We start from the raw sequence: 69,850 nt of genomic DNA, 5'->3' as shown, positions 1-69,850 counted from the left end.
AGAAACGAATGTGTACGGATATCTATATTCGTGTTTTGATGGATACGAATATCAGATAATTCGGATACATGTTATCCATTTTCCACCCCTATAGGCGAGTCGCCGCCCACAACAGTTTCAGCCACGCCGCCCCCGAGAGATGAACCCGCCTCTCACCTAGGGGTTGCAATCCATAGTTTAGGGTTTATGTCGCCGATCTCGATCGGCTATTAGAATTTTCTCCAACAATATTCAGATCGGGTTTTCTCTATCTTTTCTGATCATAGATCGGTTTGCGTCGCTATGTCGACCCGTTGACGCTCCTCACTCCGGACTTTACTACCTCGGCTTCGACCTCTCCGGCATCTTCCCCCCCTCCGATGATGTCGCGGCCTAATGCGGCGCACTTGTAGACCTAGCCCCCTCCACAACCATCCAAGCGTCATGTATACACGTCGTTATCACGCTGGATCATCGTTGACTGCCTTGTTGTCCACAAGTGTGAGCCGTTGGCCACCACCAAGAGCAAACGCCTGTGATCGCGCCATCTCCAGGGTCGCTGCCCATCCAGATGGTGGCTCCACCCACGCTGCTCGACCTCTTCACCACGCCAGTTATCACTCCGACTTAGCAACTTTCGCCGGACCTCTAGGCTACCATGCAATTAAATAAAAAATTACAGTCAGCTCCTATTTCCATGTCTAATACGTGAATTGTCTATCTTTCTCCATAAACTTAAACTTTTAGATGAGTTGATTGATATATAGTAGCTCAATATATATGTTATCTCTTTAAAAACCTTGCTTCGAGAAAGCTCAATAGGATGATGCTCAATGAAAAAAATAAAAATAATAATGAGGATTATTGACAGGTACAAAATAGTCCACCTGATTCAAACATTTCATTCTCTTCTACTATTTATTAGGTCCCACGAGCCCTAAAAGTAGTTAATACTAGGCCTACATTAGTATATACAGTCAGGGTTAAAAAACCATCGGTAACCGCCCAAAAATCACGGTTACTGACCTTCTTGGTCCGGTCCGGTTTTAGAAACCGAACGGTAACCGAAATTTGAATTCAAAAAATTCAAAAAAAATCAAAAAAATCTTAAAAAAACTAGACACAATTCTAAGACATTCTGTGAAAAAAAATTTCAAAAATAATGTCGTTTGCATCATATTCTATAGGGAGAAAGTTTGAAAAAAAATGAAAAAAATTGAAGCGTGCGGCTCAGTTATTAACTCACGTTAAGGAAAAGTGTAACATGCAAACACATATTTTTCTTGTATAAAACATATTTTAAGAGAATCTTTAAAATTGATTTCACTTTATTTAGAGTTTTATTAAATTCTCTATGATTTTTACAAAGTTCACAAGCATAAAGTGAATATGTTAAGAAATAGCACTGTAATTAACTTTTTCATGTCTACTATTATTTTTTCTACGTAAATCATAGTATAAATAAGCTAATGAAAGTAGTTTCACTAATTTTTGAGGTGTGATGGGTCAGTTATGAATTAATCTAGTCACAACACATTTACACAATCATGCATGTTACAATAACTAATTCATGAGTTCATATATTTTTAAAAGATATAGGATCATATAAGAAGACTAACAAAATTAGTTTCATAATTTTTGGATTAGCAAAGAATAAACTATGCATTTAACTTGGTTTAACAAATAAAATTTCTCACAGAAAATTTTGAACTTTTTTTATGAGTATAAATACTTTTATCATGTAGATCATGTTACAAGGAAGCCAACAAAATTTGTTTCACTTGATTTGAAGCTCAGATGAATTAGTTATTGATTTTACAAGATTGAGCCCCTTTTTAGGTTTTTTGTTGAACTGCGCTGAAATTCGATAAAACCGCTCGATAAATCGAGAAAACCGAGCGGTTACCAACCCAAACCGCCCGGTAACCGACCAAATCAAAAATACGAGAAAATCGCTCGGTAACCGACTCAAACCGCTCGGTAACCGACCAAAACTGAGCGGTTACCGAGAGGGTAAAAACACGATTTTTTCGCAAAAATTCAAATTTTACCGGATGAATTTTCTCTGATTTTTTTTTGAATTTTTTACCGGTAGCTCGGTAATCGAGCTCCGGTCGGTAACGTGAACCTTGTATACAGTATGCCAAAACTGACAAATTCTGAGGCCTTATGTGCAGTGCCAGGATAAGGGACTGAAGACCATCTCGACCTAGTGTTGTAAGTTTGTAGAGAACCGTGCGAACTAGAGGTCGTGGCAGGCAGTGGCCACGTGCAGAAATTTTGGAAGCCAGGTCGGTGGTAGGCTCATAACAAACAGGATCAGCCTATATAGCCCTCAAAGAAAAAAAAAACGATCAATCTATATAGTAATAAATAAAAGAAAGAGTTTCTATTACTACTATTTGTAGAGACATCAATAAAGCTACTATTTGTAGAGACATCAATAAAGCTGTGTCTGTTTTTCATAACATGGCTCAAGAGCCACACAGTTCCAAAGCACATAGCACTATTTAGATAAGTTCATCTAATCTACAACAATATCAAATGCAAAGAGTGAGATTATGCTACTTGGTAGTGTTCTTCCGAAACCCTTTTTCCGAACCTCTTACCATTACTGTCTAAAAATTCAAAATATGGTACTTTCTCCGCAAATCCGAAGCCGGTTACCACCACCACATGTGTAGAAATACCTCCAAGCCCATCTGATTCTTGAAATATTGGAGCATCCTTGTCGTACTCATATATGTGCTCTCCATCATACAGACCAAGGTAATTATGACTTATAGGAAAATAGGCGAGCATTACTGACTTGCTAAGCATGTTATCAATGGCGGCCTTCATGTTATGACGATCGAGCCCACTTGTGATATTATCATCAATGATGTCTATACTGCAGAATTCATAGAACTGGCTTATTTTGGATCTCTTGCCATTGAATTTTCTTTGCAAAAACAATACAAGATGGTAAAACCAAGCTGTACCTTGTGAAAACAATACCGTACAAGATGGCGAAGGAAGTGTAAGCTATGAAACAGCATCACTAAAAAAGTGGGTCATGTCATTGTTGTCTCGAGAAAGTACCTTTGTACGTAATATTATAATTCTACCGAGTTTTATGTGTTTTATATATTACAGTAGAAACTAGTGGTCAAAGTGGAGACATTATCGATGTCTGAAACAGACATGTATTTGTGGGGAGGGAGCAGCAGAGCAGAGTGTCAGACGACAGATTCTGCTGTAAGGGCACTTATCTAAACCGAAGATTTGTATTGTTGTACCGTGGATATCACATACACGTACCCCTAAGATGTTTGCCGCCTGCTCTGATCTCTTTGAATGGGCATGTTTTTTTTCTTCTTGTACAGATTGTGCATTCTTTCATGCTGATGCTTGATAGTTTTCAGCTTTTATTGTTTGGCATTTCAATTCGACATTGTTCTATGTCGTGTGTTGTGTTGGGTGCAGGGAAACGACTCGTTACACAAAATAGCCACGCGTTCCTCGGGCTAGCCCAGAAGTTATTCATGACAAGTCCAAGAGATTGGCATTGGGTGTCTTGGAACACTACAACAAAAAGAAGAAGGTGCACTACATGTTTTATTCGCTTCTACTGTCTAAAAGAATATGTAATATAATATATCTTGGATTGGTGAGTTCATGACCTTTTTTTATCTTCTGCCCAGATCAAATTCGTGCTCTTGGACGCCATGCTTTTCGTCAGCGTGCCTGAGCCACGTTGTTTGTATACACACCTTAACAACTGTTCTTTGCTGAGCTTTATTACTGTGGCAAGAGGAGGGCTTCAAGTGGCGACCTTGTGACTTTCTGTGAGCCGTTGGGTCCTGATTCTATTGGTGAGTTTTTCTTTCCTTTTTATCAGTTGAAATTCAACTACGTTTCTGCATAAAAGAATATATATGTCTCCTCTAAATTTAAAGCACCAGCTCGCAAGTAGACACATATAAATCAACTTGGATGCAAACCTATATCTTGCATGCTAGATATAATATAATGTTGCAGATAAGTGGACTATTATTACTATTTAGCACATGCAGTTTTCAGGTGGATATGTTGATGATTTCAGGTTTTGGTGGTTGGCTACTCCGGTTCTTCCCCTAGATGATCTTAGGGAGAAAATGTTTTTTAATAGAACAGATTATTGGACCTCTTCAAATAATTCAACACAGTCTGATGCTGAACTTAAACTACTCTGCCTCTATTGTTATCGAGACAAATAATAACACTACTAAGATCAATCCATTTTAGTTTCACTCACATATATTCTTAGTATCCCTACCAGTTCAATGTTCTGAACAAGCTGTTGCTTGTTTGCTGCAGCTGGACGTAAATTTCAGAAGCATGACGATACCCCGGTGCTGAGGAAGAACATCGACTTCACCTACTGCTTCGCCTGCAGCCAGAGGATGCTTCATCCCAAGGGTGAAAAATACATTGCTGGGCAGTGTAACATTCCGTACATTTACGACGGTATTCGTTAGTAGTATCTGGGCAACTATGATGTACTTACTGAGTGAAGGAAAAATTGTAGTTATGTATGTAATACCGAATTTTTGGAGGAAAAAAAGAGAGGAATTTGAACGTATTTTTGACTTTTGATCCGAGGCTCGTATGGACGATCGGAGACTGTGGTTGCGTTCATCTCGTCGAGACGAACCCATTTTGCTATTCATATGTCCGTTCCGGGCACTTTGAGACCCGTAGCCCCAATAAATTTAGACCGTTCGTTGTTTAAAAAAAAATAAAAAAAAAGAGAGAAGAGATAAAGCTCCGGTCGTCACTCGATCCATCCAGAGGTTTCGAGCGCTTGCGTCTCTTTTTTCTTCTCTCTCTCTCTCAGTCTGTCGCGCGCTCGAGCTCATCGCTATGCTCTGCGCCGAGCTCCCGCCGTCGTCTTGCCGCTGCTCGCCGCGCCGCTGCGCCGCGCCACCACCTGCTATGCGCCGTCGTCGCGCTGGGCCGGCTCTGCGCCGTCGCGCCAGGCTGTGCGTCCTGCCACCTCTGCGCTGAGCTGCTGCTGCCGCCGGTGCTGCGTGCTGCCGTGCCTCTGTGCTAATCGCTGTGTGAAGGAGCAGCAGCAGCCACAAGCCAGCCGGCCGAAGCAGCCAGCTGACCGATCGAAGAAGCAAGCAGCCAGCGCAGGAAGAAGCCAGGAAAGAGAAAGGAAGAAAGAAAAGAAAAGAAAAAGAAGAAGAAAAAAAAGGGAAGAAAAAAAAGAGAAAAGAAAAAAAGGGAAAGTTGGAAATTTCGGAATTTCGTCGGATGCGTCGTTCATCTTTCGAAGGCGATTTCTCAGTAATTTCTGGACGTTTGTGGTTGAATTAAATCAAATCAATCAATTCCTGTCGTATTATTTCATGTGATCAATAGTCTGTTTCGTTTCGATAATCATTATTGATTCGAAGATACGATATCCGAGTCGAAGTATTTATTTCGATCATCAGAGCGAAGTCTAATTAGTGAGATTTTAGTTCGACTCTGAATTGAAAATAGTGTATCATTTCATGTGATACAATTGTCTGTTCAGTTTTTCGGAATGTAGACGTATACGTGACGTTTTCAGACGTAGAATTGACGCTTCATATTTTATGTGTTTTAAATGTGTTTTAGTTCTAATAGTATGCCTGTACAGGTGGTACTATTTTCGGACGTTCTTGATCGAATTTTCTTCATCGTCGGTAAAGGCAAGTGAATGTATTGTATGACTATGCTTTAACTTAATATTGGGTTGCCTACATTCTTTAATTACAGTGTATTCATCTAATCTGAATGACTGATTCTGAGCTGGGTACTATGTTGTTTACGTTTCCAGAAGTTTACTCGATGATTGATTTATGAAGTGCAGTGGGCACGATATGCCATTCTGCAGTTGTTCATTAGTGTTGTATGCAATGTTTTTTTTGAAGTCTCAAGCATATTCCGGAAGTTATGTTGGTTATGCTTGAAGCACGTCATACATATACATCTCATGCATTGGAAGTTTGTCGTCGTCTTCTGGCCGCGACCGTACCGGTACAGTACCGTATGTCACCCGAGGAGGGGTACGGTGCACACCCTTACGTTACCCGAGGAGGGGTAAGGGTGAGGAGAGCATATCATGTGCATGGTTATGTCTTTTTATGAAATTCAATGAATCATTCGCATCAAATCTTATTTCCTTTGGTTAGCTTGTATATAGATATATATGCGGCTCTGAAGGCTTATACCAACCGAATGTTAAAATTTTTAATGTTATCGTTGGACTTGCTTAGTCATAATTGTTTCTCCTAGTGTTGGCGGTCTGTTTCATTACTATTTTCTATTTAGAATTGTTAGCACATTCAACTGTGGCTAAATAGCTTTTTGTTAAAGTACCTTTCACTTGCTGAGATTTTTGAATCTCACCCGTGCTTTCTTTACAGGTATGTTTAGATGTTGACGTGCATTTTAGGGATGGATCTTGGTAGCTGCACACACTACCTCATCACCATGTTGATAGCTCAACCGGTGTTATAAATGGTGGTTTTGGTGGTCTGTCGTTTGCTTGGTTTATGTCGTGGTACGACGCTGGTAGCGTCGTGAAGGTTTCTATATATATATGCCGGTTATGTCATATACTGTCTGCCTGTGATCTCTATTGGTCAGTTATACCGTCCTATAGAGGAAATGTCGTCAAAATTTTCTGTTTTCATATAATTAGGCTTAGTGGTAAAGTAGGGTGTTACAGCTTGGTATCAGAGCCTAGGCTTTAGGTCCTAGGTAATTGAATGATGAGCTTGACACACTTGCACAAATAGAATGGGTATGGGATGCATTGCATTGTATACGTCTTGTTTATCTTTGTTCGCTTATGTTCGCTATCTCAAATAAGTATTATTGAAGTTACTTGTTTGATTGTCCACATATTCTTTAGTGTTTTATCATTGATATATATTGTTAAGTTGTTGGAGTCAGTTTCGTTGGAACGGTGGAATTGTCAGGGCGTTAAAATGGTTACCTTGGTCATTAGAACCTGAGAAGTTTCAGAGGATCAATAGCATAACTATTGTATGGCACTGCAGATGGGTTAAGTGGAGGGCCCCCATGATGCCTTTTCTGCATTGTCAGGTGAGGTTGACCAAGAGTTAGGTTTGCGATCCAACTATCCACATACAGAGCGAATATTTTAGGTACGAGATGGACTGGCCCCCATGTCGTTGACCCTAACTATTCGTTCTCGAAATGTCGGAGAAATGGATCGATATGTGCCTTACCATATAAGATAAGGTGATAATGTTTTCAACCAAACCATTAGAATGGTGTAGGATTTCTTTTCCCCATGGAGTCGGGGCAATCTTTTTGTCGATTGTGTGAAGATGTGTTGATAGTGAGATTCTAATAGGGTTCTGAGAGTTTTTCTAATCTTTTGCTAGACTTGTACCCTAGTTGTTGATGTTTTGAGGATTAGTTAACACCTCGTGTTTAAGTTGAAATGTTTACATACCTTATGTGTCAGTTTCTTTAATATCTAAGAATAATCTTTTATGGTTGGAATATCTATACATGTTTTGAAATGATTATTTGAGGTAGTTATTTTGTTAAGTTAGCCTTTGTGGAAGAGTCCACTGGCTATGGGAGTTGGAGTCATCAATTGCGTTGCAGCGACTGATTCGCGTCATAGTGACGCTAGGGCGTTGGTGTTGTTTAGAGGTTGTCGGAAAAATTGTGGCCTATAACATCATTATGAGGTGCTATGTTGGCGTGTCGTTATGGGAGTTGGTAGTTGAGTCTGATAAAATTCTACTCGCCGAGTAGATTCCGAAGATAAGGGTTATTTGAATCTTTCCTGGCTAAGTAACTAGAGGTATCACTAGAGCCTGTTGTAGCAATTCTTCGAGTGGTTCTTGGTATGTGGTTTGCTTTGAGACTTTCTTTCTTAGATTTCATGAATTGAGTGGATCTGAAGAAGTGGCTAGATCCTGGCTTAAGATTTTCCCGCAATGGAGCAGGTTTGTGTTTGTTGCTCCAGTTTATTCTCTAAGCTGAAGTTTTAGACAGGAAGTGTCTGGGTAGGTTTGCATACTGGAAGCTTGTTCCTATTGGGAGTAAATATCTGCTGTTACATAAAGCGATACTCTACGTACTTGGTCGCTAAGATGTCAATACGTGTTTTGAGAATAGCTTAAAATCGGTTTTATCTAAACTCTGGTTTGAGGGAAGAGCATTGTAAATAGTGGAGTTTATTCCAGAATTTAAGTGCTGAGATTAAAGTTATGTTTGGGAGCTAAGGGTTGCTCTCCTGTTTAAAGGAGTGTTGTGAAAGAGGATGAACCATTGGGGTGTATCTTTGTAGTTTTGTTGCTATTTAGGAGAGGGTATGCCTTCTAAGGACCCGGAGAGAAGCATTGTATACTAACGCTCAACCCGTTGACGGTAAACTGGTGTTGCAAATGGTGTTTTCTAAACTAAATTGGAGTTGGATTAACAAGGTTGAGTTTGTAGAAGTCATATTTTCAACCCTCTTCATGAGCATTCCGCAGTGATTATCTTGTCGGCTAGATTAACTGATGTCTTTTCAACTTTCGAGGAGGATGTGTCTTTGCATGCAATTCTACTTTGAAGAAGTTGTGGTGTGGTTACCGATAGTATGACTGGCCTGGGAATGTGAGCAAGATGTGAAGTTCTTTAGTATGCCAGTTTGGCATGTTTCTGAACGTACCGGTCAACACAATTTATCTATTGGTCCAACTGCCTTTGAATGGAAGTGTTCTGGTATTCAAGTTGGAAAGTGCAAGTCTAAACTTGTACCATGAAGGATGAGTCGTCCGATGTTTGGAAGGATTGAGTTAGGCAAGTGGTTGTAATCTCCTGTTCACCCCTTCTAGACTTGGTGATACATCGGGATGAGAGTGACCAACTGGAGGTTTATATCTTAACGTTGTGACTGTCTCTTGTGTAGATTTACCCGCACTCGTATTTTTGGAGTTAGTGATGTTGGTAGAAGAGGTGAAGTGTTGATGTTTCTTTAATCCTGAACCATAAAGGTTTTAAATTGATCCTTCCTGTGAAGGAGTTGAAGTTGAAGCGAAGAAGGTTTATATTCTTATTGGGGGTTTCGACCCGAGTTTGTGGAGATAGCCAAACAATATTTTTGGTGTGATTGCATTCACCAAAAAGGATGTTTCTGGGCAATTAATGCCTTGGTTTTAGAACTAGTCGAAGAGAGTGTCTCATAATTGACTGGTATAGTATTAGCAGAAATGTTGTGTGTTCTTGGATTCGTTTTCCCTTCTAAAAGTGAGAAGGCAATGAAATGATAAAGACCGTCCAATGTAACATAGATTCAGGGTTTTCTTGGATTCGCTGGCCAGTATCGACATTTTATACAAGGTTTTCTTTTATTGCAAAGCCTATGATTAGACTTACCGAGAAATATGTTCCATTTGTATGGACTGATGAATGTGAGGTCAGTTTCCAAACATTAAAGAATAAGTTGGTGAACGCTCCTATTTTGGCTTTGCCCGAGAGTGGTAAACGTTTCATAGTTTACACTGATGTTTCTCGAATTGGACTTGGCTGTGTCCTTATGCAAGAAGGTCGGGTAATTGCATATGCTTCTAGACAATTGAAAACTCATGAACAGAATTATCCCACTCATGATTTAGAATTGGCTGTAGTGGTTTTTGCCTTGAAGAGTTGGAGGCATTACCTGTATAGTGAGTCATGTGATATTTTCACTGATTATAAGAGTCTCAAGTATATTTTCACTCAAAGAGATCTGAATTTGAGACAACGAAGATGGTTAGAATTAATCGAAGACTATGATCTGACGATTCAGTATCATCCCAGAAAGGCAAATGTGGTAGCTGACGCCCTTAGTAGAACAGGTGTACCTAAAGCAATAATATCTTTATATTCAGACTTGGATCGGATGGGGATATCTTTTTGTTTTGCTGGCACTGTGCAGATAGAAACTCAAATGATCATCCAATCTGCTATACCTGAACGTGTACGTGAAGCTCAACAGCATGATCATCTTCTTTTAGAAGTTCGAAAGAGAATTTCAGCAGGAGGATCAAAAGAGTTTAGTGTTGATGAGCATGATGCAATACGCTTCAGAGGACGTCTTTGTGTACCACAGAAGACAGATGTGAAAATGGATATATTGAGAGAAGCTCATTGGACTCCTTATACAATTCATCCGTGTGGAACTAAAATGTATCGAGATCTAAAGCAAAATTTTCGGTGGAAAAGGATAAAAGTGGATATTGCTAAGTATGTTGCAGCTTGTGGTTTCTGCCAACAGGTAAAGGCTGAGCATAAAAGACCTGCGGGATTAATGCAATCCTTAGAAATTCCAGAATGAAAATAGGAACATATCACTATGGACTTTGTTGCTGGGTTGCCTCGTTCACCTCGAGGCAGAGATGCTATTTGGGTTGTCGTGGATAGGCTTACAAAAATCTACACATTTCATTCCAATGAAGACAACCAGTTCGGCACATGATTTGGCTCCCTTGTATATCAGGGAAATAGTGAGGTTGCATGGTGTGCCAAAATCGATCATTTCAGATCGGGATTCCAAATTTGTATCCCAGTTTTAGCAGAGTTTGCTTATAATAATAGCTATTAAGTTAGTATTCGGATGGCTCCTTTTGAGGCCCTGTATGGCCGAAGGTGTGTTTCCCCTTTGTGTTGGGACTCTGTCGGAGAGAGATCACTACTTGATCCAAATTTGGTCCAGCAAACCTCAGAGAAGGTATAACAAATACGTCAGAACCTGTTGGCTGCTCAAAGTCAACAGAAGAGCTATGCAGATATCTGGAGACGAGACCTAGAATTTACAGTTGGTGACTATGTTCTTCACATAGTGTCGCCAACTAAAGGTGTTGTATGTTTTGGTATCTCTGGGAAGCTTAACCCGAGATACATTGGTCCTTTTCTAATCACAGACCGAGTAGGCAGTTTGGAATACCGTCTTGAGTTACCAGACTCAATGAGTGGAGTACATAAGGTCTTCCATGTTTCTATGCTAAGAAAATATTTCAGAGACCCTGAGCATAAAATTGATGTTGAATCGATCACGATAGAGAAAGATCTGACCATAAAGTGCCACCCGATACGTATTTTGGGCTCCTCACAGCGAGTTATGAGGAGGAGGACTATCAAGTTTGTGAGAGTCCTTTTGACAACTCAAACAGAACGAGAAGCAACTTGGGAACTTGAAGAACAAATGCGCAAAGAGTATCCTGAGCTCTTTGAGACTGGTGAGTCATAAGTTTTGAAATATTTTTACCTCTGTTCCATAGTTGCCATGGAAGCGGCAGAATTCGGGGACGAATTCCTTTAACGGGGGGAGAATGTAATACCGAATTTTTGGAGGAAAAAAAGAGAGGAATTTGAACGTATTTTTGACTTTTGATCCGAGGCTCGTATGGACGATCGGAGACTGTGGTTGCGTTCATCTCGTCGAGACGAACCCATTTTGCTATTCATATGTCCGTTCCGGGCACTTTGAGACCCGTAGCGAGCCCAATAAATTTAGACCGTTCGTTGTTTAAAAAAAAAAAAAGAGAGAAGAGATAAAGCTCCGGTCGTCACTCGATCCATCCAGAGGTTTCGAGCGCTTGCGTCTCTTTTTTCTTCTCTCTCTCTCTCAGTCTGTCGCGCGCTCGAGCTCATCGCTATGCTCTGCGCCGAGCTCCCGCCGTCGTCTTGCCGCTGCTCGCCGCGCCGCTGCGCCGCGCCACCACCTGCTATGCGCCGTCGTCGCGCTGGGCTGGCTCTGCGCCGTCGCGCCAGGCTGTGCGTCCTGCCACCTCTGCGCTGAGCTGCTGCTGCCGCCGGTGCTGCGTGCTGCCGTGCCTCTGTGCTAATCGCTGTGTGAAGGAGCAGCAGCAGCCACAAGCCAGCCGGCCGAAGCAGCCAGCTGACCGATCGAAGAAGCAAGCAGCCAGCGCAGGAAGAAGCCAGGAAAGAGAAAGGAAGAAAGAAAAGAAAAGAAAAAGAAGAAGAAAAAAAAGGGAAGAAAAAAAAGAGAAAAGAAAAAAAGGGAAAGTTGGAAATTTCGGAATTTCGTCGGATGCGTCGTTCATCTTTCGAAGGCGATTTCTCGGTAATTTCTGGACGTTTGTGGTTGAATTAAATCAAATCAATCAATTCCTGTCGTATTATTTCATGTGATCAATAGTGTGTTTCGTTTCGATAATCATTATTGATTCGAAGATACGATATCCGAGTCGAAGTATTTATTTCGATCATCAGAGCGAAGTCTAATTAGTGAGATTTTAGTTCGACTCTGAATTGAAAATAGTGTATCATTTCATGTGATACAATTGTCTGTTCAGTTTTTCGGAATGTAGACGTATACGTGACGTTTTCAGACGTAGAATTGACGCTTCATATTTTATGTGTTTTAAATGTGTTTTAGTTCTAATAGTATGCCTGTACAGGTGGTACTATTTTCGGACGTTCTTGATCGAATTTTCTTCATCGTCGGTAAAGGCAAGTGAATGTATTGTATGACTATGCTTTAACTTAATATTGGGTTGCCTACATTCTTTAATTACAGTGTATTCATCTAATCTGAATGACTGATTCTGAGCTGGGTACTATGTTGTTTACGTTTCCAGAAGTTTACTCGATGATTGATTTATGAAGTGCAGTGGGCACGATATGCCATTCTGCAGTTGTTCATTAGTGTTGTATGCAATGTTTTTTTTGAAGTCTCAAGCATATTCCGGAAGTTATGTTGGTTATGCTTGAAGCACGTCATACATATACATCTCATGCATTGGAAGTTTGTCGTCGTCTTCTGGCCGCGACCGTACCGGTACAGTACCGTATGTCACCCGAGGAGGGGTACGGTGCACACCCTTACGTTACCCGAGGAGGGGTAAGGGTGAGGAGAGCATATCATGTGCATGGTTATGTCTTTTTATGAAATTCAATGAATCATTCGCATCAAATCTTATTTCCTTTGGTTAGCTTGTATATAGATATATATGCGGCTCTGAAGGCTTATACCAACCGAATGTTAAAATTTTTAATGTTATCGTTGGACTTGCTTAGTCATAATTGTTTCTCCTAGTGTTGGCGGTCTGTTTCATTACTATTTTCTATTTAGAATTGTTAGCACATTCAACTGTGGCTAAATAGCTTTTTGTTAAAGTACCTTTCACTTGCTGAGATTTTTGAATCTCACCCGTGCTTTCTTTACAGGTATGTTTAGATGTTGACGTGCATTTTAGGGATGGATCTTGGTAGCTGCACACACTACCTCATCACCATGTTGATAGCTCAACCGGTGTTATAAATGGTGGTTTTGGTGGTCTGTCGTTTGCTTGGTTTATGTCGTGGTACGACGCTGGTAGCGTCGTGAAGGTTTCTATATATATATGCCGGTTATGTCATATACTGTCTGCCTGTGATCTCTATTGGTCAGTTATACCGTCCTATAGAGGAAATGCCGTCAAAATTTTCTGTTTCCATATAATTAGGCTTAGTGGTAAAGTAGGGTGTTACAATGTACTTGTAAGATTTGCTGCTATTCCGCATCATCAGGATACATGTTCGTCTTTATATGTTATCTGGACTTATGTAAGCTAATAATAATAGTTATCCATTTTTGTGCGATTATAAGGACTAATAATAGTTATATGACGGTGAAGCAGAGGAGAAAACAGATGCATATCGGCATTCAAAACTCCTCATCGTATAGAAAACTATTTTCGAGAAATTAATTAAAGCATATCTAGTTTTCATTTACATGTATCTCTTGTGAAATAAGTGCAAAGGTACCCAAGTCAGAAAAACATATGAACCAGCACCTGAATGTGCAGACTGTGGAAACATTTAGAAATTCTCATCTTAATCACTATTTCACCAGGCAAGACCCACTAAAAATATATACTCGAAACTGACACAAGTTGTGATCAGTGGCAGAAAATCAGGGAGAAGTATGCAACTTAACAACCTTGAGGCAATAATAAGTCAATGACAGGAAGTAAACTTGCTTTACTTGCAAGTTAGGAGTTCAATCAGGATTGTACAACAAGTCCTCCAACCTTCACGGCCAAATAGAAGTCTCTAGCTGGAAACAGACTACAATAGAGGCGTTGCAACGGTATGAAAACTATGAGTAATCGTAGAGGGAAATACTCTTGTCATCTGACACGCTAGCAAGCCGGCCTGCGCGGACTCCCATCCCTCCCGGTGGTCGGAAGGCCACAGCCCAGACCTGGTCTGAGTGGTTGCTCATCGTCTGCACTGACGTCCTTGTGTTGATGTCCCAAAGCCGGACCGTGCGGTCGCTAGAGCCTGTCACTACCGCCATGCCATCCGGGCTCACGTCGATGCTCAGCACCCAGCTCGCGTGCCCAGACATGGCCCCAATGAGGCTCTTCTCCTTGGCATCGTAGATGTGGATGTGGCAGTCGTCACTGGCAGTGAAGAGCACGTGGGGGTCCACAGGGGAGAACACCATGGACCTCACTGGCATGTGGTGGCCCTCCAGGTGGTGGAGGAACTTCATGCGGACTGCGTCATACACAGCAATGGTGCCATCCATGGATCCACAAGCTAACAGCTTTCCATCAGGGCTCCAGGCAACAGATAGGACAAACTTGCCGCTGCCTGTTTTATCTGGGTGAGCTCCCTCCGGACGTGGGACAGCGAGACTGGCAATTGGCTGCCACTTCTCCGTGTCCCAGAGCTTCACTGACCCACTGCCACCACCAGCGGCAGCCAGAGCATTACCCTGGGAAGGAAAGCATATAGTTTAGCCCATCCTATCAAGTGTAAATAACAACATTGAAGAAAGAACAACCAATTTGATAAACTGAAGCCACAGGAAATAAGGCTAATTCAGTTACTATTTGCCATCATCTGTACTACCTGAAGTTACAAGTACAACATAATGTGTCATACCAGCAGTCTAGGTTATAGACAAAACAGAATATGTTAATTAATATGCCTAACAATGCCAATTGACACAGTGCAGGATCTACCACCATGTTGAACCAGGTTACATTGAATTAGACATGAACAAATCTGTCAGATATGCAGTGATGCAAGCATACTCAGTATAAGGAAAAGCAGGACTTAATTTCAAGCTCGAACAGGGTTCAGGACAAGTCAAATTATTGTGTCACAAGACCCAGTACGATCTAGAACATCGCAAGGTGAATGACATCTAGAAGACTGTCTAAGTGAAACTGACAACAGCTTCACTACTTTGGCAAACCAAATTTTCTAGCAGTATTTACATGCTGTCCAAATGTGACAAGAATTAGATCTACTTCATAACAAATACAAATTAGAGGTATTCGTCGACAAGCTTTCTTAAATATAATAAAGGTTCTGAAGCAGTCCACAAGCAAAAATGAACTCCCAAATTAATTTAACCCCATAATTATTGCAATTTTCATCAACTGAATGTACTGACGGTATGTACGATAGTGAGAACTGCTTTATCAAACAAAAGCATAATGAAAGCCTGATACAGCATTATAATAAAAATCTAAGGACATAAGCTGTCACAAAGAGGTCAGCACAAGCTTTGCAACAATGTGTGTTAACTAATTATGCATGACCTGCATAATTAGTTAAGTTGTGTACGTACTCGCTGCATGACCTGCAACCTTAGCCCTTCTTATCAGAAGCAGAAGCAGGTGTCTTCAAGGCAGTTTCAGCTGCTCTTTTCTTGCCAACTTCAGGCTACAACAAAGAGCAAACAGGGGTCAAACAACATTGTGGAAGCATAAGAGAACAAGGGCAACTATCTGGTGCACACCTTCTTACGAATTGGAGTTTGTTCATCTTCCGAATCATCTCCCAGAACAAAGCGGGAGGAATTCTGGATGAGATCGCCATAGTTTGTCCATCTCCAATATCCCACGGAATTGTCAGGCTGCGTATCTGCCATGCAATCTAAGATAAGAGGTTGAGGGGTATATATTTAAGCACACTCATCAGTGAAGCACACATTTCGTTTCTCTCACCTCACAAAGATGGGATGCGATTAGTCAGTCATTCGAAACAGCTCTTCAATCGTCACCAACTCTTTGCACATTGTCAGATTTAGAGCGTTTACTGTTCATTTTGATAGACATGAAGAAACCCATGGGTAATCTCACAAAATTGGGGTGCATGGTTTAGTCGGTCATTGGAAACTGATGCCAAATTTCAACAAGTGTTCGCTTCGCATTGCCTTCTTTTTTTCTGTTTCCTTTTTTTAGGGGAAGCAGAGAGCTTTGTCGTTATCAATCGACGAAATACATCCGAGATGGAGGCTAGAAACAAGAAATTGAGCATGTGGAGAGCAAGAAACGGGGCTTTCTTTGGAAAAAAAAGCTGATTACTTCACCGTGTGAGATCATGTTTTATGCCTGACCATTTCTAAAACAATGGGCAGAGCTTCAGAATGGACCTGGTGAAAGAAGGCATCGTGCATGGAATTGATGGAGCGCTCTACATACACTTCCCATGCCAGATCATCCAGCAGCAGAAGACGATGACGGTGAGGGTGTGAAGTAACCACATGCAAGTATCGAAGTTTTCGGCTGCCCTGTTCTGCAAGGGAAGAGTGATTGCCAGATTGGTGAAGATCAACCTCACTTGTCTGAATGTTTCTTGATTCTCAATGTCTCTTTTTCCGCATCTGTAGCAGTGGTCCTGGTCTTGAGACCGAGACGGGGATGTACTTGCTTGCATTTTACTTTCCAGCTTCTTTCTTCTTGTAACACTTTGTTTCCGTTATCAACTTATCATGTAACAGGAAAAGGCTCCAAAACAGGAGCTGGGCGAGAGATCGAGGCCCACCAGCCAGTAAAGAACAGATGTTAGAGAGCTGGTAATAAAACATGTGGACACTCCTAGCTCTAGATAGCATGAACAAGGTTAGGATCGAGCAAGTTCTCCTGTTGAAGCAGCTAGCTAGCCTCCATTCATCTAAATCTAATTTTGATTCAGTGAAGCAGAGAACAAGAGTATTTAAGTGATCTGATCAGTGAAGCAGAGATTTAAGTCTCTCGCCTCACAAGACTGGGATGCATGATTCAGTTAAGGCCGCACTTGGATCTAACAAAGATAAGCTAGGTAATCAAGGTATGCTCACATCTCGTCGACCGGCCACTGTGCTGCTTGCCGTCCAGCGCGAGTCTCGGATGATCGCTCGGTTCAGATCTGCCTCAGTGCGGTTGGCCACACGATCGGCCAACCCTAGTCCCACACGGCATTGGGCTTTTTAGTTTTCTGGCAGTTGCTCGGTGTAGTAGGAAGAATGGGTGGTGTGGGAGTGACTCACTTGATGTACTTGCAGGTTGTTGCCGAAGATATAAAATGGCTGACTCTTGAGAAGGGAAGTAAATTTTATAAGATGTTTGAGAGAAGGACTCTTATAAGATCTTCATCCGTGCCACGTATACTTGATCAAACAGTGTGTGCTTGTGTCTGTCTGCGCGATAAAAGACACGTATCGGATGCAAACACGGATCTACACGTGAGATCTGATCTTAGAATTTGATTCCATTGAAAAGTTCACACCGCTGAGAAAGAGGGCAAGCAACAGAGCCCATTTATTTCGTCGATGTGCCTGCTCTGTCCAGGTTCATCTCCTCCCTCTCTCTCCTCTCTCTGTCTGGTCTTGATGCAGTGGAACTGTAATTTAGAGCAATCTCCTCCCCCTCCTCTCTCTCTCTCCCGTGGTTCAATTTCCCCGATACCAATCAACTGATGAGGTGATCAATTAAGGGTTCGTTTCATCTGGTGGAGCTAATACGAGATGGAGCAGGTGTTGATCTGAAGGGGAGCAATGGAGATGCAGAGGTGAAAAAGGGAGGGTATCAAGGTGATTTAGGATCTGTTTGTTTGGATTTTTGTTTCTGGTTTTTTAAAAGTTATGTTTTTTTTCTGAAAAAATATTTTTGGATTTTAGCTGTTGGATTTTACATCAATTTTTTTGATTTATCAGCACACTACTTCTCATAAAAAACTACTCTCAGCTAGCTTCTCAACTTCTAGTTCATTTTCTCAGAAGTAAACTTTTGACTTCTCCAGAAACCACTTTTCGGCAAACCCGTTTGTTTGACTTCTGGCTTCTGGGCTTCCAACAGAAGCAGAAGGCAGAAGCAGTCTGAAACAAACAGACCTTTAGTCGAGAAGATGAGAAGTTGACGGTGCGGTCCGAGTTCGTATGGCTTTGTTCAGCGTGAGTAGAGAAGAAAAGTTGCTTTTGATATTTATACCAATTTGCTTACGAAATATCTAAAGTTACTTCTTTTTTTCTTATTTTGCTTCTTCAAAACCATCCTATTTTTGTGCAAATTTCTCCTATTTTTGGCTTATGAAAATTTTCCAAAGTTTCTTTTAGGTTTGTATAATCTTGCTTGAGTATATGCAAATATTTGTCTCTAATTGCTTTTAGGTTCCACCTTGATTTGCTCAGGCAAAATTGAAAACAAACCGATTTTGTTGCGGGGAACAATAGAAATTGCTCTGATTTTTGTTTAAGAAATAAATGTATCTTATTTGCCTTCACATGTTTTCTATTTTGCTATAATTGATTTTTACATACATATTTAATATAATTGATTTTTTATATCTAGATGAATAAGGGGAGAACAGATGGTCTTCCCATCCGCATGGTGCATCTTTGCTCCCTGCATCGCTTCTCCGTGTTTCTTTCCTTCTCTGCCTGGTGAGTGACTAATTAACAAAATGGAATGGGTGGAAACAGTCAGACAATATTTTACTAGACAATAGTTTACTAAAAATAGGTATGCATATTTTTTATCTGCATTTGTTCTACGTCATCCGTTAAATTTAAAATTGAGAAGTGTGGGCGGACAACCTCGACGTCCAGCTCGGCGCCGGCATCGCTGTGACCGTTCAGTACCCGGCGCCGGCCAAGACTACAATGTGCTCAACGCAGAGCAGCGGTACGCCATTGTGAAGGCAATCGTGGACGTGCTGAAGCCGCTGCAGGTGGGCTCGCCATCTGCACCCGCGACGGCGAGGCCGGCTCGCCGCCTGGAGTTCAACCTCTCCGACTTCAACCCGGCCTTCGACCCCTTCGCCGCACGCTCCGATTCTAGCAGGTGTGCAGTTTCAGCGGCTCTTTTCCTGCCAGCTTCAGGCTACAACAACGAACAAGCCGGGTCAGACAAAGATTGTAGAAGCATAAGCGAACAAGGGCAACTACCTTCTTACGAGTTGGAGCTTGTTCATCTTCCGAAACATCTTCCGAATCATCACATGGATGAGATCACCGCAGTTTGTTCATCTCCAATATCTCACGGAATTGTCAGGCTGTGGAATTATCGGCCATGCAATCTACGATACAAGAGGTTGAGGGGTATATATTTAAGCACTCTCATCAGTGAAGCACACATTTCGTTTCTCTCGCCTCACAAGACTCTGGGATGCATGATTCAGTTTAAGTCATCCGGAACAACTGATCGATTGTCATCAACTCTGTCTGGTAACAAATTAGAAGTGTTTACTTCGCATTGGTAGACATGCAGAAAACATGGATAGTCCAAAGAAACCTCACGAAATTGGGATGGATGATTTAGTCAGTCGTTCGAAACTGCTGTCAAACTTAAGAGTGTATATTTCACAGTGATAGACATCTAGAACACAATAATAATACAAAGGAATGAACCTCACATGATCGGGATGGATGATTTTGTCAGTCGTTCAAAACTGATGCCAAATTTAGAGTGCTTTACTTCTCATTGTTTTTGTTTAAGAGTTGAATTTCAGGCACCGTCCGATAACAACCAATTGTCCAAAATATTTCATTACATCATAAACCCACATATTTAATGATCCTCTCCTTTTGAGCATGGCTTCACACCATATATTTGTGACAAAAAGTAATTTTACATACATCAACTTCTTTTTAAACCTGTTGCAAAGAATGTTTTATTCTATTCATATTTAATACAAATAAGCAAGTATGAAATGCTTGATTTAATTAAAGGTTGCGAGGACTTTGACATCTGAGCTGAAGGTGCTTGTTACTTCTGAGGGAGGGATCAAGTGACCAAGGGAGAAGGTTTGCATCCTGAATGGCATATGGTCAAGTTAATAAACATATACATTTTAGCAAACATTGAAGAACAGATGTAAGGGAGCTTCTTTGGTGCCACCTTTTATCGGTAGGCCTGTTAGCAAGGAGTTTGAAGCTTTAGTACTTTCAGTTAGACTGATTTTTCAATTGTCAATGGAAATAGAACCATCAGAACTCATAATTGTCCAGTTTTCATTTGAAGAAGGAAAAACAATCAAATTGTCAAGCTGTGTAGCCACTGGCTGCATGACCTGCAACCTTTGCCTTTTATCAGAAACAGAAGCAGGTGTCTTCAAGGCAGTTTCAGCTGCTCTTTTCTTGCCAACTTCAGGCTACAACAAAGAGCAAACAGGGGTCAAACAAGATTGTGGAAGCATAAGGGAACAAGGGCAACTATCTAGTGCACACCTTCTTACGAATTGGAGTTTGTTCATGTTCCGAATCATCTCCCAGAACAAAGCGGGAGGAATTCTGGATGAGATCGCCGTAGTTGGTCCATCTCCAATATCCCACAGAATTGTCAGGCTGCGTAGATATCGACCATGCAATCTAAGAAAAGAGGTTGAGGGGTATATATTTAAGCACTCGATCTCACCAGTGAAGCACACATTTCATTTCTCTCACCTCGCAAGAATGGGATGTATCATTTTTTTAAATTAAAGCGTTTACTTTGCATTGTTGATAGACATTTGTTTTTTGAAAGGGAATACAGTAGGGGAAACCCCCACTGTGGTCATGGGAAACAAATTCGTATTTCTAAAAAAATTGGAGGGCACTGGTAATTTTCGGTCCGATTTCGGTCAAATTTGATCAAAATTTGAATAATTGTGGTCAATTTTGAATAATTTTGGTCGATAAACCAAATATCGGGGGTGACCGATAGAACTGAAAATCGGCCAAAATTGGCCATTTTTTTCCATGACTGTGGTAGATATATATTAATATTAAAAAAGAAAAAATAAGCAATATAACAGAGAGAATAAACAAACAACAGCAGAGAACAAGAGGAAGAAGGAAGAGAGCCCATAACTACAAGAACTATACAAGAGAGCTTAACCAAGAAGAGACCCTAGAACTGAGGAGGGGGCTCAATCTATAAAGATGAAGAGACACATTGTTACAGAAACAAGCTTTCCACTGATGAAATGTCGGCTGAGACTGCTGAAAAATATAATCATTTCTTTCCTTCCAAATTTCCCAAGCACCAATGATAAAAACTTCCATGAAGAAATCATGCTGAAAATCTCTTTTTTCCTTTTTTTCAACATATCAAAGAAATAAAGAGAGAAATTCCAGGAGATACCAAGGGCTTCCCAATAACCGGAAATTGTTGATAAACATTGTAATACTGAATTTTGAAAAAAAAAAAAAGAGAAGAGGTTGACCAAATTTTTGACTTTTTAATCCGAGGCTCGTATCGACGATCGGAGACCGTGGTTGCGTTCATCTCGTCGAGACGAACCCATTTTGCTATTCATATGTCCGTTCCGGGCACTTTGAGACCCGTAGCGAGCCCAATAAATTTAGACCGTTCGTTGTTTTGAAAAAAAAATAAAAAAAAAGATAAGTATCGGATGGATCGGTCCTCAACCCGATCCATCCAGATACTTCGAGCTCTCGCGTTTCTGTCTCTCGTTGCCGCTGTTCTCTCTCTCTCTGTCTATCTCTCTCTCTCCCTGCGCAGCGCGTTCCCTGCCTCGCCGCCGCGCGCCGGCCATCACGTCGCTGCTATGCGCGCTGCTGACGAGCGCTGCTGCCCCGTGCCGTTTGCCAGTCGAGCCCAGCTCCCGCGTGCCGAGCGCCTGCGCCGCCGTCGCGCCGGGCCGGCTGCTGTGCCCGCACGCCGCTGCCGGGGTCTCCCTCTCTCTCTCTGTGTCTTGACCAAAGGAGCAAGCCAACAGCCGGTTGAAGAAGAAGCCAGGAAGAAGAAAAGGAAAAAAAAAGAGAGGAAAAAAAAGAAGAGGGAAAAAAAAGAAGAGAGAGGAAAAAGGTGAAAATTTTGGATTTTCGTCGAATTCGTCGTCAATCCTTCGAAGGTGATTCCTCAGTAATTTTTAGATGTTTATGGTTGGACTAAATTAAATTAATCAATTCTTGTCGTATTATTTCATGTGATTAATAGTCTGTTTCGTTTCGATAATCATTATTGATTCGAAGATACGACATCCGAGTCGAAGTATTCTTTTCGTTCATCGAAGCGAAATCTAATTAGTGAGAATTTTGGTTCGACTCTGAATTGGAAATAATGTACCATTTCATGTGATACGGTTTTCTGTTCGATTTTTTGAAATATAGGTGTATACGCGACGTTTTCAGACGTAGGATTGACGCTTCATATTTTATGTGTTTTAAATGTGTTTTAGTTCTAATAGTATGCCTGTACAGGTGATACTATTTCCGGACGTTCTTGATCGAATTTTCTTCATCGTCGGTAAAGGCAAGTGAATGTATTGTATGACTATGCTTTAACCTAATATTGGGTTGCTTACATTCTTTAATTACAGTGTATTCATCTAATCTGAATGACTGATTCTGGGCTGAGTACTATGTTGTTTACGTTTCCAGAAGTTTACTCGATGATTGATTTATGAAGTGCAGTAGGCACGATATGTCATTCTGCAGTTGTTCATTAGTGTTGTATGCAATATTTTTTTTGAAGTCTCAAGCATATTCCGGAAGTTATGTTGGTTATGTTTGAAGCACGTCATACATATACATCTCATGCATTGGAAGTTTGTCGTCATCTTCTGGCCGCGACCGTACCGGTACAGTACCGTATGTCACCCGAGGAGAGGTACGGTGCACACCCTTACGTTACCCGAGGAGGGGTAAGGGTGAGAAGAGCATGTCATGTGCATGGTTATGTCTTCTTGTGAAATTCAATGAATTATTCATATCAAATCTTATTTCCTTTAGTTAGCGTGTATATAGATATATATGCGGCTCTGAAGGCTTATACCAACCGAATGTTAAAATGTTTGATGTTATCGTTGGACTTGTTTAGTCATAACTGTTTCTCCTGGTGTTGGTGGTCTGTTTCATTACTAGTTTCTATTTAGAATTGTTAGCACATTCAACTGTGGCTAAATAGCTTTTTGTTAAAGTACCTTTCACTTGCTGAGATTTTTGAATCTCACATGTGTTTTCTTTACATGTATGTTTAGATATTGACGTGCATTTTGGGGATGGATCTCGGTAGTTGCACACACTAACTTATCACGATGTCGATAGCTCAACCGGTGTATACAAGTGGTGTGTATGATGGTCTGTCGTTTGTTTTTGTTTATGTTGTGGTACGACGCTGGTAGCGTCGTGGCGGACTCTATATATATGCTGGTTATATCTGTTTCTGCCTGCCTGTGATATTTCTTTTGATCAGTTATACCTCTCTATAGAGGAAATACTGCCAAAATTTTCTTTTTTTAAATAAATAGGTTTGGTTGTAAAGTAGGGTGTTACAAACATGCAGAAAAATGTTGATAAACATGCAGAACACATGGAAAACCTCACAAAATTGGGATGCATGGTTTAGCATTGGAAACTGACGTCAAATTTGAAGTGATATCTCTATATATATGTAACCGTACGTCGTGTTGACTTGTGATTAGCGATAGATAATTTGTCCTAGTCATGAGTAAGGCTGCGATTTGCAAACTCGAGCTAGATTCATTGAACCTGGTCCGATCGATCAGCATTCAGCATTCACGTGGCACTCATTGGCCGCTGCCTCACCTGGCCCGTTACGCTCGTTTCCTTTCCCCGTTTCTCTCGGCCCATTGTCCCGTAATGGGACTACTCCTTGGCATGATGAGCGATAATTAGACCAATATTGTCTCGTTAATGATGTGTGGCGGATCTTCGGCTCCGATATTTATATAGAATTTAGAGCATATAAGATAAAATATATATAATTTAAATATCTATTTTTAATTGAAAATAAGAAAAATATGACTTAACTAAATATCATCAATCTTTCCACAACTTCAACTTAAAAATTCTTAAAACTAAAAATAACTAATTTCAAAAAAATTTAAAACTAGAACTCTACTAAGCAAGTTCTCAGGCTGCGATTTGCAAACTCTAGCCTCATTGAACCTGGTCCGATCGATCAGCATCAAGCGGTCTAATCCAACTACTGCATAACGAATTCAACTCACGTAGAAACAAAAAGAAAATTACATGTGTGATAAAGTAAAAAAAAAGCCTTAGTTAAATGATTCAGAAGTTGAAAAACTAGTTGCGAGTAGTTTTTCTAAAAAGTGATGCGCTGAGAAGTTAAAAATTTATTGTAAAAGACAATAGCTAAAATCTAAAAGTAGCTTTCAGAAAAAACCAAAATACAGTTTTTTAGAAAAGCTAAAAGTAAATCTAAACCAACAAGCTCTTAGTCCTGGTCATGAGTTTTTTTTAAATCACAGCATCAGTTACAAGTGTAGTATCTAAACACATGCTACCCTATACACACGTACACTTCACACACACTCAAGATCTACAAACTATACACACATCTACTGAAGAGAATTACACAAGCTCCCAACTCCACTAGTTCTCCTTATGATCTACATATATCAAAAACTATTCAAAATAAATCATTCCTCCCCTTTAAAAAAAATGCAAACATAGACTCATCGATTCGGCTCACAAGTGGAGCGTTATCACCGTGCTACCAGCACGTTCGCAGTCCTAGTCATGAGTAAGACTACCATTTGCAAAGTCGAGCTAGATTCATTGAACCTGGTCCGATCGATCAGTATGTCAGCGGTCTAATCCAACTACTGCATAAATAATTCAAATCACGTAGAAACAGAAAGAAAATTGCATGTGCGATAAAGTAAAAAGAAAAAACGAGGGTAACTTGGTGAGTACTCTACTCACAGTTGACAACAAGAAAAAAAAAAGGGGTGGAGCAACCCGGCCGGCGGCAGGTACGGCCGTCCTTGAATGCGTACGGGCGGCCACGCCGTGGGCCCCACGAACCGATCGTACGGAAAACGGGAGTGGCCTCGTCGCTTCGTGGCCTGACATGTGGGACCCGGACCCACCTGCAGTTAGGGCGAGGTGGTGGGTAGATCGCACGGCCGCGCTGCTACGAGCCAGAGGATCTTACAAGGAATCTTCTTTCTCGGTGGTTGTTGGGTCGCTGTTTTGCTTCTCGATCCCTGAACAAATAACGTCTTACGGATAAGGACTTGGTTCGTTTTCATGGCTTTATTTCGTTTACATATACATGAAATATACCTTTGTTTTCACCTGATTGAAAATTAGCAACTCCTTTATTTCGATTTGTCTCTTTTTCTCTCTTAGAATCTGAACCTCAAAGGAGAATACACGAGCACATGTATCTTTAATTTAACAAGGAAGGACTTGAACTGTAAATCCAAACCACCACAACCATATGCTATGCCACTCGGCCATATGTGAAAATGCATCCTGTTCAGGGCTATCTACAACATTATTATAAGGGCAACGACTTGTCTTAGAGACAATTCCTGCGATAGATTGATTAACTTCTTCGCTGAAGTTAATCAAAATTAATTAATACCTTGGGTCTTCAGAGCCCGATTAGCTTATTTAGAGTAAAAAACAAACTAGAGATCAAAGCACCCGACTAATCTGAGCTTCCCCACTTCTCTATAGCCTTGCTTATTGATAATGCAACAGCATTCTGGCTTCTAATACCGAAAGCTCGGAGCTGCAGCTCGAGCAAACAAGCCTAACATTTGCGACAAATTATGGTATATTTGGTAGAGCTTCAGTTTTAAGGATTCTTGCAACTAGGTATTTCTAACTTTAGAAATTCGTAAAACTAGAGTTATGAGTATACTAATTATGTTTAGATAAACTATCTTTAGGCTAAAATAAATATTTAAACTACTTTATTTTAACTTATAATCTCAACATCTGATGTAAAGTTGAAAACTAGAGTTCGGCCAAACCAAACAGAACCATAAGAAAAGAAAATATAGTAAATTGCATAGTAGTCCTCTTTGTAATATCACTAGTTTCCAGACCCACCCTCAAAACGCACACAAATTCCATCGCCTCGTCATCCGCTACAGGGGGTCCACCTGCCAGTGACCCACTAACACTTTTAGTGTCTAGACGACTTTTTAAATTGGGGATTATGAGAAGCAATTTGTAAATTATAGATTATAAAAAGTTTTTAATTGTGATTCTTAAAATACTGAGAGAAACCAATTTTTTAATTCTTACAATTTAATAAGTGAATTGTAAAAAATTATGATAAGAACTAGTATATGTTTATTTTAATTTCGGATTGTAGAAGCTCACAGCCACGATTCAAAAACAAAACAATGCCCTTCCCCTCCCTCCGCCGAAACGATAACTCCTGCACGCACAGCTCCGTCTCTCTCTCCACCTACCATGCCGCGCCGCCTCGGCTGCGCCGCCGCCACCGCAACCCTCTTTGCCGCCGATAGCCACCGCCCCGTCATCGCCGTCTTTCCCTTCCTCTTCCTCTTCACTCTCACCTAACCAACCACCCCCTCAGAGTCATACTGTCATAGTTCCTCGAGCCAGTCTCGCGCGCCCGCCACCTGCTCGACGGGATCGGATCTCGTCCCGCTATGAGCCAGGATCCCAGGGGCAGCGCAGCGGGCGCGGTCGTCGACGCGCTCTCGCTGGACCTGCTCACCCACGCGCTGTCCGGGGTGCGCGACCCGCGGGACCGCAAGTCGTGCCGCCTCGTCAGCCGCGCGTTCGCGCGCGCCGAGGCCGCGTCCCGGCGCTCCGCCCGCCCACTCCGCCGTGAGGCGCTGCCGTGGGTCCTGCGCGCGTTCCCGGCGCTCCAGGCACTCGACCTCTCCGCGTGCGCCGGCCTCGACGACGCCTCCCTCGCCGCCGCTCTGTCCGCCGCCGCCGAGCTGGGGATGCCCATCCGGCGCGTGAGCCTCGCGCGGGCAAGCGGGGTCGGGTGGCGCGGGCTCGAGGTCCTGGTGGCGGCGTGCCCGCGGCTGGAAGCCGTGGACCTGTCCCACTGCGTCGCGGCCGGGGACAGGGAGATGGCGGCGGTGGCCGCCGCGGCGGGGCTCAGGGAGCTGGCACTGGACAAGTGCCTCGCCGTGACGGACATGGGTCTCGCCAAGGTGGCCGTAGGGTGCCCGGGGCTCGAGAGGCTCAGCGTCAAGTGGTGCCGCGAGATCTCCGACATCGGCGTTGAGCTGCTCGCCAAGAAGTGCCGCGAGCTGCGGAGCGTTGATATCTCTTACCTCAAGGTAGCATTCTCAATCTCAATGTGTATTTGGCCATTTGACTATTTTGTTAGTAATAAGAGTAGGAGTAGGAAAGATCTTGAGCCTGATTTGATCGATGTAATTGAAAGTGAATCTTGGAACTGTAAATTTTGACCTGAATGAGTGAGAAAGGTTGCATTGTTTGTAAGATGCTATTTTCTTTAGAAGTCATGATACTTCTTAGTGTTTGGGCTAGCTTCCTTGCGAATATTTCATGCATTTTTGCATGTGTGAATGGAATGAGCTGGAAAGGGCAAACCTTTGTGCATTTCCTTGTTGCTACAGTGTTTGTTAAAAATTGTATCCTTCTTAGAAATGGAAAATGATGCCCCGCAAGAATGTTTTAGCTTGAGGCAATGTGGTTAGAGTTTTCTGTGATCTGAAATGCTTAGCATCTTGATATTGCTTGCTCAGTGTTTTCAATGCATTTTGGTTTGCGATGTTAGAACATGAAAATTCAGTAGTACTTCCTTGGGATTGACTTGGGTTGTATCTGGGAACTTGGTGCACCATAGACTAAATTTCACTTAACTAGCGTACGGTTCACTTGCCCATTTGAATACACAGACATGTTGTCCCTGCTATCTGGTTTACAATGTATACGTAATGGGGCTCGACAATTCTGATTGTTTCTTATTAAAAATCCAAGAATGCTGAATTCTCTCTCTTGTTTTTCCAAGGTGAGCAATGAATCCCTTAGATCACTCTCCACTCTTGAGAAGCTAGAGGACCTAGCAATGGTCAGCTGCTTGTTTATAGATGATGATGGCCTACAAATGCTAAGCGCAGGCAACTCGCTGCAGGTAATCACCTTGCAAGGATGCAGACCTTGTATGGATTCATTTTGTACACTATGGTGTCAACTTTTCTTCGAAACTTTGGTACTTATTAGATTTTCAACTCTATCTGTTCCAGAGTATTGATGTATCAAGGTGTGATCATGTGACTTCCCAGGGCTTAGCTTCACTCATAGACGGTCAAAGTTTTCTCCAAAAAATACATGCTGGACACAGTTTGCATGTGAGTGGAGTTCCTTTTCTCTTTGCTTTATGGAAACAAAGGATGAAAATCTCTTATTTGATTTAAAGGATGAAACTATCTTATTTGATTTAAGGAAAAAGAACAAGTAGATTTCCCACTTCAAGTGGTTGTTCACCCTCTGCTTTAAACTTACAGGAGATAGAGACTTGCTTCCTGTCCAAGTTATTAACAATAAAGGAAACTTTGACTGTATTGAGACTCGATGGCCTTGACATCTTTGCCTCTAGTCTACTGGCTCTTGGTGATAGCTGCAAGAGTTTGGTGGAGATTGGCCTTAGCAAATGCCATGGCATTACAGATGATGGGATTGCATCACTTGTAGCTCACTGCAACTACCTAAGGACTATTGACCTCACATGCTGCCATCTCCTTACGGATGATGCCCTTGCTGCAATCGCCGAGAACTGTAGAATGGTTGAGTGCCTCAGGTTGGAGTCCTGCCCTTTTGTAAGTGAGAAGGGGCTAGAGCGAATCGCAACCCTCTGCTCCCATCTTAAGGAGATAGACCTCACTGATTGCCGTATTAATGATGCAGGTAACTGAAAGATACCAATCTCTTCTGTTTTTATTTTCCTATAAAAGTTCATCCTTATATTGGAGCTTCAATGTTTGAGATCCCACATTTTCAGCTTTGCAGCACTTGGCGAGGTGCTCGGAACTGCTAGTCTTGAAGCTTGGCCTCTGCTCAAGTATTTCCGACAAAGGCCTTGCTTATATTAGTTCAAACTGTGGAAAACTCGTGGAGCTTGATCTATATCGGTAATTGATGTTTATATATATGGTTTCGTAACTACTTCTTGGATAACCATTGATCTCCAAGATTAAAGTGCGCGTGTTTCTCTTCTCACAGTTGCAGTGCTGTTACTGATGATGGACTAGCAGATTTATCTCGTGGCTGCAAGAAGATTAGGATGCTAAACCTACGCTATTGCGCCCAAATCACTGATGTTGGTTTGAAGCATCTAAGCTCCCTGGAGGAGCTCACAAACCTTGAGCTGAGATGCCTAGTGCGTATCACGGGCATTGGAATCAGCTCTATTGCCATTGGTTGCACTAGCCTGGTAGAACTGGACTTGAAGCGCTGTTATTCGATTGATGACACTAGCCTCTGGGCTGTTGCGAGATACTCCCAAAACCTCAGACAAGTGAATCACTCAGCAACTTTTGGCTTCTCTGTGTCAGCTGCGGAGCTGCAGGAACCTGATATCCCGTTTGTTTGTTTGTTTGCAGCTTGATATATCGTACTGCCAAGTCACAGGCTTGGGCCTGTGCCATCTGCTGAGCTCCCTGAGGTGCCTTCAGGACGTGAAGATGGTTCACCTCTCCTGGGTCTCCATTGAAGGGTTCGAGATGGCGCTGTGGGTTGCCTGCGGGAGGCTGAAGAAGCTGAAGATGCTGGGCGGGCTGAAGTCCGTGCTCTCCCCCGAGCTGCTCCAGATGCTGCAGGCCTGTGGCTGCCGCGTCCGGTGGATCGACAAGCCCCTCGTCTACAAGGGTTGAGCTTGTGAAGGGTCGGAGAATCAATCAGGCGAACAGTCATCCTTCGGATCAGAGGAGGAAGATGATCGGCAACGGGGGCCAGCTTCTTCTTCCATGCGCCAAGAAACCAAGACCATGTAGCAGATGCTCTATGAGATGAAAGTGCTTATAGTTGTGACCACAACACTTGTCCTGCTATGCAATGCGCAAAACTTACCGTAGATTGTCCATGTTGAAACATCATCTGTAGCCTACCTCACTTAAAATTGTGCAGACTACTACACAGCCAAAAATAACACCAGTCATTGCAGCAAGTCTCAGCAACAGATGCTGATAATTGAGCTCTTCCTGTGATGGCTGCCACTATCCTATGCAACTAATTTTGGTTCTAGTCTGAAGCCATGAAGTCATAAACCATATCCCGTGACATGTACAATACGGATGCTGCCTATCAATATTTTCCTCTTCTTTTTTTGGTTCAGTTAGCCCAACCGATCATCGGTGTCATCGTCGTCATCCTCTCCAAGCTTCTCGATCACCATCTCCATTGTCTCGATGTACCGTGGCATGTAATGGTCTCTGATCATGGACCTTGCCAGCCGGATCCTACCGTACATGCTGCGAGGGGTCTCATAGATGGCAACTGCCTCATCCTGGTGGCGTTGCTCACCGGTGCTCGGCTCTTCCTCTGCTGGCAACACAACCATGTGCATGATTCTTCCGGGAGGGTATAGCTGGCGAGAGGTGGCCGACGACGATCGCAAGGCTTTCAGAAGCTGCTCCATGTGTTCGTGATCCGTTGCTTTCTCCTCCTGGTCAGTTTCCTCACTATCTGATCTGTGATGGTCAAACTGCTTAGGAGAGCATGAGGCTGGTTCTCCTGACGTTGGCTTGTCAGTGTTTTGATCAGTTCCAGCATAGGTTGACATCAGTGCTGCAATGCCCTGATTGGGGTTCACCAAAGACTCCAGAGTTTGCCTGTTTGCAGCAACACATGACCGGCCAGACGGTGCAGAGTGTTGCTTCACAGCGGCACGCGCGTCCGCTGAAAGCTTTGGCTCATCCTGGGATGGCAAGAGGAATCAACTCAGCGCATGAGAAATGACAATGATGAAAAATGTCTTATTGAGCCTGGCTGCACCAATAATGCAACAATTTGTTCAAAGAACGTGGTGCTTGAACGAATATATTTGTCATACCATAGAAGTGTGAGACAGAAGCATATTGATGTCTGCAACCTTGGAACCTGGACCGGATATAAAAGGAATGTGAGATCGCATGAAACTCACGGAGCGATTTACAAACCCTAAGATTCTTGTCCTCTGAATTTGTTCCCGGAGATCTGGAGCCCATGATGATGCCATAACCTGCAAAGGTTTGACAATAACTGCCATGGAATGCTTCAACACTTTTAAATATACTTCTAGACATCACTACTTGGAATTTGGTGGCCATGAGATACCTCTGTGCGAAGGTTGGCGGCTGAAGCTTTGCCAAAAGATGGCACCAGGTCATTTTTGTTGACAACAGTGGTAACAAATTCTTTGCCCGACTCAGCCAAGTCCCAGGTCATGCAAGCAGCTGGACAGCAGCACTTCTAACTATTAGAATGCTTATTGCGGTAACCAGAGGAAACATTGGATACAAGGGTTAAGATAGGGCAAATCATCTTCTAATCCCGGGCTTCTCCTATAGACTAGAGGCTCTGCTCGATGCCAAGGGCAGATCATCCTCTAATCGTCGGGCTTCTCTCGCCGAGAAGAGGCTCTGATCTAACTATCTGGGCAAAAGTCCTTTTTGAATTCTTCTTGCTTGATTCCTATTACAAACTAGACTCCTCTTTATATAGAGGCTAAAGACTCCAAAACATGAAAAGTTCTATCTATAGAGAGATTAACAATAAAAGAAAGGCACTAATCTGTTGATTGTTTTCCATAACATTCCTTACCTAATACTAACCAACTAGATAATTTGCCTAAACTAACTTGACTCTTTCCATAACAATGCTATGCTTCTCGCAACAGGTATTTATATGGCACATCTTGCAACGAAAAAAGGAATGATGTCTTTGTCATGGAAATTTATGCTTGCTGCTACCAAATAAACGATAGACTCTATTGTCGTATTGTGGGCATTACTTGCTTCATTTCACAATACTTTTTTAGTTATTTTGCCTTCCAATATTAGGAAATTATATCAATGTAAAGTGTTGCCATCAATCCGCAGCAGTGAAGTGTGCCATCATTAGTAAAATAGCATGCCATAATTTTTTCTTGATATTCATGTGTTCAATGGTCAAATTTTAGTTTCTACTTGAATACAGTACCTGGTCCAAAGGCAATACATGAGGATGATGATAACTTATTGTTCTCACGTAGCATGTATGTTAAGATCGCCGCAATACCAGCTCCCATTGAATGCCCAATGATCTAAAATGAAATTAAAATGGTACGATTTCGTTAGCCAGAAAAAAGTTCGATTCAACAAACTAGTCAACATTGCTTTAGATTCACATGTGTTACTTTGTTGTTAACTTATTCCCATATTGATCGCTTAAGAGGGTATCACTCGTACTAGGTTCACTGAGTAGGGTCTTGGAAACTAAACCACCTGACTACAAAGGGATTATTTTTCTCTGTTAACCAAAATAGACCAAGAATTGCTGTAAACTACTATTATCATAATACCATGTGTTGTTTTGCAAAAAGATAAAAAAAAATCAAACCCCATGTGTGTCTTCTGCAATGTACTTATTTATTTCCTGGCATCACGAGAAATGGGATGCACGCTTGAAGAGGGTCAAAAAAGTTTGACAAATTACCTTAACTCTGTAATCTGGGAATTGCTCGACTGCTCTGCTGAGGCAGGGAATGGCCTGATCTGCAATCCAACGAGCCGCTGCAGCCATTCCACAATGCGCATGTCCAACCACCAAGTTGGATTTACGGCCTTCTTGTAACACGGAATGATGGAATGGAACCTCTGCAGCAGTTGCTGCTGTCAGCCGATCCTTAGCGCTGGTCGCACCCCGAATGAAAAGGAGGAAGCATTTGGTGCTTTCATCGCGGACAACAGTGAATGCAGGCTTCATAAGCTGAATGGAATCACAATATTCTATTAAGGTATCTCCATTTGCAATCTGTGCTGAAAAAAGCATCAAAATGACTCAGGGTGATACATACCCTTGCCTTAGACTTCCTTATGAGAATATCATTCTGGCCATACCCACCAAACTCTAGAAACACTTCATATGGTTTCTTTGAGAAGAAGATGCAGAGCCTCAGGTATCTGAGAAGTCCAATCAGCTCCTGCCTTACTCCAGGACCGTCCAGGGGCACACAATTGCTACCAGTGAACTCATGCTGCAGATTGCCCTGAATACAATCATTCATGAGAGAAAACGTATTCAATACTTTGAAAAGTTCACAAGGGAACCTAGCTTTGTTCAGTTCTTCAGAGCTGTTAATTCAACATGTTAGCTGACAAAATATGTTTTGTTTGGCATCAAATACCTCGAAAATAACCGCAACAGAAGCTAGATGTTCCTACAGGAATCATTATACCATGCACCACTTAGCAACTTTTTCAGTGCTACATTAAGAAAATGCATTAACTCATCATGCGTTGATCAATCTCAGAAATTAGGAACACAACCCTTCAACAATGAACCTTTAACCTTTTAGGATGCCAATTTGTTCTTTCAAATAAAAAGATTCTCTGACGAGAAAGACATGTCAAGGCCAGCCATCACCAAGATGGACCACCTTTCTCAGTTCCCAGCTCCCCTTTTACCATGAAAGGCCTCATGCATTGATCAAATCCCAAAGGTATTCTAAACAAATTAACCAAACCTGAAGTCTCGGCCCCCAAAAACCAGAAAAAGGAGAGAAATTGCAGCAGAGCAGAGCAAGATGAAAACTCCTGCTACTCTATTACATCCTAAATTCAGAAATCACGCCAAAAAGATCTAATCTTTTTCTCCATTTGATCTTTTTCTCGGCACACACAAGAACTTGCAGGAACAATTAAGCATGTTTTACACCCAAGATCATTTCTTTTTTCTTCTTCATGGTTTGTAAGCAGAGCCGGCACTGCAATACGAGCACGAACGCACGCGTCGGTGTGGTCGTATGGTGCGGTGATCACCTGGATGCGCATGTAGTGGTTGATCCCGAAGGCGATGTCCCCAAGCGGCCACTTGCCCAGCGTCTCCGCGTACGCAAACCCCGCCGTCCTCGCCGCCACCGCCACCGCCTCCCTCCAGCTCGCCGGCGCCCTCTCCGGCCACCTCTCCCCCCGGTTCTTGGCCTCCTTCTCCTCCTCCCGCCGCCGCCGCCGCCTCACCACCTCCGCCTCGGACAACGCGCCGTCGACGGACGACGAGGAGAGCCGCCCAGAGAGCACGAGGTAGACCAGCGCCGCCGTTCCCGCCGCCGACGCCACCCCCTTCGCCGCCCCCATTCTGCGATCGACGGCAATGCGCGCCGGGAGGCGGGACGCCTAAAAGTGGGAGGAGTTTAAGGACGGATGGACCGAATTGCCCCTCATTGCCAAGTTTACGAAAATTGATTTTGTGATACGTAATAGGAATCGGATATCGGACTTAGTCGTCATATCATGTAAATTCATGTCCTATTTTTTAGTATTTTTTCTTGATTACACAGATGATATATATGAATACACCACTACACATGACTCTCTCGTGATAGATTTTTTTATCACACATCTATAAATAAACTTGCTAAAAATATTTGATTTTTTTGATGTTGTTTATCACTTTTGTTCGTATACTTGTTTTTTATCTTTCGGCGAAGAGCATATACTTGCCTGATCTCTCCGGTTTTAATTCAATGGTTGTTCACTCAATATCTCGCACAATTTCTCTTACCTTTCGAGCTTTCGGTACAAATATGAATCAAGTTCACCAATAAACTAGTACGAAATAAAAACAGAATAAATTCTCGAAAAAGAAACTGGTACCCCAGGGCCCTACCCATGATATAGTCATGATTCTTACTTTTGTACTTCATCCAAACTAACCTCATGCACACTTTTTTGCTGCAAATAACCCTTGCATTAGATATTGTGCAAGCTGAATTGAAAACACACTGATTTTAAAAAATCAAACTTAGAAAATGATCGTTTGTGCCAAACGCATAGAGACCATGCTATACAATAAATCGTATCACCTTGCATGCTTTTCTCTTCTTTTTTTGAGCAAAGGGCGTTTTCGGGAATCCCATGGCAGGGTATCACTGCAGGATGCCAATGCTATGCTTTGCGAATTGGATATTCCACTGGTACGAGTCTGAAGATCCCTGCTGCTGCATGTTTCTGCTGCGCATGTTCAGGGACACCACTAAGGGTGGCAAGGGATAGCTGGAGTGAGAAGTCATTTGTCCCAAACTCAAGATTTCAAATTTGACTCGGTTTTAAAATTCTTATCAGATGTAAAATTATTTTCGGCCGCTACTGAAATCCAATGGTGACATGAGCCGCCGGCCGCAGGTGAGGAGGAGCCAGGGAGGGAGAGGCACCGCACATGAGCCGCAAAAGGAGAGGGGGAGGAATGGCCACCCCACACTCGACCCGAAATCGGGACATTTGGGGCACCCGCGGATGCAAATTAAGCTCTGGCCTCAGACCCGATCCAAATCAAGGCATCGACCCAATAGCTTCATGTGACAATTTCTATATCCGAACTTGCCCTTGGTCTAAAACCCACGGGGCTCTAACCCACTAGCATCCTTAGACACCACTCGACCAACAATTAGAGATCCAACTTGAAAAAACCCTCTAGTTCCATGATTTAATTTTCATCCTCGATTATCATGGAAAAAAAATTTGTTTTTTTAGCTCTGTTATGTCTTATGTCGTCTAACATTGTATGATGGTCAATGATGCGTCTAATAATTCCCACCTCAAGCTTGTATGAGTCCTTTTTATAACTAAAATTATGAGGTGATTTTTCCATAGTTTCAGTTTAAAGAAGAAAAAAATATGGATTATTAGATCAATACTCGGAGTCGGTGGTTGGTCACTTGGAGATACATTGTATAAGTTTAGATGGTTAGTAGAGATGATTGTATCCCTACTCATTAAGGATCAAAACTCATATTTACTATTGTGTATGTCACTAAGACATTTTTTTTGAATGGTAGGCTTCTACCTTCCTCACGCGTCGCCCATGTGACCCAATAGGCACTTTAGATCGATGGTACTTGTGTTGGCTCACCTCCAACATCTCCTCCCGCAGACAAGCTGGAGACACAATAATATCAAGTATTTAAGGTCTATGTAAAATGATGGCTATACCGATCTTATTTCATAGTCCATCCATAAACTGAGTAATGAAAAACATACTCTCATGATACATAATATGCTAACAAATTACACATGAGTGTATCAAAAACGCTCTGCATAACCAACTATATCGGTAGTTTGGTGAGGGCGAGTAAATTGGTACAGAGTTTACTTAAACTCATCCTTGCCGAATTTTCCAAACGATGATGAGGGTGAACTGTTCCTAGTCTGACACGCAATGTGGTATTTAGATGGATAGAGCATGTACATCTATTGGTACTAAGGAAAAACTAAGGAAGAGAGAAATGAGTTAATATCGGTGCTAAAGGATGTAGGTATGAATACTTAGCCTAGAATGTATGATATCAACGCTAAAACCTGCTACTAGTGCTGAACTTCATTTTAATATCAAAATTAAATATTTTAAATTACTAGATGCTAAATGATACAACATAAGTAACTGAAGAAAAAATGAAACTAACTAACTATCCTTAAGTATCTAATAGAGATGGTAACGGATGTGTACGCTCAACCGGCACTGCACGTGAGATGCATGGTAACCAAATTGACCTCTAATTCTGAATGAATACGAAAAATTCTAAAGTAGGCTTCACACCTGATTTTCCAAGATTTTGGTCCCTCCCGATCGAATTGTGGAAAATCTAGGTGTGGTAATACAGCATGATAACCCCGGAGGTAGAATCGGGGAGGAAAAAATCCCCAAATTGGTTCCCCTGTTCGATGGGTCTACGCCATGGCCCACGATGACCGCTCTCAATCGCAGGTTGCAATCCAACCGCTTCAGATAAGGGGGCGCTAGAAGCAGCGGAGGTCGGTGATCGCCGGTACCGCCTCCCTTCACCCCGGCGCCGATCCGCTGCACTTGCGCGCGCAGATCCTTCACTTGACTCCGCAGATCACCCACGGCCGCTTCCATCTCCGGTGTGCAGCCCGTCAGATTCTTCTCTGCAAAGAATTTTGGGTACATCAGGAGGAACTCAGCAAGAACATAGGTTCAGAGGTTAAGAGAAGAGGAAGGTTCTGGAAGGGGTTTGGAGTACATACGTCTTCTTTCTTCTCTCCTCCATCGCCATCCGCCGTGAGACATCGCCGGGGCGGCTTCCTTCGTCTACCGCGGCTCCTCCATCGACGGCAACAGTACGTCAGCGCTCCCCTTCTATTCCCCCCTTGTGCTGATCGAGAGAGACTGCGATGGTGTTCTCCCTCGCCGTCGGTGTGTGTGTGGGCCGGGGGGGGGGGGGGTGGGCGTGTTGCGCCGTCGGCCACCTTTGGCGGCCGCCAGAGCTCGCCGGGGTGGTAGATCCGCCCCTGGGTGGATGGGTGCTCCGATCCGCCCAATTCGTTTCGGATTTGTTTGGGTTGTGATGCTCGTTAGTGCTTGCAGGATCAAGGCATAGAGAGAGATGGCGAGTCTAACCGGTCTCACCGCGAACCCTAATCCGAACAAGTCATTCGAGGTGTGATGCAGTATAGTGATTAGTATACATATCTACTGCCGTATCTTGGATCGTTGACGTTTTCTTATTGATGCAGATCCTGCCTAACCCGGGTGACTCTGTCTCGAGCCTCAGTTTTAGCCCCAAGAGTAATCTGCTGGTGGCAACCTCCTGGGATAACCAAGTAACTTTGCTTATGCTGTAATTCGCAGTTGGCATTTGTTAATGTGATATTGCGATGTAGTTTATAAGGATCAGCTGGCTCTGCGTTTTGTACAGGTGAGGTGCTGGGAGATAGTTGGTGGGAACAGTCAGCCGAAGGCATCCATATCGCATGATCAGCCAGTATGATCTCAATGTTCTCCTTGAGACAACTTTTCATATACCGTGTTAGATTGATTTCCAAGTAGTTAGTATCCGGCGTGCTGATTGATTTGTTTCCTATCCTCTTTCAGGTCCTCTGCTCGGCTTGGAAGGACGATGGAACTACTGTCTTCTCTGGAGGCTGTGACAAGCAGGTCAAAATGTGGCCTCTGCTGTCCGGTGGGCAGGCTCAGACAGTCGCAATGCATGATGCACCTGTCAAGGAGATTGCATGGATTCCTCAGATGAATCTTCTTGTCTCTGGAAGCTGGGATAAGACTCTAAGGTGCACAAGTCTAGTCCTTTGCTCTCAGATGAATCTTGTCGCGCATTCCAAATTCATTGGATCTTACATTGTTACCACTGGCTGATTATTCTTATCACATGTTTCTTTAAAAAGAATTAGTGCATTGACTAAGTTCTTGAACATACTTTTTGACAAATGAAAAGGAACTACCAATATTTCCTAGGTCAAATACTTCTACAGATGCATGCATATCATTTTCTTTATCTTTCCATTCCGGTCTGTATGCCTTCTATAGACCTCAAGGTTTAACTACCAGCATACGATCATTTCCTATCCATGTTCTGTTTACAGCTGCAATGAGTTTTGCTCCATGGTGGAGTTGCTATACAAACAACAATTGATGCAGTAGTTACAGTTAATATGACATTTACATAATGCAATTACTGTTATAAATATTCTTTGGGAGCATGGTAGTCGTATGTCTGATCGTGCTTTTCAGATTGATCTAAGAAACATTATGTCAAGACTCAAGAATTCCATTTTTGGCTGCATATTTGATAAACATTCATACATTGTGCATATCTGCTCTTTGACTTTGGGCCTGTTTTACTTCATCTGTGCCCTTTTGGAACCAATACATTTCTATTGTGCTTTATGTTCATCCCATTATGGCATTGGAACCGACGATGACACTGATTTGTTATTATCTACCTTCAATGCTGATCGCCATGCTATTTATAGGTACTGGGACACAAGGCAATCAAATCCTGTCCATGTTCAGCAACTTCCAGAGCGTTGCTATGCTCTTACAGTGAATTACCCCCTTATGATTGTGGGGACTGCTGATCGCCATCTTGTGGTCTTCAACTTGCAGAATCCTCAGGTGATTGTGTTGTTAAACTGACTATGCATGTGCTGGTTCCTTCAATTTGAGGTGGGCATTGCTAAGTTGTGTTATTGAACCGATTGATTTCATGTGTTGTGTTTTGATCATTAGACGGAGTTCAAGCGTATTCAGTCACCTCTAAAATACCAGACACGGTCCCTTGCTGCATTTCCTGATCAACAAGGATTTCTGGTAATGTTTAATTTTCCGCATGTCCTTTACTCTCACATTTACCAAACCAAATGTCCTTTGTTTGAATATGCCTATTTTTATTGTGCTTCACCAATACATTTTCATGTATCTTTTGCGGCATAATAATGTTTCATCTCTAGCCTACCCCAACTTGCTTGGGACAAAGGATGCTGCTGTTGTTGTTTGCGGCATAATAATCTGTATTTACCAAATATAAATATGTACCCAAATCAATTGTCTTCAGCTAGTCCTTTTGTTCTTCACTCCTTTTTTCATTTATAAAACCTATAACCTTACTCAAACCAGCAATTCAGAATTTGGTATGGATGGGATTCCAACATCAGTTTCACTGTCATGGCCTCATGAGTGCTGTGTACCTTGGTCATTTGTGTTGTAAACTTCTAAGTGCTTGAAGTATAAGTCATGTATAAATATTGCTGATGCAGTTGTGCCTTGAGTTGCTGCGCGGGTGGTATGGGTGGCAGACCTGTCAGTGATGCAAGGAGAGGTAATGGGGCAGGGATAGATAATAATAGCAAGGACAGAGTAACAGTGGAGCTTGGTAGGGAGGAAAAAGCTAGGTAGATGAAAGAGGGAGGGAGGCTTGTAAAGGCCATCTGGACTCTTCACAAATATGCACTCAATCCCCTAGTCAAGCCCCTCTGGGGCTTCAAGAAATTATTTTCAGTGGCAGTGCGTCTTCCTATACTTTACCTGCCTAGTGGCAGATTGTTTAGCTGGTGGTTATTTTGATACTTGCTTGTACCAGTCAATGTTTTGCTGGTACCTGTATGGCTGTATTCAGTATTTTGATACTTTGTTCTACATTGGTTTGTTAACTCAATATCTTGGATAAAAATGGTCGGTACCTGACAATATATTTTGTTTCTTTAAATAATTTCCACATGACTTTGAGAGCAAAGGTCAATTTCCATATGACTGACCCATTGTTTTCATTTAAAGGTGGGTTCGATAGAAGGAAGAGTTGGTGTGCATCATATTGATGATTCACAGCAAAGCAAAAACTTCACTTTCAAATGCCACAGGGAAGGAAATGATATATTCTCTGTAAATTCACTCAACTTCCACCCTGTAAGATCTCTTTACTCATTTGTTATTTACCTGTGAGGCTTATGTTTGTTCTTATATTGCTTAACATACCTTGCTATGGAGCATACAGATGCAATAGTCATGTTCAGTTTAAATACCTTGTCTCCATTCTCATATGATTTGTTGAATAGCATAAGCGCAACATCTTGTCTTCCACAAAATGTCTTGAGCTAAAACTAACCGGATATTGTAGTTAAAATGTCTTGAGCTAAAACTAACCGGATATTGTAGTTTAAACTATCTACAACCATACACTGCAATCTTAGGCATATGTTTGACGCAAAAGAACTCCTAAGCCCAAGCAGATGAACACAGATGTTGCCCCCCCCCCCCCCCACACACACACCAAAAAAAAGAACAACACTTCAACAGGTTATTGGTTTAGTTGAGCAAATTTCATATCTTACCAGTTGAATATACATATAAGAACAGTGTTAGTTATTTCTCTATGTTCTTTTTTGCAAAAATGACATCTTGTTCATTGGATTGGTATGACTGATTGATGATACTTTGTATCTGCTGTGCTGAGCTGGTTGTGTTTGTAGACTGTGTTCCATTGAAACAAGCAGTGCCCATTTGCTTATGATAAATTCCATGTTTGGAAATTGTAGTTGGTTCCAAATTTGGAAATTGTAGTTGATGATATTACATGTAGGAGTTCATATTTTCTATAACTTGTCACAGGTCCATCACACATTTGCAACTGCTGGATCTGATGGTGCTTTCAATTTCTGGGATAAGGATAGCAAGCAGAGGCTGAAGGTTTAATAATTTCCATGGTTCTTTCTGTTGATTTTCACCTTTGTTGTCCACTGCAGTTGTTTCTGTTGCCTTGATTGTTCTTGATTCATGATGGTTTACGGCTTGCGTTGTTTCTGTGGAGTATTTGTACCATAGTAACAGGGTAGTGGGTCACCTCCTCGATTGATGACCTTGGAACACACATCCTGGATCATGGATTGCCGTGATCTTGGTTCATGGCTGGGATGCCACCGCCCAAAGGCTCATGAACTGATGGGCAGAGGGACGGCATAAGAGGAGGGGGGATAGTGATGATGGAGAACATGGGGAGCGAAAGCTAACCTCAATCGCTACCGTTGCTTTTCCTCGTCACCATCGTTTCCATTGTCGTTGCTCATCAAATCCACCATGGTCACGGCTCGTTGGGGGAGAAGGAAGGGAGAGGCAGTGGGAGGGAGAGGGGGCAACGCGGTGTTAGGGTTGAGGCAGTGGCAGACCCAACGATTCGACGGAGCCTAGGAGAAGCTATAGGCTGTTCGGCCTATCCATCTCCGGCAAGCACCACCGCGTCGGCTAGCCTCTTGCCGTCGCCGTGCGGGAGCCCGGGCAGGTGCCCAGGGTCATCGGGCCCTAGGTCTGCCCCTGGGTTGAGGTAGGGGTAGGGTTGAGGTCTAGACTTAAGAGTGAGTTGTCAAGGGATTGAGAGATAGGAGAGGGAAGGGGAGAAGGATGGATGAGCTGGTGGAAATTGGGCCAGGCTTATTTCTTCATCTTTCCCTCTTCTTCTTTTGTTTTCTATATTTTTCCATTTCTTTCCCAATATACTTTGTTTATTTCCATTTATAGTTGATCCATTGACCTGGATTCCTTGACCCATATTTTTCAAGGTCATGTCCCATGACCTGAACTAGCATATCAAAGAAAAGTACCCTCTTCGACACACACGTCCCAGGGCCCCGTTTAGTGACCCTGTCAACCTGGGTTCCTGGTGACTTGATTGTACCTTTCAATGTGCTACATAGATATTTGTTGTGTTTGTACAGCTGGAAAATGAAACTATGGTCAAGCTTATGAGTATAATAATATTTCACCTGAACAAGAAAATGTTTATTGGTAGTGTGTAGGGTTCATCCCTTCCCTTTTGTCCAACCTTGTGCTGACGGACTGATTTTTTGGGTACTTAGTAGGTTTATTTGGCATTTAGTAGTTGATTCTTTTTGCTGTTGATGAAAGCATGTTACATTTCCACTCAATGGAATGAATCCTATATCATGTGAGTGGTCTTCCTATTTTGTTGGGTGCATCCTAATTGGTTGTTTTTATGCTCAGTGTCTCGTATACTTCCTTCCCTTATTTTCTATATGGCATTTTCATTCATTTTATTTTGACCCTATTTTTTTACAGGCTTTTAGTAGATGCCCCCTTCCCATTCCTTGCAGTACCTTCAACAGTGATGGTTCCATATTTGCTTATGCGGTAAGTCTACTAGGCAAGTGATGATTGCATGTCTTGTTTTATTTGTAAGAATTAAGCTTTTTTCACATTTTTAACACCGGTTTTCGGATCAGGAGGTTTTAGATATATCTTACCTTTGATTCAGACAACTTGAATGCACACATCTTAAATACACACAAAATCATTTCATGATGTTTCAGTCCTACGTTAACTTGAGTTTGACCGAATGCTTGTTCCAGTTTAATTGCTATTTTAAAATGCATTGTCTGGTTATAGTTTCAACTGGTGCTCCAAGTTTTGGCAGTATTAGAGTATGGCATGGTTGAAGCAGGAAAAAAAGGAAGTAGGAAGAGTTACACAAATTTGTGTCAAAGTACGGATTACATAATCTTATTGCAGTAGAACCATTAGTTTCCAAAAGATGCTGGAGACCGTTGAGATGATTTATATTTAATGTCTTGTAGCTTAGAATCTAGTATGATGGTACACAATGTCATGCTGGCGTATAATCTAGTATGATGATTATCAGGAGGGCGACTGGACAACAAGACCAATCTAGTCCTACTTGGGTTTGGGATCAAATTTGCCCCTGTAGTAAAACTTGGAACACTTCCACACTGGGCTCATAAATGTTTGATTGTTACTTAATCTTGACATTTTGTTAGAAAATTACTACATACCAAGGATAAGCTGTTACAAAAGTTCCGTTGAGGACCAAACTGACTTCTTTTTTTGATTTTGACAACCATTGCACTAGTTTGGTATCCTTCTTATTATGTTTGGAGAATTTAGCTTATTTGATTTGTATCAATGGTATGAAGTGTTGTTAGATTTTAAACAATTTTTTAGATGTGGGAGTAATGATGCTATTTTGATCAAGATAAATGCTCCAAAATCCAGTATAGGAAAAAAATATTCATAGCCAAACTAGTATACTAGTGTAGATTTGCCAATCTTTTCTATTTGCTAAAAGGTAGTGCTGCACTGCTGTAACAAAGCCTTTCGATGGCTATGCTAATATTTTGTAAGCCCTTCCACGTTATACATCCTCAAAGGAATAAACACAAGTACTGGAAAATAGGTATGCTATGACTGGAGCCGTGGGGCTGAAAACCACAATCCTGCAACTGCAAAGACGTCCATCTATCTCCACAGTCCTCAGGTTAACTCTGTTTACAGCATTGATATTATGACGAAACTCATCCTTGCAATCTTATCTTGTTATTATTTTTGGCACCGAATCTCCCTCTTTTGAATAGGAATCTGAGGTAAAAGGAAAGCCACGCCTTGCGACAGGCAGGAAGTGATTACATCCAGCGGATGCAAAGTCATTATGTGCAGAAGAAATCATGTATTTTTATTTGGAGAAGGGTGTTTCTCTTGGGCCTCAGCGTGTTGGACTTGCAGGATCTGTTCTTTTGGCTGGGCATCAGTTTTGTTTTGGCCCTCCTGTCTTAAAATCCGGTAGATGTACATTCCAGCGTACTTGTAGCCACTGATGATAGGAACCTGTTGCAAGTCTTAACATGTAGTAGTATCTGGTGTTCGCAGTGTCTAGGCCTCTTAAGCAATGTCTATCAAGGTTTTGTGATCAGACCTACAGGGATGCTGTTGCAAGTGGTGTAAATTTTCGTGCATATGGTATTTGGTGGAATTGTCGTCACATTCATGAGATGTGCTAAATTACTAGCGACCATGGTAAAAAGAACCGTCCAGTGCTAACTGGCAGGTTTTTGCTTATAAATCTTAGCAGTCTATTTGACAGCTCGCCTCCACCCTATTCCGGCTGACAGACTACAGATGGATGCCGGCGGGCGGTAAGCAGGCCCAGTAAAGGAGGTCGGCGAGGCAGCAGAGGACTGTCGGATAGGTCGGTGCTGAGACGGGAAGGCAAGGATGCGGTTTAATGGAGCTAGGTTAGCGTGGCGATGAGCAGTAGGTGTGAATTTGGTGGTGGAAGAGCTGTTAGAGATCAGTGGGGGAGTATGGTAAGTCCTATGTTTAGAAAACGGATGGGAATAATAGGCATTTGCAGTGTTGAGAAAATGGTTTAAAATGATCGATTAAGATATGTCTTAGTTTCAGGTATTTGAAAATAGTATTACACTTATTTATTTGAGGTTGTGTTTGGATGGAGGTTATGATCTCCAATTCAACTGATTTTAACACAAACCGGAGTGCCTAGTGTCGCATGAGATGACAAGTGTGAACCTCACGAGGGACACGTCGGAGCCGGGCCCCACCGAGGATACCCGTCCCTCGAGCCCGAGCCACGTGCCTGGAGCACATAGCTGTTCGCGTGTGGGTCCGTGGGGGGACATGACGTGATCGCGGTGGAGCTGGAGCCACTGCAAGTGGAGCTATCACTTGCAAGCCGACACATGGGGTCTGGATCCACGAGTAGCCTTGTGGGTCCACGTTGTCTGTGGCTGAGGGGATGGCGGAGTGCATATCAGTCGGGTCAATTATGCCCGCCGAATCGAATTGCTATGCTATGCTAGCCTGGCTCTCTTCTCCTGTGTCTGTGTAATCTCATCACAAAAGGTTATAAACTATAATATTATAAACGTATCTAACACATAGTCCTCACAAAATCTATAAAACGTATCTAAACTATAATATTATAAATTATTTTCCATGGAAAGTATAAGAAGTTCAAACATAGGTATTTTTCGTGACAGAAGAAATGGAGGCTTGGACATGTGCATAGCTAGGTATTTCTAGCTTTAAAAAATCATGGACTATGCGAGTTATTTTATTTCTATTTTAAACTATAAATAGAGGTTTAAATCATTTTATTTTAATGTATAAACTTTATATCTGACATGAAGCTATGCTAAATAAGACTTAAATGTACGTTTTTAATTTTCTCACCAAATTTCAGCACAAGTCAATGCCCATTGGTGCTGGACCCGGATCCTCTGCCTTAATTGTGATTAATGCAGAGAATCACTGTTTGAACAGTGTAATGAGTCAACAGTTACAATAATTTGCATTAATTAATCAACATTCTCAATAATTTGCAAGCAGAAACTCAAGTGTCTACGGATGTATGGAGTACATTCTCAACATGGTTTCAAATGGAAAATTGTGTTGGTTAAATCCAAACGACCATGATGCAACTCCAAACTCCAAAGCATCCAACGAGTCGTATTCTTCATACAGCGCATGGACCCACAGTCCCACCTGCCACCATGATTGGCCCAGCTGCCTTGTGGGTCCGCTCCAAGTTTACAGCCTTGCCTGCACTAAGACCTGCATTCTGGGCCTTTTGGTTTGAGTACTCGTCAGATCCAGGCAGGTCTGGATTTGCTGCCAGATTCAGGGTTCAAACCAAACGAGCTCTATGTTTCTATTTCTATCCTGGGGATGTTATTGTTAGTGAAATTTTACATATTTTTTTTTATAGGATATGATTGGTTGTTCGTATGGATTATATATGTAGGTTATTGGGAGAAAAATGTTTGGTTGTATCTGTTCGAACAGATTGAACTGAGTTTTTGTTTGGTTGATTGAATCTGAGGTTACATGAGCGGATACAAGAGTTGAGATTGTGATTGGCTGCTTACATGTAGATGATTTCGTGACACTAATAAGTGAGCTTGTATGTATAAACGACTACAGGAGTCTGCATCTGTCGAGTCAGCCTGAGAAGGAAAGCTCGTGCTAGGCTACGGAGTGAAGCTCGAATCGAGTTTCTCTCTTGAGTCAGGTTGAAGATATACATTTGTATTCACTGAGTCAGATAATAACTGTAAATACGAGTAATCAAACACATATCTCATTGAGATTATACACATCTACCAATGATCACCCCATACGAGCAACCAATCAGCTCCTTAAGGAGGAGGCATGCATCAGGTTGAGTCCGAACAAGTATGGTGTTGGATGATAGTCTCTTAAGGATGTAAGCGGGTATCTAATGAGTATTTAGTTTATTTTTTAATTTAATTAGATAAAAGTGAATCTCTATTCTTTTTAGATTTGGATCGATCAAATTGCCTAAAAAACAAAACTTACCTCATATAGCCTCTGTTATCCCAGTAAGCGCTCAGCCCCAAGCAATAATCAAGTTTAAGTTTCATTGTTGCACAAATATCGTGTTTGGGATCAAAACTGAGGTAAATGATGGAGCTAGGATAATGTTAAATATGAACGACGCTCACTTACGTGGGTAGTGGCACCCAAGAGAGCGTCAACTTTGCTATAAGTATTTCTTCAGGGATTCAGTAACTTTAATTGGTGTATGCTTCCCCTATTTCATATGGAATGATAAATCGGTTGTTTTTATGAAATGAAACTAATTTAAATAAACACCCCCACATGCGTATATCTGTAACACACACCTGAATAGCAATTAATAAGATAAGAATTGCATTTTGATTTCTCTTTTTATATATCTATTCAATACAACAGTATGACAATTCATTCAGAAGGGGAGCAAAGCTGATCTTATTTTCATTTTGTTTGAAATAGAAAGCAGCATCACATTCTCCCAAAGTGAAATAGCAATAACTCACTAACCTTTCTGCTCAAAGGGGCAAACACCTCACAAATTGCCCCATGCTTTTTTTTTTCGCTTTCATCTCGTGCTCAATGACCAACGGCTCTCATATCCTCCTTCCCTGCCAACTTGCCAAGTGACAACTCGCCACAGACCAAATACAACTACTACACTACACCAATTTTTTTAAATTAAATTAAAAATCCCCTCATTTCTCCCTTTCAACCTCTAATCCAATTTGAATTTCCTTTTCCTTTGGATCCCTATCCTTTTGAGCAACCAATCAAAGCCATAATTGAAAATGCCAACTCATTTTTTCCTCAAACAAAAAAAAGGAAATGCCAGCTCATTCCTACCCCAATATTTTTCCTTTACCTCATTCCATTTTTCTTTTCCCTTTTAATTTGTTTCTTCTTGTATGATTAACTACACGAGGGGAAGAATTAGTGGAGAAGCCACAGAGACTGAACCAGAACCAGAGTGTCATTACTACTTAGCAGTAGCAAGGACAGCAGGTCTTTGTAAGCACATCCGGCAGCTTCTCCTCCCCTCGCTGCTGCTGCAGCAGCCGGCTGCTCCTCTTCTCATCCGTTTCTCCCAAAATCCCAACAATTTTGGCCAGAAAAATCTCATTTTTCCGCCGTCTGTTCGTCTGCAAGTGGCGGTGTGCTTAGGATCGCCGCTGCTTCGCCTCCCTCTCCCTCTCTCGCGGCGAAGAGGGGACTCATGAAGAGGCTAGTAAGTACGTTTTCTCCCGTGATTCGATTGAATCACTTGCGTGGTGATTTTCTCTCTCTTTCTCTCGCTCGATTTTTTTTGCCATTAAAGGATGCGCTTTTCTTGCTCTCCGTGGCTTGCTCCTAAATGGGTGGCTCTTGGATTCTCGTTTGCTGCTTTATGCGCGTGAGGCGCATGAGTTCTTGATTTTGGTTCCGGCTGTCTAGTGGCCTCCCGTGCGATCCGTGCCCGATTGGGGATCTTGGTCAGCGAATGGCGCGCCCTTTTCTTGCTCCCTGATCGCTCCCGCTGAGATCTTGTGAACGAAGATGCGATTTCTCGCGGTTCTTGATGCGTGCGCCACGAGTATGTGCTTGCGGTGTGCTTTGTTTGAGCAAAATATTAGAGCTATGATTCGAAAAGATTGAAGTATTGTGTTTGTGTAATGAGTTGCTAATTCTTGCTGTGGCCATGGCAATGGTGTTCTTCAGGTTGTCTTGGCATTGGTGCTGGCCGCCGCTCTCGGCTCGGTCCGCGGCGATGTGCGGCGGCTGCGGGACCAGGCGCCGCCGGGGCTGCGGCCTCACAGCGTCACCATCACCGAGTTCGGCGCCGTCGGCGACGGCAATACCCTGAACACGGTGGCCTTCCAGAACGCCGTCTTCTATGTCCGCTCCTTCGCCGACAAGGGCGGCGCGCAGCTGTACGTCCCCAAGGGCCGGTGGCTCACCGGCAGCTTCAACCTCACCAGCCACCTCACCCTCTACCTGGAGAAAGGAGCTGTTATCATCGGCGCAAAGGTAATGGCAATGACATTAGTTTGGTTGCAATTTCGTTTCCTGTCACGGGTTGTTAACGTAGTAGTTACAGATATTCTGTTTGCATTGGCATTACAAGTGTTAAGGTGTGTGCCACATTGATATGGGTTCTGGTTGCATGTATGTGAGGATGCCTATCCTTTTCAAGCTGCATTTGCTGAATTGTTAGTGGTTAGGATTGGTATCGCCGATCAGATCATTTCAGTTTGTTCGGATATGGTTGTTGGATATACCTGATGAAGTAGTGATTTTGGTATGTGTAAGGTAAGCCACATGCCATGGATTTGGACGCGATCTTTCGTGCTATTTGTTATTGCTTTGAATAGCAAGGACATCCTATGCAGATATCCCCATAGTAGGGTTCAAATTTGTTCAGGCTGAGGCTTCTAGTTGCTTATGTCTGTTTTTCCTGTAGAAAGTGGGTGTTTGGAAGGTGGAACATAGCTGTTGCTGAGGGAGGTAGCTAAAAAGAGACAATTTCCTTTTGCATAGTTTTGAAGCCAAGCTTAGTTCTTTAAATCGTGTGCTAATAAAGATGCTGCTCATGTATTGCCACGTGGATTGCTCTTGCGTCTCTGTCGTTATTCGTAAATTCCTTGCATGCTGTGCCTTTTTTTGTTGTGCATTCTAAAAAAAAGTTCTGACACTTCTCATTGTACTTGATCTATATATATATATATATATATATATATATATATATATATATAGTTTTTAGAAAACAATGCCAAGCTCTTCACATACGAAAATTTCTGTTTTTGTTAAATATTTAGGTAACCGACATTAATATCATTTTTTTGTTTTCTTTCTCATTGTAGGATTCATCACAATGGCCGATCGTGGAACCTTTGCCATCTTATGGCCAAGGACTAGACCTTCCTGGTCCTAGACATCACAGCTTAATAAATGGATACAATTTAACTGATGTTGTTATTACTGGTAACTACTTTCTTCTATCACATATACAGGTTGTACTATTTTGCATATGCTTTTTAATCTTTAAATGACCATTGCATGCCTCATTCACTCATTCCAGGGAACAATGGAGTTATCGATGGCCAGGGCTCAGTATGGTGGGATTTGCTTCGCTCCCATGAACTGAATTATAGTCGCCCTCATCTTGTGGAGTTTTTATATTCTGAAGAAATTGTGATCTCAAACTTGACATTCTTAAATTCGCCAGCCTGGAGCATACATCCAGTGTACTGCAGGTGCATTTTCATTAACTTAGTTGTGTGCATGAGATTTGGTTTGGGTAATATTAGTTGCATTGAGTACTATTTTTTTTTGGTCCAGCGATGTAAAGGTCCACAATGTGACGATTCAGACCTCACTGGATGCTCCACTGACGGCTGGCATAGTTCCAGGTATGATTATTTCTAGTCTTGATGCATTGTTTATATAATGATTTTTAGATGGCATAGATATATTAATTCATTCCCATTGGTAGTATTTAATGTCTTAATACTGAATATAGCAGAAGGTTCAAATAAAGCTGACTTCCCTTTTCCTTTCTGTTCTTGTGGTACTTGATAGCATGCAAAGCTTGGATTAGTATATGCTTAAAAGGTAGATAGAGAAATTAAGAATCAACCTATATAGAAACATGAGTAGTTTTAATCCTTAAACCACTCATACATACCACATTCTGACTTCTGCTGTCAAATCATGGTTTTAAGTCGTATTGTTTTTCTAGTTGTTTTGTCCCAACAGATCCCTCCATAACTTTGACAAAGAGTTTTGACTCTATTTTCTTACTGCATCACTCTTTTGATATACTTGACAGCCATGACGAGCAATTTTTGCTTCTTTCACTAATTTTTCTTTCTTGCTTCAGATTCATGTTCAAAGGTTTGCATTGAAGATAGCACCATTAGTGTCAGTCATGAAGCCATCTCACTGAAAAGTGGGTGGGACAAGTATGGAATTTCTTTTGGAAGGTCAACGTCGGACATTCATATCAGCAGAGTGGATCTGCAATCATCTTCTGGTGCTGCTCTTGCATTTGGCAGCGAGATGTCTGGTGGGATCTCAGATATTCATGCTAACCACCTACGCATCCATGATTCCTATAAGGGCATCTCCTTTAAGACCTCACCGGGCCGTGGAGGTTACATAAAAGTAGTGGTCATCTCCGATGTACAAATGGATGATGTCCATGTCGGCATTGAGTTCACTGGTAACTGCTCAACCCACCCAGACGACCATTTTGATCCATCTGAGCTGCCAGTGATTAGTCAAATCACACTTCAGAACATGGTCGGCACAAACATCTCGGTTGCTGGAGTTTTGTCAGGGATTGATAGTGATCCATTTACTGCTATCTGCCTTTCCAATGTCAATTTTTCGATGTCAGATTCAGCTCCTTCAAGTTCCTGGTCTTGTTCCAACGTTTCTGGATACTCTAAAACAGTCTTTCCCGAACCTTGCACAGAACTTTGTGATCCATCCTCTAGCTCTTCCATTTGCTTCTCCCTTTCTAGTTACAGTGCCCTTGCAGTAGCATAATCACATATAGAGTATTCTGTTCATCCTTCCCTTCCCTTGTTCCAGTCCTTGTACAATCCAGTTACATTGAGTCTCCATCACCATCCTTTCATAATTCTTTCCCAATAAATGCATAAAAAAGAACCATATCACTCCCCCGCTTATGGCTGCATAATGATCTTAGGAGGAAGAATCAGGTGGGGTTGTGGACAGCTAGGTGCTTGCTTGTACAGCTACATTTCTTTATTCAATCTGTAAGAAGAATTTTCTTTTTGATAGGTGTTGAGTGCAGTACTGTTGCTTCATACTACTGTCATTTGGTTATAAATTATCACATCATGATTATAAATTATTTGTGTATATTCCATCTCCCTTTGAGCATCAGTCTGATTGAAAGACATCACATGTTATCTTGGAAATTGACTGGCTGGCCATGAATGTAGAGCCAGGGTGCTTCTGGGTTAAAACAAGTTGTCGATTGGGTTGTTAGACTGCTGTTGATTGCTGCCTTTGTCCTCACTGAGGCATTGTTTGCTTGGCCTTGTTGTCATGTTTTCCTCCAATGAGGGCATGTTAGGTTTGCCAATTGTACAAGCTTCAACTGCCACCTGCTGCTGAACAACTGATAAATAAGTTATTAAGGAGAGCTGGTGATGTTGATTGAGCTAGTCATCATGGCCTTATATCTTGTACACTTTGGAGGAATCTTCTCATGATGTCATAAAGGTTGTTGAGGCTTTATTATGTTTCTGCAGGGCTGCAAGAAGTGTTCTATCAACTGAACTTATATATTATTCTCACCAAAAGCCACCAACAAATACTACAAAACTAGCATTAGATACCAGTTGGTCTATGCTGCAGATACTTGCCTTTGAACAAAGCTTTATTTTGGTGAAGTTGCCTACTGCCTATTCTGATAAGACTAGTACGTTTAGAGGGCTTGCTTGGTGCGGATAAAATGAAAAAAACACAGGAATAGCCAAAACATTTTTACGGGTGCGGTTGTTATGACAAATGAATATGAATATGTAATGTCCAAAAGTACATCATCTGTTTTAACATGAATATGTACAGCAGCTATTGATGTTAACTGCTACTTGCTTGCTTCTACAATAAGTAACACATGTTCATCGTGATGTCCAAGACAAATTCGGATAGTTAATGTTCATCTAGGCAGCAATGGTTGCACCCAAAATAAACTTGTCCAAAATGATCGCTTGAAACAATTCATCTAGGCATAATCTAAGGGTAACAACAACACATTGTTCTCCAAAATAAACACACTTTGATGCCGTAGACTATTTCATCGCACGATACAAGCAGGTGTAGAAACTAAACAATGCCTGACAGTTCATTTTCATATAACATCAGCCAAAGAGTATAGCCAGAAAAATGCCATCTTAGATCAGCGGGCACAAGACAGCAACCACGAACTTGTCCAACTACTCCATTAGTCCTCCGCATATATATGAAAAATGATTAGATTCACCAAAAACAATATCTTTTTTCTCAAATTCAAGAATTTAAACAGGTAAATAGTACTCCATCCATTATCAAATAGATGTCGTTTTATAAATTTGATTTTGTTCTCAAATAGATGTTTTAGGTTTTCTAGATGGTGTTTTTTTTGAAAGAGCACCTAATTAAAGCTATTGAAAGTTGGAATATGGTTGAATGAGTGTGGTGGATTGGTGAGTTGTGTGCTATTAATTGAAAATGGGAACAATCAAGAGGGGTAGACATATCAAATGTGAAAGTATTGATTGCTACCTTAGTCTATGTGTTGGAGGCTAAAACAACATCTAAAAAAGAACGGATGTAGTACTAATAATATAGTGCCCGATGATAAGAGACGCGCATGGCCCTGTCCATATCAGTAATTATACAAAGATGAGGTTAGTTAAAGCACTATACATTTGTTGCAGTGGTCAGTTCATATAGGGAACAAACACAAATGAATCAATAATTATACAGATGGTACAATACTGAACTTTTAGTTAAAGCTAAGGTTCAGAGCTGTTATCCCCTGTACTGATGCCTATGCCCAGTGCCTATAGTACTCAGAGCTGACAAGGGAGACCTTGTTATGGTAATCTTGCTGCTGGAGACCTCACCAGAGTATCCCTTGCCACCGGTGACAACAGTAATTTCTTTGCACCTTCTTGCGCAATGGGTGTGTGGCGGTGCCGCTACCGCTCCTCTTTATCTTCATACTCCATTCTTTTTTGCATCTGAGACACCTCCATGTTCCTGCCCATTTCAGTAATTATACAGAGATGAGGTTAGCTGAAGCAAACCATATGCAGAGTAATCAGTTCACATATCCTTCACATAGGGAACAGGCACAAAGGAATCCTTAATTGTAAATTGCGGTGTTAGTTAAAGATGAGGTTCAGAGCAAGTGTACAAAGATAACATGCTTTTCCCACCATGGTTGATACTATACCAACGAGGCAAAGAATATCACTGAATAGTACTTCAGAATTCAGCTGAATGCTCTCTTTGTCTACAGGTATACCAATGGTGGCTACGAAGAACAGAACTGTGCGATAGATCTGAGCTCCTAATAAAGCCACAAATCTTTGGCTATTCCTTAAAAAACAAATCTTTGGCTACCAATATGAACCCAGGCCACAAATTATTCCCAAGCAATGGCAACTTCGTTTACTACTAACAAACTGAGGCACCGTAGCCAGGGCACAAATTTCAGCGACAGATTTCACATCTCTTGGCTCACCTACTCTGGTCGCAGATCCAAACGAGGCAAGACGGAGGTTGCAGAGGATGACGGCATGTCGGCGGCAGAACCGGAGGAGGAGGTAACGGCGTTGCAGAGCCGGAGGAGGGGGCGGCGCGGCATCGGCGTCGAGGAACCCTTGCGCGGCTGCCTGTGCGAGGGCTACCCGATGATCCAGCGAAGCCACGTTTGTGGGGCGGGCCAATGACCCAATGGATCGACGCGTACCACCCCCGCATACTTCTCTTATGATTTAGATAGGTTTTGCTATTTTTCTTATAAAGAACCGTGACCTTAGACATCTCTAACAATCTATGTTAGCTAGCTATATGTACTATTCTATATCCACTTTTTTTAATAGAAGGAACCATTATTTTTAGTATTTTATCTATACAGAGGAGAGAAGGAGAAGAGAGAGAAAAGCTAGTTACTAATTAGTAATTAGACTATAGTGTACTCTAAGACACATACACACTTTAACATCCTATTATATGTGGATTTATATTAAATTTGAAGAGCATGCTATAGTTATTCTATTGAAAATATTGTATATTGTGCAATCTATTGTTGGCCGTATTGTTGAAGATGTCCTTATGATTGTCATTATGAAATCGAGAGTTAAGAATTGTGTAGACACTTGACTAAATGAATTATAATATTTTATTTGAAGAAGGAAGGTCATGGAATGATCTAGTAGGAGGAGCTATGATATCCATCCAACTCCAAGGTAATCATATCATGGCTAGTCACTTCTCCACCCCACCTGTATATACAGACTCTCTTTACTCACACAAAAGAGATTAATAAAGTTGAGAAAGGACTTATGTTCGCTTTTACCTCATCCGTCTATTTTATAAGACACTTTTTGACTAGTCATAGTTTTCTAAGTTAACTTTGACCATAAACTTCTCTTGCAATATATTTTTATTAGTTACTAAACTAAAACCATACGAATATATATTTGAAATACAATTTAGTTGTACCACTTTTGTATCACTAACTCATATATATTTAGTCTAATTATATTAGTCAAAAGTTATGAAGTTTGAAATTTAAAATAAGTGCGCGCCTTAAGTTTGTGGATGGAGTGAGTAAATTATTATTTCATTTTTCATCAAATCAGCGTAGTTTCACAAGAATGATGACTCATAGCATATTTCTTTTTTTTCCCAAGCTTGTTACATGTCTTTTTTTAACGCAAAGATGAATGCCTCAAAGCTAATTAAGTGTCTGATTCTTTTATGGTAAGCTATACAATAGTTTACAGGAGAGATGGAATCATACTTACAAGTTAGAATCCGATACAATCAATATATATACTTTACATTGATAGTTTTCCTGTACACTAATATAATATTTCCTGCACATTTTACACCACTGATAAGTTCTATGATATGAATATGGTAGCACCTTTAGGGAGCACAACCGGCTTCGATTTTGCCATAGAATCATCAGATCATGACTTGCTGGTACTTAGAGGGATCGTGATAAGCAACCGAGTGATCAAATGGGACGACTGCTAGAGTTGTTGCTGTAATAGAATGAACCATTATTTTTAGTATTTTGTCTATGCAGAGGAGAGAAGGAGAAGAGAGAGAAAAGCTAGTTACTAATTAGTAATTAGACTATAGTGTACTCTAAGACGTATACACACTTTAACATCCTATTATATGTGGACTTATATTAAATTTGAAGAGCATGCTATAGTTATTCTATTGGAAATGTTGTATAGTGTGCTATCTATTGTTAACCATATTGTTGAAGATGTCCTTATGATTGTTATTATGAAATCGAGAGTTAACAATTGTGTGGATACTTGCTTAAATGAATTATAATAATGGGTCGACCTGGACCACCCCCACGCATACTTCTCTTATGTCTTAGATAGGTTTTGCTATTTTTCTTATAAAGAACCGTGACCTTAGACATCTCTAACCATCTTATGTCAGCTAGCTATATGCACTACTCTAGATCCACTTTTTCAATAGAAGGAACTATTATTTTTAGATTTTTATCTATTGAGAGGAGAGAAGGAGAAGTGAGAAAAAAGCTAGCTACTAATTAGTAATTAGTCTATAGCATACTCTAAGACACATGCACACTTCAACCTCCTATTATATGTGGACCTATATTAAATTTGGAGAGCATGCTATAGTTATTCTATTAGAAATGTTGTATATTGTGCTATCTATTGTTGGCCGTATTGTTGAAGATGCCCTTATAATTGTTATTATGAAATCGAGAGTTAACAATTGTGTGGACACTTACCTAACTAAATTATAATATCTTATCCGAAGAAGGAAGGTCATGGAATGATCTAGTAGGAGGAGCTATGGTCTCCATCCAACTCCAAGGTAATCATATCTAAGTCCCCTCTCCACCCCACCTATATATATGGGGGTGAAAAACTCTTTTTACTCACACAAAAGAGATCAATAAAGTTGAGAAATGACTTATGTTCGCTTTTACCCCATCTATCTATTTTATAAGACACTTTTTGACTAGTCACAGTTTTCTAAGTTAACTTTGGCCATAAACTTCTCTTGCAATATATTTTTATTATAAAACCATACGGACATATATTTGAAATACAATTTAGTTGTACCACTTTTGTATCACTAACTCATATATATTTAGTCTAATTATATTAGTCAAAAGTTATGAAGTTTAAAATTTAAAATACGTGCACGCCTTACGTTTGTGGATGGAGTGAGTAAATTATTATTTCATTTTTCATCAAATCAGTGTAGTTTCACAAGAATGATGACTCATAACATATTTCTTTTTTTTTCGAGCTTGTTACATGCCTTTTTTTTTACGCAAAGATGAATGCCTCAAAGCTAATTAAGTGTCTGATTCTTTTATGGCAAGCTATACAATAGTTTACAGGAGAGATGAAATCATACTTACAAGTTAGAATCCGATACAATCAATATATATACTTTACATTGACAGTTTTCCTGTACACCAATATAATATTTCCTGCACAATTTACACCACTGATAAGTTCTATGATATGAATACGGCAGTGCCTTTCGGGGAGCACAATCGGCTTCGATTTTGCCATAGAATCATCAGATCATGATTTGCTGGTACTTAGAGGGATCGTGATAAGCAACGGAGTGATCAAATGGGACGGCTGCTAGAGTTGTTGCTGCAAGAGGCTTAAATCAATAAGAAATAAAGATATAACTTGCATAATTTCATTGCATGATGCTTAACTAAGAGCAAATCATCGATATTATTTCTCACAAAAGAACTTATAGTATGAGGCTTGATGAACCATATAGCAAGTCTAAGCACTATGTTGTCAATAAGATAAAGGAAAGGAAAAAAAGTAAATACCCATACAAGTCACTTAAGTTGCAAATGTCCGTACAAATAAACTAGTTGTATTTACCACCCCACAAGTCTAATCTCAGTGCAAAATCACTCTTTAGCGTTCTTACTTGATGCCACGTCAACATATTTATCGTGACTGACTTTGAGTGCTTCATGTAGGCTGTCAACGTGAAAATGTGGGAACATAGAAGGGTTTAACTGTGCACTACAGTCCACTATCGGATCAATTATGTCATTGCAATTTCCTATACAAATAAGATTAAACAAGAAGTCTGACGGGCCCTAATACGCAATAAACACTCCTCTATTGCCTCTTGTCTATGCTGGCAACTTACATAGAACACTCGAGTTCAAATTACGACAAATGTGTTGACATGACATCAAGTTAATCCCGAGGAGCAAATTTTGTGAAGGGATTAGATTTGTAGGGTGGTAAACACAATTAATTTTTTTAGGGTGTATTTGCAATTTTAAATGACTTATAGAGGGTATTTGTAATTTTTCCTAAAGAAAAATGATTTGACGGAGTTGTGATGGTAAATAGATAAACAAGTTCATATGTGAAGAAAATCCATCAAATCGATTAACATATGTTATGAAGTAAAAGTAGTAATTAGTTTTAAAGAGTTATTAGTTCTTATGCACGGCCACTTGCATGAGCTCGGACATGGAACTCACTTGTGCTGACGACGGCTGTTGCTGCTGGTGATGCTGCTGCTGGTCGAACATGGCCGCGCCGCAGGCTGCCGACGCCCAGTTCTGGAAGCTGGCCTCATCGCCGGGCCTGGGCAAGTCGAAGTGGCCACCGCCAAAGTCGATGGCCGCGCCGCCGTCGTGCAGCTCGACGGCGTCCGGCCTGAACATTCTCTCGTTGAGGAGGCCGGTGTGGTCGAAGGGCGTGTACGGGAACTGCGTGCCCAGGTGCAGCGACGTCAGGCATTCGGCTTGGTTGAACTCCGATGGCTGCTGCTGCACCGCCGGCTGCCCGTGCTCGCTACAACCGCCGGTGTCCATCGACTGCTTGCTCATGCTGAAGTAGCCCGGGTAGCTGTGCAGCGACGTGCTTGTCGAGCAACCGATGTCCCTGCGTCAAGATCAGCTTGTTCATCAGTTGGCAGATGATGAACTTGTCGACAAGTTCAGTTCAGTTCATTTCATTAGGGCTTGTCAGGCTTCAGAGCAATAAACATATTAGCTTGAGCAATTGAGCTTGAGATCACCTCTGATGGAGCAAGCTGGGGTCGTCGGGTAGCATCATGGGTTGCTGTCCGTCGGCGGCGCCGTTGTGGAACCACGACGAAGGGTTCGGGTCACCGGTCAGTCCTAGAGGCAACTGCATGTCGTTCTGGAACTGAAAATGGCAAGAAGCAACTTCTTGATCAGATATCTGAACCTGGAAAAAGTTTCATATGCGCCTGAAAAACCTCCCATATTCGCGCCGACATCGAAGGTCTGGAGCTGAAGCTTGTCACCTGAGCAGGAGCACACTGCAGGCCGATCAGGTGCTGCTTTGCAAGGTTCTCCTAGACAGACCCAAATCATTGCGCGGTTAGAATTATTTTGAGTGACAACACTTGCATTACTGAATTTGTACTTACAATAGCACTATCTGACTTGACATTTATACTTCAGGTATCATACATTGATGCTATCAATTGCAAATATCAACCGAAGTTAATTAGAAGGTCAGGGATAGCTACCTACCTTATGGATTCGGATGCGATTAAGGGAGTCGTTGAGAGATTGCTCCATTGCTCTTATGTGGTCGATATTCTCAACCTTCTCGGGATCGCTCCAATAACTGAAGAACAAAATGCCTTGCTGTTACACTTCTTTCTCTCTCTCTCTCTCTCTCCACTATTTGTGACAAGATACAACGAATTCTATGATCAATGCAATAGATGTCAAATGGGGATCATTTAACCGGATCATGTGACATGAAAGAAAGATTGCAGCCAGCACTGAATGAAAATATTTCAGCAGATATGCACAATTATAACATTTATAAAAAAAATGAAGACAATTTGTGACTCTGCTTAAGTGAGTTAAGGCTGTTCACCTGAGACGCTTTTGAGCGTCTGCCATTTGACATTGCAACGAACCGAGATAGCTTGACAACTCCTGTCAAATTATTGAATCCAACAGCATTATAAACAGGAAGAAAGAAGAAAGAAATTATTGAATCCAAGTTGTCGATTCGTTAAAATCTACCTCGACTGTCTGACCCCTGCAACAAATTCAGAAACAGTGTGAGTGACAGTCTATGCAGTTAGGCATCTCTGCCACCATGAGGTCTCTATATCTAACATGGCAGAATTACCCAGAGCCTAAGAAGTCCTGAATATTTACATCATGGTCTAGCTTCTTGAAGGTCTTCTTTAGGGCCTTTTTAGAACAAAAAAAGCAGATCATTCTCAAACTTGTTATGGTAAGGATAAATATGTCAACAAATCTATTAGTTGAGACAACTTACTTCTAAGCTCTCCAATTTCCTGGTCAGAAAAAAAAAAGAATGGCAATTAATATAATATGAACAACATGTACTAAATTCTAAGACGATTGATAGAACAAGAACTACCTTTTAGCCCTTTCTTGAGGTGTAAGTTGTGCATATTTTGCTATAACTTCCTCCATGTTGCTGCAGTCAGAACAATATATCAAGTAAACATTCGATTCTGATTAACCTCTGGCATTCTACATATCCGTACTACTTCCAACTGCTATCTGAAAACATGGTATCTTGCAAAAATACCGAAATCACTTTTGCAAGAATGAGCTAAACTGAACAACAGAAAATTCTGTAAAATCAAGTTGTGCTTCAGTCAGAAAATTAGTACCAGCACAGAATGAATCAAATTGAGAGCAGGCAAAATGCATCACAATTCACTTGCGTTGTTACGATTACCCCCATTTTCATCATGAAATTGACCAATTTAAATAGCAAAATTCAGCGTAGAAGCGCGCGATGTTCATAAGACTTGTATATACAATTGGTGCAGGAAAAATCATATGTGTATGTAGTTACATTAAATAAAAGATATGAACTTCTTGGCCTACAACCTACATGAAAACAAACATAAACAAAATTAAACCGTAAGTCAGGCAGGTACCTTCTTTCGCCGATGCATATGGTGGGCTTGCCGGAGGGCGAGAACATGAGGAGGATGAGATCAATGTCGCAGAGTATAGACAATTCCTTGGCCTTCTTCAGGATCCCCGACCGTCGCTTCGAATACGTGACGTGCCGTCCACTGCTGTTCTCCAGTTTCTTGATCTTCAGCTTGACCCTCCCCATGGCGGAGAACAGCCAAACAAAATTGGCCCTCAAAGATCGTAGCTTTCACCAATGCTGTCCTCCCAACGATCCAGTTTTCGACGACGCCCGGCCACAAACAAATCCAGCGCGAAGAGATTGAATTGTGACGAGCTCGATCGCCGATTGATTGACTGATCCAGGGAGCCAGGGCGGTTCTTGGGTCGATCGGGTCGGGGCGGGAGAGAAGGGGATGAGGAGAGAGGGGTCAAGAAGAGAGAGAGGGAGGGGGACGCGGGGGAAGAGAGAGATGCGTGGAGGGTAGAGAGAGAAACGCGCGGGAGGGAAAGGTCCGGGTCCGAACCGCAAGTAACTGACCAAACGAGAAGGGTTCACGCACTTGTTCTTTTTTCCTTTCCAGCTCGTTTTTTACGTGCTTGTATTCTTCAATTTTCCTCTCGTGCTTTTGTCACGATTTGAAGTGATTGAAATGCTGTTACTTTTCAATCATCCTTTTAACCATTAGATGAATCGTTTAACAAATCGTTGCAAAATTAAGGTATGCAGTTGTATTGTCAACTGATCGATTAAAAGACAAATGAAATTAGAAAGAACTCTTTTTTGTTCGCAATTTACATGTATCACTGACGCACCGAAGCAAAACTACTACATTATATTTCAATGTGTTTTGCGAACGGCACCGAAGAGTTGAAGCTAGGCTTGTGAATGCAATGCTCGCAGTTGTTTTTCCCTCCATATTGATGTAACTGCTAGAGCCAATAGAGTCAGTCATTGGTGAATTTTGAGAACTGTGCAATCCTTACAGTAGAGGAAGGTGAAATGGAGCAAAAGAACTGTGCAATCCTTACAGTAGACGAAGGTGAAATTGAGCAAGAGCTTATTGTGGAAAGTCTCAGGTTGCTATTTGACTTAGACATTAGAATGGACTTGGCAGCTTAGACCAATAATGCATGAGTATAGGTTCTTGGTTAGGTTTTGTAATACCTCAAAATGACCAAAGTTCAGATGTTGACCACGAGATCCACGAGGAATACAAAATATGACTTCTCACTCGGCTCCCGATTGGACGATCGGAGACCGCGGATGTGTAGATCTCGTCGAGACAATTCCTTTGGCCGCGATGACCTTGCCTACGCCTGTAATACCTGTAATAATTGTTGTCTTTGATTTTTATTCCCTTCAAGTCACAGCGAAAGAAAGAAATCACAAAAGAAAGAAAAGAAGAAGAAAATCAGTTTGAGGGTTGTCTGGGCCGCCCATAGGCTGACCCTAAAGCCCAGCCGCCCCTCCCATGTACCCCATGAAACCCTAGGCAACCCCTCCTCCCCAAACAACCCCCTTCCCACCCCCTCTCCACCCTTGGTCGCCTCCCTTGCTGCAGGATGCCTGCTGGGCGTCCCCCTCTCTCCACCTTGTTGCTGCAAAGAAACAAGAAAGAAGAAAGAAGAAAAAAGGGGAAGTAAAGAAGAAGGAAGAAGAAAGGGAAAAAAAGAGAGGAATTTGACCCTGTGCTATCCTAAGTTTTGGAGGAGATAAAGGTGAGATGGAATCCATATTTTCTCCTACAAATAGATGATTTTTAATGGTTTTTTATACTTGGGGAATAGAGGATTTGTGGGGAGAAATCTCGTTGGATTATGATCCTCCGGTTTTAGAATTCTAATTTCTTGTAGCTCTGTTCAGGTCTCTATTAGGGCATGTTTGAGACCAAAATAAAGTATCCAACTATAAGGTTTTTCGTAGGGTTCTTTCTGATCTATCCACTATCAAAAATTCAGAATTTTTGGCCAAGTAGTTTAGTAGATATGAATTTTTGAATTCGGCTATCAGATTCTAGCGAGATTCTGGACAGTAATAGATTTATTCAGTTTTTAGGCATCTTAGATGCCTAACCAGTTTTTCAGAATAACTAGGAAGTTGTAGAGGAATCGTTAAGCTTTCCAATGGTGTGTAGTATAAAATTTTTCGTTGAATATAGCTCCGGTTATACTGTTCTGAATTTTTTGCAATTGATCATTGACAGATTTCAGTATCGAATGTTCAGAGCTTGATTAGACCATGATAATGATGTTTTCTGTAGATCAAAGTTATACCAAAGTTGAATCTTGTGTTGTGATACATATGTCCACAAAGTTTTAGATTTTTGGATCTTTTTTGTGGTAGATATAAAAATGTGAAGCTTGCTACTGAAATTTCAGACAGATTCTGAAGTCTGTTTTTAGTTGCAGTTTAGGTCACCTTAATGGTAGTATAAAAATATGGTATTTTCACGAAAGTTGTAGGTATTGTTCTGTAGTTTTCAAAAATATGTTTGTTTCCTATAATTGCTGTTGTAAATAAAAAGATACAAAAAAGTGAAGTAGCGTTGCTGCAGTTAAATGAATGTGATGAGTGTCGGGTTTGTTTGTTGGATGGGTTGCGGGGTGTAGGACCATGTTCCTTGCTATTTGTATTTTATGTGGTATGTTGTGGTGCTGATATATGGGCATTTGAGTAGGTGGTGTTACGTCGATGCGTGTATGTCTTGTCTTTATCGTCGGTAAAGGCAAGTGAGGGTGGCGGTTGTTGCCACAACTTTAACTTGTTATTTTTGCTACATTCACTCATAATAATACAGCACACTTGATTATACTTATTAATTTGGAAGAGTATACCTACTTGCTCTAGATTTGTGAGTTTGGCTTAATCTTTTGGTTATAGTTGATGGAGTCGTATACAATAGTGATAATACCTTGTCGGTTTAGTCATTTCTAGCATAACCTCACCTTATGTCTAATATTTGGTTTACTTGAGGATAATGATGTCGGTTTTGTAGAAGTTTATAGTAGAGGACATGCTTGACTTGTAAGTGGGTATTTAATTATTTTAGATAGCTGTTTCATATGTCTATAACTAGTTGGAATATAATCCTTTTAAAATCCTCCGCATGTTAAATGATAAGTTAGTAGAAGCATAGTTGTTATCTTTTTTGACCTACATATAATTAAACTTGTAATATATGGTTATGAAATGGGGTTGGCCTTGATCTTTCAAAGTAAGTTTATTATTTTTGTATGTTTATGTTCATGTCATCTGCACTTTAACATGAAGAAGGAATGATGGATATATGTGGATAAAGGTGGCTTATATGAATTATCTAGAAAATGCTTTTATGTTGATGTATGTTCACGGCTGTAAACTATGCTGTTTATATTTTGGCATTTGAAATATATCATGTGCATTGCATTTCATATGCATTGGAAGTTATGTCGTAAAGATCACGACTACACTGGTACGCATTGTACATTGCCCGAGGAGGGGTGTGATGTAAAAGAAGGTATGCCATTGCATTCATATGCATTTATGTATGGAATAGATTGTTGGATATGTTGAAGTTGTATTGGAGGTCATTATGAGAAGTGACGCTTCTCCATGGATATTTTCATTGTGGAATGACATGGATTTATGAAGGTATTGAAGTCCTACGTGGACTTGTATTGCATAGTATTCATATGCGTCACATTGTGTTACAGTAATCTTCCATATATAATTTGGTTGTGATAAATGGTATGCAGGTGTTTGAGTAATCTTACTAATTGTAGAAGGTATGTGGTTAAAAGTGGGTTATTCTTAAAACTGTCATTTATTATTAATATGACTGGAACTTTATTTATGATGTATTGGATGCTGATTTTTCCTTACAAATCTTATTTAACTCTTAGAAGTTGAAGTCAATTATTGATGTTGAGATCATGTCATGTGAGATAGATAGTTTTTTATATCTTGCTTATGTTATAGTTATGTTTGCTATGAATATGTATTTATCGATCTTCTTTTAGAAGCAACTATTTAACTTGCTTAAAAATGAACATGATGAATAATGCAATACCTTTTTATACTTGTTTAAGTTTTAAATTGATACTTTAAATATTGTGGTTTAAATAGCTTGTTAAAGTAGTTCGCTTGCTGAGATTACCCAATCTCACCTTTGCATTTCCCCTCCCCAGGTTGTCTTCTTGAAGCTAGCTTGGAGGGAAGGGTTTAATAACACGTCTTACATGTTCATGACATCACATATACCATTCAAAGTAATTTTGCAATAATAATGTAATAGATGCTAGTGTCGTTGCTTGACTATCTTAAAAATGCCATAGAGTTGTCAAACACTTGTTCTTCTCTTTTACTAGAATATTGTTAGATGTCAGTATGGTGTTATTTCATAAAATATACCTCTATTTGTTGTTGCTTCCACTTTGCCTCTCGTTTCAAGAGAGGTGCTGCCGAATTTTTTTTATATAGTTCGGCATGTTTTAAACGTAGTTAAGTAGCATTCCAGGTTTCTGTGGGACCCTGGGGTGTTACAACGTCGACATCGACATCGACAGAGGGGCTTCAACCATGATGACCACTTTGCCTTTGTCGATTTTGACATTGACAGAGGGGCTTTGGCCGTCACAGCTGCACCTTTGTCGACTTTGACGTCGACCAGAGGGGCTACGACCACGACCATTTCGCCTTCGTCGACTTTGACATCAACAGAGGGGCTTTGGCAATGGCAACTTTGCCTTTATCAACTTTGACATCAAGAGAGGGGCTTCGACTGTGACGAGTTCACCTTCGTCGACTTCGACTATGATGACTAGAAGGACTTCGGCCACAATGACCTAGCCTTCTTCAAACTCGACAACATCGACCACTAGGAAGTAGACGTCGAACACTGCTCCATCCATGATGACTTCACCCATGTCGAGTTTGACTACATCAACCACGTGGCATCCTTCACCACTCACGAAAACCGGTCAAGAGGGGCTACAGAGGGCACCCGGGTTAAAATCCCGTCCTGGGTCCCAAGAGTTTGGATGGCGCACGTGAGCGGAGACACAAAGACATCATTGACTTCGGCGAGCCTCGGCAGTAGCCTTCAACCTCTGCCTTCACTAAAGACCCCTTCGCCAAGCAGGATGAAGAGGTACCTTCGACTTCAGCTACGTAGGAAGAAGTACCTTCTCCAAGCACTGAAGTCCTCAGCCTTCACCAAAGATCCCTTTGCTGAGCAGGACGAAGCATAGTTATAAGAGTGTATGTAGCTCTAGCAATCATATAAAGAAAAACCTGCATGATGTACATGCTCTTTTCTCCGTGCCCTTTTTTTCCACTGATTTTTAGGATGGAGTTTTTAGTGAGACATACATGCCAACAATAAACCTGGGCCCTTTCCTAGTTGAGTCTGTTCGCCCAGCTATCCCATCAAAAGTTACAGCTGAGGAGCTGTTGTGTGGAGAAAGACCCAGGCTTAGAAAGAAGCCTATGTAAGGATGCAGCCCAAGTGTGTATAAGGGTCCATTTGTAATAATTGTATCTCACTAAGAGCTAGAGAGGAATATTTACCTCTCCCCCTCACCTATATAAACGACCCAAGATGTCAAGAGTAAGAAAGAGGTTGATTCCTCCTATCTCCACTCTTCTCTACCTGAAATGAACCCCTTTGATTACTGTTGATGATGATTGTCCCAACAACATGGAAGATTTTGACGATTATGACAAGGACAATGACGATGGAGATGATAGCAGAGATGATAAGGGTTTGGAAAATAATAAGGGGAAAAGACAAGATGGATACTGAGCAGGGGCAGACACCAGATAATTCAAGTAAACAGGAGGAGAAGAGAGATGATGGAAAGGTAGGTACAAGTGGTAAGAAAGAAGGGAGTAAGACAGTACCTTTTTGCACCAGTTTATTTCAGGAAAATGAATTGGAAGTTATGTAAGCAGGATTAGATGAGAGTAGATGTGTGAATCTGCTTAGAGAAATGGAGCTGGCTGAGTCAGAAATTGATGGTGAGGGCAGTGAGAAAGATCTATCTGAAGTAACTGATGACAGAACTGCCACAGGGATGGAAAGACATGATATTAGTGCTGCAACTGACAGAGTTAGGTCGATCTCATGAGGTTGAAGGTGATAGCTAGCCAGGATATTTCTACGAGAGATGAACTACCTCGAGACTAGAACTATGTAGAAATTGTCTTTCAATGCTCAGTTTAAAGTTGAAAAAACAAATTGAATATATATTGCACATAATTTCTTGTAACTTTTGTTTGCCACATACTAGCAATAGAAATCTAGTCAGTAATTCATAGTACCATGAGGAAAATTACTCATATACTAAAATAGGGGCAAAATGATATTTCTACAGCACCAAATGGAGGTTCACAGTCGACCTTACGGAGACGATGTCATAAAAGGAAGAAAACTCACTATTCGATAGCATGAAAGGAAACCAGACCTATTCAATGGTGAACTATAGAACCAGTCGCTATTCAATGATAAATAATTTATTTTCTTTTATATATTGTAGCTGAAGCTGCGTTTATAACTGGTACGCTTGCCTTTAAGTAGTATATTGAAGAAAGTGATAGTGCATTTGCTACTATATATACCTGACTGGCGTCGATCAGGAGGTTGCTGTGATTCACAAAAATTTCAGCATGCTGCTACAACGCACATGCATGTCTGGTTGATGTCCTTAATTTCTTTCATTATCTTAATGAATGATACTATCATAATTTAGGTTCCTGTCCAAGCACGCGATGCAAAAAATAGAAGTGCAAGCAATTGTGTCAAGCAAGAAGATGCGTGGAGCTTGGTACAATTTCTCGGATATACACATATAATTTTGCAGTGAAATTAAAATGGAGAAAGTGGCAAGCACGCTTGCTCCTTTGAAGAGATAACAAATCTAGAGTGCGAAGAGAGAACACATGCATGCGTAGCACGAAACTTCATAAAATTGGATGGAGATACAAATCTAGCACCACTTGCAGTCTCAAATTCCATGAGGAAATATACTTGTCTCAACTCTCAACTGATCCAGTCCCTATGACACACGAAGCATGCATAGACAACTTAAGTGAGAACATACAACAAAACATGGATACATGATAGCAAATATTGACTAGCTTATGATTAACGACTCAATTCCGAAGCCATATATATACGTACCATATATATGTACTGGTGATAAGTCAGTTTAGCCATTACACAAGTCATGCTGCACGCCTGACATCTTCGATACAGTTTGAGCAAAAGAGATTTGCTCCGAATTTTCTATGTACCATTTGTCTTGGCATGGTTGCCATGATGCAAAGTGTCAAGCATGATCACCATTTGCCACTTGTAGAGTTGTGCTCCCATACGGGTTTTTATTTGAGCCACTCTGCAAGGAATTCCTGCTAATAGGCTTCCTAATACCTCTCAGTCCTACAACCCAGGGAAATTTATATATGATGGATTTTGTCATTGCGTGTTTGTGCTATATGGTTCTTCAGCTCCTGAATGAACATATAGACTAGTGTCTCTGCTGCCTCCCCTCATCACATATATAGGTTTTATCTGGTATTTTGGGAGTAGGACCACTGGTGGTGAGGTTATTTAACACGCTCATGCACACCCACTTGGTTTGAGCCTTAAGATCGTCTCTGGTGACCTCTTTCTTCAGTGAATGCAAGATTTTCTGGTCGATTTTCAAAGCATGAATAGGCGCCATCTAGGAATGGTTTTCAAAAAATATATGCGGCATTTCTAGTACTCTATATGCGGCACTTGTTTGGTGTATATATTCACTACAAAGTAACGAAGCTACCTATGATTTCAACTGTTGTACGTTGTGATTTTACCATCTCTATATACCACTAGAACGTACAAAACTAATTATTTTGCTATATATATATGTGTGTGTATTTTTAAGATAATGGAATATTGAGATCCCAGCCTTTGCACCATGAGGTGTACGTAGCCATTAACTTGTTACATCAATCGGCACATAGATGAGGAAACAAAATGAGGACACACTATATATGTGTATACACTCCAGGGGCTGTACATATTTGTAGGTGGTTAAGCATGTGGCTTTGCTTAAATCACGAGTTAATGATGACATAAAGGGAGAGATTAGGTTGTTTTTCTGGGCTACTTACGTAACTCACTTTCGATATTTTTCATGGTCATGATTCAGAGTTCTGTGGCGGTTACTAGGACATATAGGTTTGCAGCTGAAGATGCATAAAGTTGGAGTCACAGTTTCAGGTTTCACCTGATTCAAACTCTACAGCAGACATGAATGCCAAACAACTCAATCAATCAAGGACAAACACACATGCCAATCGAGCAATTAGCTTATTCATCATGATCCAACGCATCTGACAGAAAAAAGAGTTTACTTATTACTTATATTTCTGAAGCCATGCACTAGACTGTTCAAGCCGCGTTGGAAGTAATTAGCAGTGCTGAATGCGTTGGAATTACATACGGTCGCCTGGTGGATCCGCCGGGGTTAGGATCGTGAAACAGCAAATTTCACATCTCATCATTACCATATAATCCTATTCCTACATGTAATTTTTTTTATCAGACCTTGTGTTTGGTCATGTAGGTGACTAAAGTCACAAAAATGAACTCGTCATTCTATAACAATATATTTACTTAAGAAGTACTACGGTTAACCAGTCATCGCGTCCTGAGCCAATGGTGGAAAGGCAACCAGCACTATTATAGAAAATACCTTCACTGCGAGCTTCAAAACTATCTTTACTGTCAGTTTTAGAGCCAACAGTAAGTAACAGGTAGTGATAGTTCTGACTATCATTGTCAACCCGGGGACCAACAGTAAAAGAGCTGAGAGTGATAGTTAGTTTTTTTTTCCCGACCAAGCACTCCCGTGTGGGCGCAAGTCACAAGTCACATGATTTTTCGTACGAAATATCGTGCACCGGCCTGAGGACCGACAGTGAAGGGGCTATCACTGCCGGCTAAAGGCTTTAGCCGACAGTGATAGTCAGTCCCCAATCTGTAGCGAAAATAGCCCCATTAGATCATGATTACGATTTTAGTGATTAATAACAATATAGTTATTGGAATTAACATATTTGTCAAAAATATATGTTAGTAGGTCTTATGGATGCAATACATGAAAAAGTTATTGAAGCTGAGACAAAGTTTGGACTGAATTTGACAAGTTCTAAAGAAATTGTTCTCACCAAATAGTCCGATGAAGAGGAGTTTGCACTCACCGAAATATTTTGTTCTGAGGTTGTTGAACTCGCTGGATGGTCCAGTGATCAGAAGGCTATACACATCGGAGTGTTTTTACTCAAAAGAGGAAAATGAAGGTCTCACCGTAAGATATGGTGTTCAAGGATTGTATACACCGGAGCATTTGTTGCACAGAAGGTTGCAACTACTGAAGACAGAAGATTAAGGCACTGGATAGTCCAGTGATGAAGCAAGTATGCACACCGGAGCATTTAACAAAGTATATGAGAATTCCCAGAAGATGGTGTTGTACACACCAGAAGGTCCGACGATGAAGGAATGATAACACCGAAGTATTTCCCAGAAGTGAAGAGATTGGCTCGGTTAGGCTCACCGGATAGTCCGGTAATG

The 69,850-nt window shown here is 41.4% G+C and overlaps 6 protein-coding genes, 4 long non-coding RNA genes and 1 pseudogene across 11 annotated transcripts; 7 read left to right on the top strand and 4 right to left on the bottom strand.

The window, feature by feature from the left end:
- Positions 1-3,147: 3,147 nt before the first annotated feature.
- LOC133886516 (uncharacterized) lies at positions 3,148-4,478 on the top strand (annotated as a pseudogene).
- An 825-nt stretch (positions 4,479-5,303) lies between these two features.
- On the top strand, positions 5,304-6,589 carry LOC133886985 (uncharacterized). Its single transcript, XR_009903491.1, has 2 exons — positions 5,304-5,841; positions 6,399-6,589. It is a non-coding gene; the product is annotated as an uncharacterized LOC133886985 (long non-coding RNA).
- Positions 6,590-12,173: 5,584 nt separating this feature from the next.
- Positions 12,174-13,367, top strand: LOC133886114 (uncharacterized). The gene is made up of 2 exons (XR_009903340.1): positions 12,174-12,619; positions 13,177-13,367. It is a non-coding gene; the product is annotated as an uncharacterized LOC133886114 (long non-coding RNA).
- A 501-nt stretch (positions 13,368-13,868) lies between these two features.
- Positions 13,869-14,722, bottom strand: LOC133886515 (WD repeat-containing protein VIP3-like; the record flags this gene model as incomplete). The annotated part of the gene is made up of 1 exon (XM_062326195.1): positions 13,869-14,722. A coding segment is annotated over one exon (633 nt), but the record flags the coding sequence as incomplete, so codon positions are not given.
- A 6,908-nt stretch (positions 14,723-21,630) lies between these two features.
- On the top strand, positions 21,631-23,394 carry LOC133886115 (uncharacterized). Its single transcript, XR_009903341.1, has 2 exons — positions 21,631-22,065; positions 22,415-23,394. It is a non-coding gene; the product is annotated as an uncharacterized LOC133886115 (long non-coding RNA).
- A 2,929-nt stretch (positions 23,395-26,323) lies between these two features.
- Positions 26,324-30,221, top strand: LOC133887159 (F-box/LRR-repeat protein 3-like). Its single transcript, XM_062327102.1, has 7 exons — positions 26,324-27,264; positions 27,963-28,085; positions 28,198-28,302; positions 28,459-28,858; positions 28,953-29,082; positions 29,174-29,468; positions 29,554-30,221. Exons 1-7 carry the CDS (start codon positions 26,617-26,619, stop codon positions 29,821-29,823), a joined length of 1,971 nt encoding a protein of 656 aa, XP_062183086.1. The 5' UTR covers positions 26,324-26,616; the 3' UTR covers positions 29,824-30,221.
- LOC133887160 (uncharacterized) lies at positions 30,149-34,263 on the bottom strand. The gene is made up of 7 exons (XM_062327103.1): positions 33,949-34,263; positions 32,985-33,176; positions 32,624-32,896; positions 32,129-32,231; positions 31,265-31,383; positions 31,002-31,169; positions 30,149-30,866 (listed from the first exon to the last, which is right to left on the bottom strand). The coding sequence occupies exons 1-7, from the start codon at positions 34,261-34,263 to the stop codon at positions 30,285-30,287; spliced, it is 1,752 nt and encodes a 583-aa protein (XP_062183087.1). The 3' UTR covers positions 30,149-30,284.
- Positions 34,264-36,704: 2,441 nt separating this feature from the next.
- On the top strand, positions 36,705-44,261 carry LOC133886635 (protein RAE1-like). The gene is made up of 12 exons (XM_062326370.1): positions 36,705-37,263; positions 37,511-37,583; positions 37,660-37,746; positions 37,842-37,907; positions 38,018-38,211; positions 38,914-39,055; positions 39,170-39,250; positions 40,214-40,342; positions 41,045-41,122; positions 42,506-42,577; positions 43,638-43,718; positions 43,816-44,261. Exons 2-12 carry the CDS (start codon positions 37,530-37,532, stop codon positions 43,861-43,863), a joined length of 1,032 nt encoding a protein of 343 aa, XP_062182354.1. The 5' UTR covers positions 36,705-37,263; positions 37,511-37,529; the 3' UTR covers positions 43,864-44,261.
- Positions 44,262-47,489: 3,228 nt separating this feature from the next.
- Positions 47,490-51,451, top strand: LOC133887351 (probable polygalacturonase). Of its 2 annotated transcripts, none has more exons than XM_062327280.1 (6): positions 47,490-47,798; positions 48,269-48,577; positions 49,411-49,531; positions 49,629-49,803; positions 49,889-49,959; positions 50,430-51,451. In XM_062327280.1, exons 1-6 carry the CDS (start codon positions 47,787-47,789, stop codon positions 51,098-51,100), a joined length of 1,359 nt encoding a protein of 452 aa, XP_062183264.1. In that variant the 5' UTR covers positions 47,490-47,786; the 3' UTR covers positions 51,101-51,451. The 2 variants fall into 2 exon arrangements, with proteins under 2 accessions (XP_062183264.1, XP_062183263.1); XM_062327279.1 differs by lacking the exon at positions 47,490-47,798 and adding an exon at positions 47,809-48,143.
- A 1,447-nt stretch (positions 51,452-52,898) lies between these two features.
- Positions 52,899-54,097, bottom strand: LOC133886109 (uncharacterized). Its single transcript, XR_009903339.1, has 2 exons — positions 53,817-54,097; positions 52,899-53,329 (listed from the first exon to the last, which is right to left on the bottom strand). It is a non-coding gene; the product is annotated as an uncharacterized LOC133886109 (long non-coding RNA).
- Positions 54,098-57,788: 3,691 nt separating this feature from the next.
- Positions 57,789-60,480, bottom strand: LOC133886514 (agamous-like MADS-box protein AGL65). The gene is made up of 10 exons (XM_062326194.1): positions 60,269-60,480; positions 59,737-59,796; positions 59,632-59,650; positions 59,479-59,543; positions 59,370-59,385; positions 59,218-59,279; positions 58,863-58,959; positions 58,631-58,681; positions 58,379-58,509; positions 57,789-58,242 (listed from the first exon to the last, which is right to left on the bottom strand). Exons 1-10 carry the CDS (start codon positions 60,451-60,453, stop codon positions 57,789-57,791), a joined length of 1,140 nt encoding a protein of 379 aa, XP_062182178.1. The 5' UTR covers positions 60,454-60,480.
- Between the last annotated feature and the right edge of the window lie 9,370 nt (positions 60,481-69,850).

This window comes from Phragmites australis, chromosome 12 (genome assembly GCF_958298935.1).
Source record: "Phragmites australis chromosome 12, lpPhrAust1.1, whole genome shotgun sequence".
NCBI classification, from domain to species: Eukaryota; Viridiplantae; Streptophyta; class Magnoliopsida; order Poales; family Poaceae; genus Phragmites; species Phragmites australis.
This window is presented reverse-complemented; position numbering and strand designations above follow the sequence as displayed.

Excerpts from the sequence above, each read along its gene's own strand:
- LOC133887159 (XM_062327102.1), top strand. The coding sequence starts at position 26,617 with ATGAGCCAGGATCCCAGGGGCAGCGCAGCGGGCGCGGTCGTCGACGCG. Across the intron at positions 28,086-28,197 it reads GCGCAGGCAACTCGCTGCAG|AGTATTGATGTATCAAGGTG; the intron begins GTAATCACCTTG and ends TATCTGTTCCAG. Across the intron at positions 28,859-28,952 it reads TTGCCGTATTAATGATGCAG|CTTTGCAGCACTTGGCGAGG; the intron begins GTAACTGAAAGA and ends CCACATTTTCAG.
- LOC133887160 (XM_062327103.1), bottom strand. The coding sequence starts at position 34,263 with ATGGGGGCGGCGAAGGGGGTGGCGTCGGCGGCGGGAACGGCGGCGCTG. Across the intron at positions 33,177-33,948 it reads ACCACTACATGCGCATCCAG|GGCAATCTGCAGCATGAGTT; the intron begins GTGATCACCGCA and ends GATTGTATTCAG. Across the intron at positions 32,232-32,623 it reads TCCCAGATTACAGAGTTAAG|ATCATTGGGCATTCAATGGG; the intron begins GTAATTTGTCAA and ends ATTTCATTTTAG.
- LOC133886635 (XM_062326370.1), top strand. The coding sequence starts at position 37,530 with ATGGCGAGTCTAACCGGTCTCACCGCGAACCCTAATCCGAACAAGTCA. Across the intron at positions 41,123-42,505 it reads ATAGCAAGCAGAGGCTGAAG|GCTTTTAGTAGATGCCCCCT; the intron begins GTTTAATAATTT and ends ATTTTTTTACAG. Across the intron at positions 42,578-43,637 it reads GTTCCATATTTGCTTATGCG|GTATGCTATGACTGGAGCCG; the intron begins GTAAGTCTACTA and ends ACTGGAAAATAG.
- LOC133887351 (XM_062327279.1), top strand. Across the intron at positions 48,578-49,410 it reads CTGTTATCATCGGCGCAAAG|GATTCATCACAATGGCCGAT; the intron begins GTAATGGCAATG and ends TTCTCATTGTAG. Across the intron at positions 49,804-49,888 it reads ATACATCCAGTGTACTGCAG|CGATGTAAAGGTCCACAATG; the intron begins GTGCATTTTCAT and ends TTTTTGGTCCAG.
- LOC133886514 (XM_062326194.1), bottom strand. The coding sequence starts at position 60,453 with ATGGGGAGGGTCAAGCTGAAGATCAAGAAACTGGAGAACAGCAGTGGA. Across the intron at positions 59,797-60,268 it reads ATATGCATCGGCGAAAGAAG|CAACATGGAGGAAGTTATAG; the intron begins GTACCTGCCTGA and ends TTCTGACTGCAG. Across the intron at positions 58,510-58,630 it reads TGCAGTGTGCTCCTGCTCAG|TTCCAGAACGACATGCAGTT; the intron begins GTGACAAGCTTC and ends TGCCATTTTCAG.